The 72,089-nt window shown below is 31.0% G+C and overlaps 5 protein-coding genes and 1 long non-coding RNA gene across 6 annotated transcripts; 2 read left to right on the forward strand and 4 right to left on the reverse strand.

Annotated features, from left to right (window-relative positions):
• The first annotated feature begins 488 nt into the window (after positions 1-488).
• On the forward strand, positions 489-1,642 carry LOC112722090 (transcription factor MYB44-like). The gene is made up of 2 exons (XM_025773069.1): positions 489-557; positions 1,265-1,642. The coding sequence occupies exons 1-2, from the start codon at positions 489-491 to the stop codon at positions 1,640-1,642; spliced, it is 447 nt and encodes a 148-aa protein (XP_025628854.1).
• A 6,667-nt stretch (positions 1,643-8,309) lies between these two features.
• LOC140175986 (uncharacterized) lies at positions 8,310-10,567 on the reverse strand. The gene is made up of 3 exons (XR_011867119.1): positions 9,343-10,567; positions 9,060-9,147; positions 8,310-8,756 (listed from the first exon to the last, which is right to left on the reverse strand). It is a non-coding gene; the product is annotated as an uncharacterized lncRNA (long non-coding RNA).
• A 10,052-nt stretch (positions 10,568-20,619) lies between these two features.
• On the forward strand, positions 20,620-26,090 carry LOC112723202 (gibberellin 2-beta-dioxygenase 2). The gene is made up of 3 exons (XM_025774464.3): positions 20,620-21,100; positions 24,402-24,774; positions 25,683-26,090. The coding sequence occupies exons 1-3, from the start codon at positions 20,730-20,732 to the stop codon at positions 25,932-25,934; spliced, it is 996 nt and encodes a 331-aa protein (XP_025630249.1). The 5' UTR covers positions 20,620-20,729; the 3' UTR covers positions 25,935-26,090.
• Positions 26,091-26,359: 269 nt separating this feature from the next.
• Positions 26,360-31,263, reverse strand: LOC112723200 (alkaline/neutral invertase A, mitochondrial). Its single transcript, XM_025774463.3, has 6 exons — positions 29,473-31,263; positions 28,706-28,871; positions 28,407-28,618; positions 27,173-27,666; positions 26,984-27,032; positions 26,360-26,871 (listed from the first exon to the last, which is right to left on the reverse strand). The coding sequence occupies exons 1-6, from the start codon at positions 30,271-30,273 to the stop codon at positions 26,545-26,547; spliced, it is 2,049 nt and encodes a 682-aa protein (XP_025630248.1). The 5' UTR covers positions 30,274-31,263; the 3' UTR covers positions 26,360-26,544.
• Positions 31,264-45,082: 13,819 nt separating this feature from the next.
• On the reverse strand, positions 45,083-47,919 carry LOC112722091 (uncharacterized). Its single transcript, XM_025773070.1, has 5 exons — positions 47,789-47,919; positions 47,484-47,689; positions 45,994-46,989; positions 45,565-45,909; positions 45,083-45,483 (listed from the first exon to the last, which is right to left on the reverse strand). The coding sequence occupies exons 1-5, from the start codon at positions 47,917-47,919 to the stop codon at positions 45,083-45,085; spliced, it is 2,079 nt and encodes a 692-aa protein (XP_025628855.1).
• Positions 47,920-54,896: 6,977 nt separating this feature from the next.
• LOC112723203 (transcription factor MYB108) lies at positions 54,897-57,192 on the reverse strand. The gene is made up of 3 exons (XM_025774465.3): positions 56,819-57,192; positions 56,078-56,207; positions 54,897-55,931 (listed from the first exon to the last, which is right to left on the reverse strand). The coding sequence occupies exons 1-3, from the start codon at positions 56,994-56,996 to the stop codon at positions 55,256-55,258; spliced, it is 984 nt and encodes a 327-aa protein (XP_025630250.1). The 5' UTR covers positions 56,997-57,192; the 3' UTR covers positions 54,897-55,255.
• Positions 57,193-72,089: the final 14,897 nt, after the last annotated feature.

Consider the following 72,089-nt stretch of genomic DNA (forward strand, 5'->3'; position numbering starts at 1 on the left):
GAGCTGAGGAAGGTGCTATAGGGAATTGCTGGCTGACTTGATGGTTACTTGACTGCAAGGGACTGATATTGTTGCTTGTTGCAGGCTCCTGTTGGCTATTTGAGAGATTGAAGATGGTTTGAGGATGATTGTTAATAGGGATAAGGTTTGGGAGTTTTGGAATTTTTGGAATTGAGTTTTGAACTTCTGGGGCTCCTAGTTGATTACTATTGTAAGATTGTTTGTAAGGAAACTGGTCTTCAAAAAAACACTACATTTGGTGAGATGATAACCTTTCCTTGTTGGGTGAGACACTTGTACCCTTTATGGGCAGTTCCATAGCCAATGTACAAGGAGAGGACCTGAACTCTAGTTTGTGCTTGTTGTAAGGCCTTTGGTGTGGGAAACACAAACAGCCAAACACTTTAAGGTTTTTATACAAGAGTGGCTTTCCAAATAACTTCTCAGCTGGCGATAAACCATTTAGAATAGGTGTTGGTAGTATATTAATGAGCTTGACAGCAGTGGTGAAAGCTTCCCCTCAGAACTTTGTAGGCAATGATGTTGCTGCCAGCAGAGTGAGTCCCATTTCTACCACATGCCTATGCTTCCTTTCAGCTGAGCCATTTTGTTAATGAGAATGAGGACAAGAGAACCTATGCACCACTCCTTTATCCTGCAAACTTTTTGATAAGCTAATATACTCAGCAGCATTGTCACTTTGCAGTGATTTTAGTTTAGTGTTAAGTTGCAATTCAACCATTTGTTGGAAGTTATCAAAAACTGTTTTTAACTGAGCTATAGACTTGATTAGGTATAGCCAGGTAAATTTTGAAAACGCATCAATAAAATTTACAAAGTACCAGTTTCCATTTCTATTTGGAAGGGGAGCAGGCCCCTAAATGTCTGAATATACAAGTTGCAAGGGGTGTGTGTACATTGTTTGTGAAGAGGGGAAGGGCAACTGATGTGATTTTCCTATACAACAAGATGAGCAACTAATCTTTTCGGGTGATGCAGTGATTTTGCAGGTTTTTAATACTTTTGAGGAGTAAACTACCATTTCTACCCATAAAAGTTGAAAACGCTGACATATTTACCCATAGAAAACAAAAATTACCATTTGTACCCATAAAAAATGATTTTTACAAGCAAAATTATCCAAACCCTAAAAAATTAAATAAAATTCCTAAACTACCCTTCTCTCCACCACTACCACTATCATCTCCTCCCCTCCCCCCTCTCATCTCCCTCTCTCTCTCTCTCTCTCTCAATGTTTCGCTAGGGCAAGTCCTGCAGGCTTCGATGGTGTAACCAGCTCTCCCCACCCGTGGAGCATCGGGCCTTCACCCCCGAAGAGGACGACACCATAATCAGAGCTCATGCTCAGTGTGGCAACAAGTGGGCCACCATAGCCCGACTCCTTTCCGGCAGAACCGACAATGCCATTAAGAACCACTGGAACTCCACCCTCAAACGCAAGTGCGCCTCCATAGGCCCCATCGACGATCCTCACTTCGCGCAGCCACTCAAATGCTTCGTCAGCACCAGCACCGCTATACCCGTGTCAACGGTGGTGGTGAGGTACTCGTTGCCGATGCTGATGGTGATGACGAAGGTGGCAGGCCGTGGCCCAACTCATCCATGCCCTTCACCACTTTGAGTTCCCTGTTTTTTATTTTCTTCTCGCTCCTTTCCATAACTCAATCTTCAACCTCCTTAGGCAAAGACCCGAACTTTAGCTTCAGCTCCTGCTGCATAACAAAAGCATCAACTATAGTGTTGCTGTTATTGCTTATATTAGTAGTTGTAGTAGCGGCAGTTTCAACTGAAAACCCTAATCTCCTGAGATCGTTGATTCCAATATTGGAGTTGGGAATTGGGGTTAGGGTTTGGGGTACACTAGGAGGAGGGGCAAACGGATTATGAGTCAACCCGAAGAGATTTTGCAGGTAAGAGAGAGTGTGGGGGAAAGGAATCTGAAGATGGTTCTGTTGTTGTTGATGATGGTGAAGCCCTTTTCTGGGTTGAGAATTCGAAGAAGCAGAAGAGAGAGAAAAAAGCAAAACACAGAAGAAAAGCGAGAGAAAGAGAAAGAGGAAGAAGTTGGCAGAGTTGACGGATTATGGCGGCGGCGACGAGCTCAGTAAATGGAAGGAGAGAGAGCGAGGATGGGTTAGTGGTGGTGGTGGCAGTGGTGGGGAAAATATGAGAACATTGAGAGAGAGAGAGAGAGAGAGAGAGAGAGAGAGAGAGAGAGAGAGGAGAGGGGGAGGGGAGGAGATGACAGTGGTAGTGGTGGAGAGACGGGTAGTTTAGGAATTTTATTTAATTTTTTAGAATTTGGATAATTTTGCTTGTAAAAATCATTTTTTATGGGTACAAATGATAATTTCTGTTTTCTATGGGTAGATATGTCAGTGTTTTCAACTTTTATGGGTAGAAATGGTAGTTTACTCTACTTTTGAGAGTACATTATGATTTGGATGGCCTAATCTAGCATGTCAAAGTAAAGACTCATCCTTATTTCTTACTGCAGAGACATAAGCAGTTGGTATTTGTGTGTTATGAAGATTAGCAAACTTATAGAGGCCTCTTTCTACTGTGCCTTGAAGCACAACATTCTTTGTGTCTTTGGTATTTATGCAGCACCTATCATCATGGAATTCAAAGAAAATCTTGTTGTCAGCATAATTGATGGACACTCATCAAATTCTTAGTAATTTCAGGAACACACAGTAATTTCCTCATATGCAACAACCTAGAGCTCAGATTTGTTTTAAAACATGAACTTCCAACAAATGAGATTTGCAAACTTGTTCCATTGCCGATTACAACTTGCTCTTTGCCACAGTATTCTTCTTTCTCCATCAGATTTTGTTCTTCATGAGTCATGTGATGTGTAGCACCCGAATCTGGATACCAATTTGGATCCTGGACTGTTGCTGGTGTTGATAGCGTGTTGCAGAAGTTAGCTTCAGGCTGAGCTAGCTGATCTGAGTTGCTGTGATTGTATCCTTCTCTTCCATAACTTTCTTCTTCAAACTGGTCCTCACTATATCTATACCAACAGGTTCTTGCAATGTGTCCATACTTGTTGCACAACTGACATTGTGGCCTGTCATTTTCATATCCCCATTACTATACATTCTGCCTCCTCTGCTAAGCTGACCTCTTCCACTTGTGAACTGTGCATCATTTGCTAAATCTTGTGCTGGCCTTCCTTCACCAGAAAAACTTCTGCCTCCTCTTCCTCTGAATCCACCTCTGAAGCCTCCTCTTCTTGCTTGTGGATTCTGGTTATAGTTCCTGAATTGTGCCATATTTTCTTGCATAAACGCTTCAGGCTTCCTGAATTTTGCAAGCATGCTTTCATGAGCTAGTAGCAACGCTTCCAACTCAGTGATGGTTATACTTTCTGACCTGGTAAGTACTGAATTGTAAACTGAGAAATACTCTTCTGTTAAGCCATTTAAGATAGCGCTCACATGATCACTTTCTTTCATCATCTCTCTTACAGAGGCCAGGGCATCAATTATGCCTTTAATCATTAGTATATACTCAGTTACAGATCCTCCAATTTAGAGAGTGTTGAGTTTGTTCTTCAACTGCATCACCTTAGCTTTGATTTGTGAGGAGAAGTGATCTTCCAACCTTTTCCATATCTGCTGTGTATACGTGCAACCTACCATCCTGGTGGTGAAAGGCTTGCTCATAGAGGCTAGCAACCATGACTTTAGAAGTGCATCTTGTCGTTTCCACTTTTGATATTCTGGATTTGCAGTTGTACTCGTTCCATCTTCTGAAGACACAAACTGTAGAGGAACTCCTTGTCCTGTAATGTGGTTCAGCATATCGTTTCTTTCTATTGTCGAGATTGCTTGATCCTTCCATTGCAAGAAGTTATCCTCATCCAGTTTCATTGAAATTGGAGTTGTTGTGAATCCTTGAGCCATGACTGTTCTTGGATCGTGGTGTGTGAAGCTATGAAGCTGAATGCTCTGATACCATGAAAGGTACCAAGCCTCAGAGAGAATTCAGAGAGAGGAAAGAAAGACGAATGGGGCTGAAAGTATGTGTGTATTGAACTGAAGCAAAAAACTGACTTTTGTACACATGAATATTAGCATTTATAGACACAGCCTTCTAGCAACTAACTTGATCTATGACAGCTAGCAGCTGATTGTAACTAACTGAATAACTGAATAACTGAATACTGGCCTAGAAGCTTCTGCTGAGTCCGCAAGACCCACTAACTCTAACAGAAAAACTGAATCACATCTTACTAGACTAATAAACTAACTGAACGGGACAGAAGCAGAGTAAACAGCAGAGCACGCAGCAGAGCAAGCTATTTGTTCAACCTCTAACACATATTATTATTCTACCTTATCCATATAGTAATTTATTCCGATAGCCTATTGAAAATACTGTGAAAAATAAAAAATTTAAAACTACATATTATCTTTTATCTAATAAAAAAATTAAATAAAAAATAAAAGATGTGCAATTCACACCTTCTTTACAAATATCTTCAGAACTCTATTCTATACCAAAAATAATTTCTAATAATTGTTGAAGAAATGTTAACAAATAAGAGAGCAAGAAGCTCATGACCCAAGGACCCAAGGACCCAAGTAGGTTGAGATTATTTTTTATTTATTTATTTTTTAATTGGTATTAGATAGGTTGAAATTATGCAGGTGCAAAATAACATAGCTGTGCTTTTTGTCTATGCCATATGGACCTTTTAATTTCTCAGATCGGTCAAAAAGTTTTTCCCAACCGAGGTTTTTTTTTTTTCCTGTTTTTGTATTGAGGTACATAAATGCTTTGTACTATTAAAAACTAAAATTTTCTGAAATATTTCTTTGGGCCATTACCACTAAGAAGAGATATAATAATATCAAAGGCCCGGAAAATGACTATATTACAATCCATTTACGTTGACCCAAATAGAAACCCTTGAAAGAAATATATTAGTAGTAAATTTAATTAGAGTAAATTACATTAATGCAACTTAGATTGGTCTAGTGGTAAGCTCACTCGTCCGCTTAAGTAAGTGTCGGGAGTTCGAATTTCGCCTTGTGCATACTCCAACTCGGGTTGGAGAATACCGTTTGGGTAAACAAAAAAAAATTACATTAATATTTATTTCTTGAGGTTTAAATACCAAAAAACAAAATATTTCTTGAGGTTTGATGATATTAAAATAAAAAACTTTAATGTATAATGGAGGTTAGCATCACATTTATAAAATTTAATTTATACATATTGTCATGTAACTTAACTTTTAGAAAAAGGTTATTTTATATATATATATATATATATATATATATATATAAAATATATATACCAAATGTCAACTATTTATAATTTTGCTATGTATTTATTCTGCTATCTATGTTTTTAGTGCTTGTAATTGGTTTCTGCTATGGACAATGGAGCACCCAACTTACATCTTCTCAACTCACAAAATGATTTTATCCAATTATTTAAATTGGTATTTTGATGAAATAGTTTATTTTTATTTCAAAAAATATAAGCATCGATTTCTTTTTCTCTTGTTTGTTTCATCATACATTGAAAAAAAAGGGAAAAAAAATTTAAAATCTTTTTTTGTTTAGTATATTATAATGTAGTAACTATAGTAGGAATGGTAAAGTAATTAAGCATTTTTATTATCATGGTATGAAGTGAGGAAATAAGCACCATCACATGATGGAATATATATTTGCAGTAAGAGACCCCAACACAAACACATTCATTCATGTATATATATGTCAGAAGCATGAATCTCTCCAAAGAAATAAGAAATTGCTTATTCACGTGTTGTCCCAATCTTTCCATTTTAATAAGAATCTCAAAATAATATATACTTGACCCTACAGCATACAAATGTTGTGCAGAAGTTTATTTATTTATTTATTTAATTTTATTATTATTATTATTATTATTATTATTATTATTAATATTAATGTAAAATCGTTTTACACATGCATCCAATCGCATAACGAAATATTAGCAAAAATAACTACTTTTTACATAGATCATACGAATGGTCATCCAAAAAACGGTTGTAATTGTACGACTGTGTAAAATATTTTATATTGTCAGTACATCAAAATTAAACTACTATTATTATTATTATTCAACATGATTTTCCTTCTCGGCTGTCTTGGACCAATCTTTGCATGTATCTCGATTATGTAAAATAGTAGGAATTAAAAAGAAAAGAAAAAAGAGAAGAGAGAACCCATTTATTGATTTTGTTAATCAAGGGTCAACTTTGATTAATTATACATCAATCATTTTACATTAATCTTCTTGTATTTAGGTGTTAGAATTTTAAAGAAGAGCTAATTAGATGTAGTGAGCTTGCATCTGTATTTTTTTTATCATTAGCAAGTACATGTGTTTAAACCGTACACTTCCATAATAGACGCTGAAAATTTTTTGGTCACTGAACAATTCACTCCTATTATCCTTTGGGGTCCTAATCTAATACAATTACACATATAACACATTACAAATCCTTTCAATTAGTTCTTTATTCTTTTCATTTAATTGATGTTGGACCAAACTAATAAATTTAAAATTGTTATTTCTTTAAAAAAATAAATAAGTAATTAAAAGAAGCCAAGGTCATTGAACAAGTAGCAATGGCTGAATTAAAAAGGGTAGACAAATAGCATTTGGATTCTTAGGTAACCGATAGCCAAATGGATAAACAGAGAATATACTGCTTAACTTTTTATTTACTAATTAAAAAGGATTCGATCAACATTATTGACAATCAATACAGGGGACATGGTTATTTAAGAAGCGAGTGAATCATTGGGAATATGTGAAATTTTAATATTTCAATAAGATTTTGTTTTGTAATAATTATCTATACATATATAAAATATTTTATTTTTTTTATTATATATTACTATTTATTTCATTTAATTCTTGTTTTTATTTAGAAATGAGAAAAAATAAGGTGCACACTGTGAAATTAATTTACAACTCAATTATTTAATTATCTATGTGATCACCAAACAACCGAATGTATACTTATTCTCCAATTTGCAAAATTTAATAAAGACATTGGTAAGCATATTAGTTTAACTTTTTATTTAACATATTTGTTTATGTTATATTTGTAATCATATTATATCTATTTTTACGAATATATCTTTTTAAAAAAATATTCTTAGTATTAGCATATGGTGTATTAAATATGTTAGAAAAGAACGAGGGAGCAATAGGAAAAAGGTTTGTAAGTATTCAAGTTGTGTCGAATGATACAATATAAAAGAATATTTAATTTATAGGTGCTAAGAGAATCGAAATAATAAAAACGTAATATCCTATAATAAATATTTAGATATGTTAAATAATGCTAATTGATCATAATTATACTCTAACATCCCCCTCAAACTCCAATGACAACTTGAGTTTGAAACTTATTTGAAATAACTAAATAAAAAAAAAAACATAAACTGATAGAACTGGTGCAGACGGAACTGTCTGAAGAAAGTACGGACGGAACTGTCAGAAGGAAGCGCAGACAGAACTGCCGGAAGGGAACGCAGATGAACTACTGGAAAAGAACGCATACGAAACTGACGGGAGAGAACGTAGACGGAACTGCCGCAAGAGTGACCAATTGCCGAAAAATTGCTGAAAAGATACACTACAAGAAAAACACCCATTCAGGTACACTTGAAAAGTGTAGCCAAAAGTGAAAAAAAATGATGCCTTAGGCTACGGCTACGCTTTTTGGGCTACGGCTACGCTTTTTGGGGTGATTCCTATTCGGCCGTTGCCTATTCTCAAAGGCTACGCTTTTCTGCACCAAGGGCTACGCTTTTGGCGTTTGGGAATAGGCTACGCTTTTCAAGTGATGCTGTCAAGGACCAAAGGCTACGCTTTTCAGCTTTCATTCTTCCAGAATAGGCTACGCTTTTCAACGCTACTGCATCACTTGTAAAGCATAGCCACATTGTATACCATAGCTACTTTTTATAAGCGTAGCCTTAGGTTCCTCTTTTTTTTTTTTTTTTGTTATACTATAGCTACTGTATATAAGTGTAGCCTTAGGTCCCTCATTATTTTTTTTATTTTCTATATATATATATATATATATATATATATATATATATATATATTAAAACCTAATATTTAATAATATAACTATATAATCCTATATTTTTAATTAAATTAGTGAAATATTATAAAATAAAAATATTTCTCCATCCAAAAAACCTACTTTTTTTTTTTACCGGGAAAAATATTTTTTCATAATTGAAAAACTTTTATAAAGTAATCAGAAAAATAGGAAATAGTTGCCACAGAAAATAATGCATATCTTGTATACAACATCACTGTTATCTACAATCTGTATGTACCATCTTTAGCCTACAGCTTCTAAAGTTTACAGGTTGTTGTAAGATAGAAAACCTGAAAACATTTAAACAAAAAGAAAATTTACATTCCAATGTAAAAAAAATGAAAAAAAAAAGAAGTCATTTTGGTATAAATCAAATTCCTCCATTACAAATGACCATTTCCCTTGTGCACAACAGTGGTTCTTTCATAACCAAATGTCATCAACAAAAATGGGGGCCTTGCTTGCTTCTCTGCATTCCATGGCATATATGAAAATATCTGTGTGTTATGGTTACTGAGGAAAACATTCAGCTTCACAATAAGTTGCACCATCAAATATCTAGCTGATCAAGATCAATCGTGTTTGCAAAATTTCTTATCAGATCCTTTCGAACATCCACCTATTAAAAGCAGAAATTGTTTAAAAAGAAAAAGCAAGAAAGATTACGATAATAAAAATTTATTGGTGATTCAATTATAGAAACTGATTCTCTTAAACTTTTACATGACTTTGTTCCCTGTGATTTGTCATCTCTCTACTGATTTCAAAGGTGGAATCCAAACAATACATGAGATATCCATATGAAATAGTAAATAAAATCTAAGAATAGTCAATCAGGTAGCATATGAATTACCAATTTACTTTTAAGTGCGAAAATTGTAATTTCATATCTAAAGGTGCGAAAATTGAATTACCAACTTACCTCCTGCTGTAAAACCTCATCAAGCTCTTGTTTATCATCAGGAGTAGTGATGTCTTCGGCGTACAGCTGAGATAAACAAATCCGGATCCTAAAAAAACATTAAAATTCAATTTTAACCATTCTAAGTAATTAAAAATATTGTTCCCTTAACGTCCAGATGCAACATTCAAAATGGTTACATTGGTTTAACAGAGAACTTGGCTATGACTTCAGAACAAGCACCACAAAGATTTGAAACTATTTATGCTGCCCTAACTTAGAATTTTAGGAACATGAAGCTCACCACAAAGATCTCGAATGCCTTTGAACTTTGTACGTAGATCCCTGTCCGTCCCTTCAGACACAATGAATATGAGAGATTCATACCAGCAGCATATCCCTATTACGGAGCAGCATTTTCAATGGAAAGTATCTTCCTCTCATTCTCATACATTGCTATAAATTTTCCAATTTTGACTAGTTGGCACCTAATGTAATGGTAACTATTTGATTGAGACGCAGATGGCAGAAGACCAAAAAGACCAAAAAGAAATAGAAAGCAAACAAAACTTAACTAAAGATGAAGCATTTGTGCAGAAGATGAAGCTAAAGACCTTGTAGTTCTTCTAAGAATTTGTGCAGCTTCCTCTGAATTCATATTTCCTCTGATAAAATCAACATGGAATCATCAATTGGGAATCAAAAGTGATCAGAAGCACTAATAAAAATTAAATAAGTAAGAGTGATCAGAAGCACTAATAATATGCCTTATAATAAAAAATAATATGCATAATAAACTAAATTCACTAATGAAACCAGCAAGAGTGATCAAAAGCACTAATGAAGCAGAGCAGTTTTTTAAGAATTAGCAAGGAAAGAAAACTAGAGATGATAATAACATAAAGCTAAGGCCTGTAACATCTTTGCTCAGCATAACTAACTAGCAGTGAGATATGAAAACAAATGAAGCATAGACACTAGATAGAAGTTTCAGAAGAACAAAATTTTCCATTCCCAAACAAACAAAATCTTCTCCCACAAATACTTGAAAAACCCTCTCCTTCCATTCTCCATCCAGGAAAACGTAAATAAATGACCATTTTCTTCCTGTTCCACAACTTAAAAGACAGTACTACCAACAATAAAAGAATCAACAACAATAAGATCATCCCTGCTCTAAACACACATATAAAAAAATTCTGGTCCAATCAAACTAGACATATTTGAACTGTATCAACTCTTCTAGTAATCAAGTCATACCTTAGTAGTGAAAATGCTCCTCAAAGATAGTTTTATATTTTATAACATTCACAATGCTGCAAACCCAGCACCTTATTTCATAGAGAAAAGTCTAAACCAAAAGTATTCCAACTACATCAAGTCTTCTAGACTTCTACTAATCTGCTAAAAGTTCTAAAACTCAGTTCACTAGGAACAAAGATTCTCAAAGCTTTTTTTCTGTAGCAATATTAATTACCTATATGAGATTCATCATGTTAGCAGAAAGGACACTAATAACATCAAAATCGTGTGACTGCAAACACTTAAAGAGCCTCTGCAGAAAGAAAAATGAGTCAGTTTAAAAATAAAAAAATATTCATGATCATGCATGCACATTGCACAATAACTAAAGATCACCTAATTAGTAATGACAATAAGAATAAAAATAGTCATCTACACCCACATTTAGATCCTTCTGCAACTCACACCTGATTAGTAAGGCTACAAAGATATCACAGGAAGAAGTTCCAGGCTTCTTTAGTTTTCAGATGAATTCCTAGTTTATATAATTAAGGAGAATTTAAATTGGTTATCAAATTTCCATGTAAAACACCCAAAGCAAAGAAAACATAACCAAAAAAAGCATCAGAGAGGAATATAGCTTGAAGCAAGAAATTGAAAGCAACCACTATGTTCAAGGAATGCGTATGAACCAAGACGTAAATCAAAATATTTCAGTGTGAAACCTGTTCTTTTCACTAATTTTTCCTTAAGATGTTAAACTAATTGAAAACCTAAAATTCGAACCTAAAACCCCCAAAAATTCACAGAACCAATTGAAAATTGATACATACTTTCTCTATCTTAATTAGACGTTGCAGTTCATCATTACTATCAAAACCATACCCACCTTTGAACTGAAAAGTGAGAGCGAGTTAGAGAATGAGCGAGAAAGGGAGGATACAGAACAGAGAATGTTTACCTGGTGACAGAGGATACGACGATGGTGATGAGCGGCAAGACAACGACTTGGCGACAGAGCACGACGGCGGCGAGACATCCCTTCGACCTCCTCGGCGGCAGCACAGCAGTCCGACGATGGCAGAACGGCGATGGCAACAAGCCCTAGCAGTGGCGGTGGAGCTTCAGTGGCGACGAAGCACCCCCTTCTTCTCTCCTCCATCGCGTTTTCTCTTTTCCTCGAGCGCTCTCTCTCTCTCTCTGGCGCTCGACAGCGACGGCGGCGGAGCCCTAGCTGGCGTCGTCCTTTCCTACCTTCCCTCTCTTCTCTTCTTCTTCCCGTTCTCCCCCTTTCGGATTTCTTCCCTCTTTCTGTGTGTGTGTGGAGTGAGGATGATGGTATATGTCGCGTGAGTGAGAGTGACTGGGTGAGGTTAAATTTTTTCTAAGTGGGGGTGACTAGGTGACTGGGTGACTGGGTGTGTTGTGCGCGAAAGGGTTGGCTAAGGTGAAGGTTATGCGTGAAGGTGATGAGAATGGAGAAAGGATGAGCTTCTGGAGGAAATAGGGTTTGTTGTGCGCGAAGTGGGCTGTGCGTGTGTTCTTCTGGAGGGAACTGAAAGGGAAATAAAAAATTTGCTAAGTGTTAGAATTTGCCCTACATACATTAGGCATCACTTTTAAAACGCACCCAAAACATAATAAATATGTTACTCTTTAAAAGCGTTCTCTTTGATACGAAAAGTGAACCCATAGATATCAACCTACGGCTACGCTTTATAAGTGATTTCTATAATACCTATGGCTACACTTTTTAAATGATGCCATAATTGTGTATCTTTTTCTCTTATAAAAAGGCAACACGGAGAAAAGCGTAGCCTATTCATAGAATAGGCTACGCTTTTCAAATGTAGCTTAAAAAAAGTGTGGCTGAATGGGTATTTTTCTTGTAGTGATAGTGAACTGCCAGAAAATTATTGAAAAGTGACAAAGTGATAAGAGATGACAAACTATCGGAAGGTGACGAAAAACATATGATTTCTCTATGAGAATAAGTAAGTAGTAGATGAACTAATTGGTGAGATCAGAAAAGTATCATAGCATTGGCCAAAAAGAAAGAAAAAAAATGGCACGGAAGAAAAATTTGAAAAGTACGGTAATTTTATTAGAAGAAAATCATTTTATCCTCCTCATGGAAGATGCCATGGTTTTGATACCATGTTAGAAAAGAAAGAGGGAGCAATAGGAGAAAGGTTTGTGAGTATTTAAGTTGTGTCGAATGATACAATATAGAAGGGTATTTACAGGTGTTAAGAGAATCGAAATAATAAAGACGTAATATCCTATAATAAATATTTAGATATGTTAAATAATGCTAATTGATTCTAATTATACTCTAACAAAATAAATATTAGTAGTTTTAAATTATTTATTATTTATTAGAAAATTTTGTACATTAGAATTCTCTAATAATTTGTTGTTCATTTTAAGCTGATTTTGATATATTTTTACTTCACGGTAAAACAACATATAAAAATTTGTTGATAAAAAATATTATTAGGTTATTTATGGTCACATTAAGTATATATGTCTGATTTATTGAAAAAAGTAAATTACTAAAATTGATTAATAACTACTTTAGAATTGATCCACTTAACACTAGATTAAAAAAAACAAACAATGTATAATATATTACTTTTTTATTAATCAAATTATAGGGCTGCACATGGATCGGATAATATCCGCATATCCGCGGTAATTATCCGCATCCGATCCGAATTTTGCGGATATTATCGGATCGGATCCAATCCGCACTATGGTAGGATCGGATTGCGGATTTGGCAGTAATATCCGCGGATCCGATCCGCAAATCCGCATATCCGCACATCTCATATAAATAGCATAGTTTAAGAAAGTAAACCCTAATGTAATATGAATTTTAGTGTGTTATTTTATGAATTTTATGATATCTTGTTTTTAATTCTTTATGTTGTACTTCAACTTAGAATAATTAAACTTAAATTTTGTGTTATTATTTTGTTTTTGTTATTCAAAAAATTTTTTATTGATAATATTTTAGGAATAAATAGGCTTAAACAGGTAAAAAATGAATTTTTTAAATTTTTTTTTGTAAAAACAGATAAACAGAGTCTCAAAATAGTTTTTTTTTTTTTTAATTATGCGGATATACCCGATATCCGATCCGATCCGCAAGTATGCGGATCGGATCCATTCTAAAAAAATGTGGATATCGTATCTGATCCGATGAGTACAATGCGGATCGGATAAAATTTTATGCTATATCCGATCCGATCCGATCCGTGTGCAGCCCTATCAAATTATTATAATTCAAATTAATTTTAACAAAACAACTTAAAATTATAATTCCAACTAATGAATTGTTTGTTAAAAAATTAATTTTTAATTTTTATTCTCATATTATTATTTTCTTTAAGTAGTTCATGATAAATATGTTTTGAAAATGCATAATGATTTTAACTTTTAGTTAATATTAGTTAATTTTTTTAGAATAAGATATATATTTATTTTTAAAATTTATTAAAATTTTAAAAAATACACCTAAATTTTATTTTATTTTAATATTATCTAAAAAAATTTTAATTTACATTAATTGTACTTCTAAAATTAAATTTCAAACAATTTAGATCAATTTAACTATAATACTGGACAATTAGAAGCCAATGACAAAATTGTGTTTGGTTTAATTTGTTTGTGTTGAATGTTGTCTTTGTGAAGTTATTGTTTATTACTTGGTCCTAAATTTTTTTAAAAATTAATTGTGAGAGATACATTTGATGAAAATAAAGAATTTTTGAGATAATATGAATATTTCTAAAATTTTAACAAATTTTAAGAATAAAAAAATATATTTTTTAATTTTTAAAAATTTTTAAAAATATATTTAAAATTTATAATTTATAATTTATAATTTAACATATAAAATTTAAGACAACTAAAATAATTTTAAAATAATTAAACTAATATTTATAAAAAAATTAACTCTCTATTATTACACACAATTTTTTTCGATTCATTATCCCAGTTGCGTGTTTCAGCTTCCATTATATTCCTTCTTATAGGATATAGATTAGCGAACTTTAGAGGGTTATAAGTTTGTCATATCTTTGATAATGTAAGGAGAACTTCTTTCTAATTAACGTTATTTTTTCGGAAACAATTCTATTTCTCTTTTTTCTTATTCATTTCATAGGAAAAGTTAACTAACTCGTTACTTTATTTTAACAATCATGTTATGCTGTTATATGAATCTCGACGTAACGGTACATTATGATGAAAGCCACGGGACCAAATCCTCAAACCAATATCTCCATGCATGCAAGAATAAATTCCAGCATTTTCTTCTTGTTTATTTACTCGTATATTACATTTTTTTATATTATATAAATTCCATACATAATAACGTGAATAATTGTGATGTGTGTATCAGCATGAGAAAAGTGCTACCTATAATGTTATTATGCAAACTAATTTCTTTTACTTAATTTTAATAAAATAATTATTAATAGGAATAATATATAGCGTATGCATGTTATTATGGTATCTATGATTATGTTGACTACGGTAACTATTCAATTGTAACACTACGAAAAATAAAAGTAGTGTTTTTTTTCATTTTATTAACAACACTTTAATTTTAAAAAAATATATATTATCAAAATAAAAAAAAAATCATTTTAATTTTTTAGTAATATTTTTAAGAGTTGATGAAATTATTTCGCCACCATGACCACACAAATTATAGACTCTGCCTACATATATAATACATGTGGAATACTTACCATAGAGAAATTTGTAGGTGCTCCTGTATTTTTATTTTGATAAATTAATTATGTTTTCATCCGTATTATAGATCTATTTGTTGGGTTACTATGGGAAACTCTCGACTATCGAGGAGGAATCAAGCGAGATAGAGAATATAAGATGAGAAGACATCACGTTCAACTCAAAATCTTAAGGTGTCAAGTTAATGGGTCTCTCATCCTCACACTTGTAACATTAACAATCTCCCCTTCAAGTGTGAGCCTCCACATCAAACATCAACTCTCCTCTAGTTCCTCCACCACATATGAGTATTCGTCCATCACACCGCCACAAAACATCGTGGAATACGTCGCCCAGACCACCTTTGTCGGGAAGACTTTCAATACTTCACCTTAAATAATACCCCTTAAAACCACCAGACCGATTAACCATTGGCTCTGATACATCGTTGGACCACCGTGGGGAGCTCTCGACCATCGGAGAGGAATCAAGCGAGAGAACATAAGATGAGAAAACACCACATCCAATTCAAAACCTTAATATGTTCTCTCACTTGATTCCTCTCCAAAATCTCTCCGGTAATCAAGAGCTCTCCACAGTTGGCCCAATACTATTATTATGTTAAATTTAAATATCAAAATATTCATTTGTTCTTAGAACACAAGAAGTTGTTCGTACCGTATGGGTTTGAAGACCAATAATAATAATAATAATAATAATAATAATAATAATTCCATCCCATGCATGTATATATTAATAATTGAAGGGGGCAAAGAGTACTATATCCGGACCCCCATAACCAATATGTATAGTGAATAAAGAGAGGACCCCCTTCTTCCACCCATGAACTTGTCAAATGTGAACAAACACCGCTTTAACTCCTCTTAAAACAAATAACAATATACCTTTTATTTCTTCACCATAACAAACTCTAGAACCTGAACCTGAACCTCATGCAGGCTAGTGCCTTCAATTCAAACTTGAATCTTGAAACTATATACAATTATGTGCCATTAATTATTATTAACCCAACATGAAATTAAATTTATAAACTTAGATTAATAGTATGGTTTGATTCTAAAGTTTACACCCGTGCATATTATATTGTAGTATAGTATACATTATCCTAACAAATTGAATTTTTTAAAAGAATATTTTCTTAAACTTGATTATGCTAATATTTTAGAGAGCAATTTATTTATTTTTTTAAGTTACTTATTTAGGAATTTAAAAAGAACAAATGTTAATGCTTTCCAACTGGAGAGAGGAAAGAGTGTAACGTTTTTTAAGAAATAATGGATTATTTGAGGTAACAAATAAATTAGCATATTTTGAATTTTTATTTTTTTATAATTTTATAAAATTAATCTTATTAATAAATTATTTGTTTAAATCTCAATTATTATTATAAAATATAACAAATAAGAATAAAATGTATTTAATTAAGAAAAGTGAAATACTTTTTTACTTAATTTAAACATGTTTAAAGATTAACTTTTAAAAGACTTAAAAAGATGAATTAGTTAGGAAAATAAATTATTTTTTCCAATGAGAAATACGGAGGAAACTAGGTGGAACTTTCTTTCTAATGGGGTGAAAAAGTATAGCATGTGCTGAATTTGTCTTGTCTTTTGGTACACGAATAGCATTTTAGGAATTGACATTGGAGTTTGGGATAATCTATTGCATGGGAAAAAGCAAACCTACCACTTAAACAGTCAACGAACAAATTAAAACAAAACTCGCCAAAGTAACAGAAATTATTTTTAATATAGAGATAAAAATGATGTTTAAATTGAATATTAATATTTAAAGTGTATTATAATATTGTAGATAATAAAAAAAGTGTTTAACATATATTTTATATATTGGTTAGAATGTTGACACGTGTTTAATATGTACTATGTGTAATACTAAAATAATAATACGTGTTCAACATATATAATGTATTATTAGAATAATGATACATGTTTAATATACATCTTGCATGTTAATTTTTATCTGTTCTGTCATTACACTAAATAATATTATTTTTAACAAAATTATCAATATTTTTCATATTAAAAAAATTAACCCCAAAAAAGTAAAGTGATGTTTAGTCTTGGTTGAATGTTAGGAGCTCCTAACTAATAAAAAAAATATATATGTAGAATAAAATTAACTATTAAAATTAATTATTATATATTTATATATAAATATATATAATTTAATTTATTTTTAATATATATTTTATATTTTAATATAAATTTTATATTAATAATTAATATTAATAATTAATATTAATAATTAATAATAAATTTTATTCTGTTAATTTTTATAATTTTATTAAATTTTTAATTTAAATTTTTATATTTTTTTAATTAAATTTTTATATCAGTCATATTAGATGTTGTAACTAAGTCTTTATTATAATAAAAATGTTAAAATTAATAAAATATTTTATTAAATTATATAAAATATTCAACCAAATATTAAATATATTTACTTTATTTATTTTTTGATCTTAATATTTTTATGATAGTTGGAACTTAATAATATATGTCTAACGTAGTTGATAATATAATTATTTAGATAGTGCAGATCTAAAGCATCTATTGCTCCTTTTTCTTTTAAATGCTAAAAGTTGGTCAACTATTGTTCTACTCGATAAACCTAATCGTATCCATATCAGCTCCCCGTTCAACCTATCTTTTTGAAACATTGATGGAGTTCAAGATATTATAGTATTATTACTTTGACTTAACAGTATCAAACATACACTAGAAGAGAACGTAAATTCTAAAAGTTTTATTTGTTTATATATATAATTATATATGACATTATCCATATAAAAATAGTGCATCAAGGAGGGTGAAAAAGTAAAAGACCACGGCTTAACTTTGCTTCCATCCCTTGCAAATGTAATGGCTTGCTCCTATGATAGATCATAGAAATATGATTAATGAAATAAAGAAGACTAATAATATCATAATCAAATTAAATATACATATTTCAATTTACCTGAGTGATTAGATGGGAGTTATGAATAGTGAAGGAGCGTTGTTGATTATTCTTTGAGAGGGGAGAGGGCGTATAATATATATAGTGTGGCCACAAACAGCAAAGCTTGGTCCTCAGATGTCCATTTTGTGGGAACTAGAAACCGCCTATTTATTGTGCTGTAGTGAGTACATGCAACATTTTTTCTTTTCAAAATTAATATCAATACAAGAGAATCCCTCTTTCTACTCCTAGAATTAATTCACTTTTTCTTTGTTTCTTTTAATTAATTAACTTTGATATTTGTACTTTCATTTTAATTTCTTGTCTAATTAAATATTCACACCGTTGTTATTATATTTATCAAAAACATAAATTATGAAAAAATATTATTTTAATTTTTAACATTTGGACTAAATTCTAATTTAGTCATTAATGTTTTAAGATTTTATTTTAGTCCAAAAAAAATTTCAAACAGATTTAATATTATTTAACTTTTAAATTTGACACAAACAATTAGCATATTGAATAGTTAATAACGTTCAATTTCAATATATAAGTAAATCAGTCAACAAAAAAAATATATATAAGTAAAGTCGATTTATCAATATAATGATTACTAACATAAAAGTTTTTCTTTAATTTTAAAGCATCGATAAATAATTGCTAGGATTTGAAGTTTTGTACAAGAAAAAAAACGAGAAGAAGAAATATTACAAAAGATTTTAGTTATATTTTTCTAACGCACGAGAATAATAAAGTATCACTTAATTAATAATATTATTAATATCTACATCGCTCAACTATTCATGTTCAATTTAAAGGTGGAATAATATTTTATCCATTTAAAATTTTTTAAAATTAAAATAAAACATTTAAAACGTTAAAAATCAAATTAAAATTTAATTCAAATCTTAAAAACCATAATAATAATTTATATATTATATATCTTACAATTATTGAATTTGATTGTTTGGTACATATATGTATAATTAAATCAAATAATATTCTGCATACCTTTTCTTACTAAATATTACCTTTTGATGTTATAACGATCCAATTTTGATTATTGATATAAAGTAATAGCCAGACCAAAAATGCTCTTGATAGCATGTCAGTTCACATACAAAAAATATATAATCTAGACTTAGCACACTTTAATATGATTTTTTTTAAATGTTTCCTTTATATACTATAAATAAAAATCTTAACATATATACAAGAGATATTTTTTGTCCTTAATCCTTAAATCTCTTACTATTACTAATTTGAATGTTAAAATATCTTATAGATATACATTTCACCACCATGGATACTCTAACTTAAAAGTAAAAAGATTTATTCATTGCAATTTCATCTTTCGATCCTATAAATTTATGTTATACAAGTCTACAACTATAACTATGGGAGATAATAATTAATTTATTAAAATAGGTGTAAAATAATTAAATTGCTACTTCGGTAATAATTATTATTTCAATTTAGCCAATATTTATTTTTAGAATATACGTTAAGATTGTCAATTAATTTTTTTAAAAATGAAAATTTCAATTTCTTATAATTTATTATATATTTGTTAAAATAAAAAATTACTAATTTTCACTAATAATAATCTTTTACATATAAATCCTTATTATTTTGGCAAAAGAAAATGTGAAACCTTGCTTGATGTGTGAAAGCAAATTAAAGTATGCAAGAAAAAGGAAGGAAGTGTTAATGCGGAATCAAAGACAGAAATTGGCGGTAATAAATGCCGGACATAAAGGAAGATTTGTGTCAAAAGAGACACAGAAAAATGCCAATTAAATTGAAGAAGCAACTTTGAGTCAACAACGGAGCCAAGAAAGTCAACTTTCTATTGAGAATTTGCTACTTGTACTTCACGAGAATAAAAACCACTTTTCCTGATACACCCTCTATGCTTTTTATGGAAAGTGAATTCGGTGTTATTAAATATTATTATCTTTACCTTTAACTTTATTTATAAAAATGCAAAATTTGATTTTTCAAAAAAATGATTTAATATAAATTTCTTTATATAGCCAATAATTTTAAAACTAATACAATAATTAACATAATAAATAATTAACTAAATATGTTCATTTTTTATAAATAAAAAATAAAAAAATTAATCATCTAAAATTTATTTTTAGATTTTTTTTTAAAAATATTTTTATACAATTAAAAAAATCAGTCAATAAAATAATAAACAAGTAAAAATTGATTAGATTTTAAATTAAAAAAACTCTTGGACCAATAATTTTTAGTATTTTTTATTATTATTTGATCATTATAAATAATAAATTGTCTTCAATAAATAAAATTTAATAATTTATATGTATAAATTTTGAAAAATATGGGTATAAATTATATTAATTTATTTATACAAAATTTTAATAAATATATGTGTAAATTATATATTTTTTATGTACAAAATATTTATAAATATAAATATAAATTATTACTAATCAAATACTGATAATATTTATTTATTATATAGTATTATTTTTTAAATTATTATAAAAAAAATTACAAAAAATATTAACAGAAAAAAATTGGATTCTTTCCTATTCAATTCTTGCTGTATAAATACCCCATTATTGTAACTTACAATTCCCTATCTCTTTTCATTACTCTCTCTCTCTCTCTCTCTCCCAAAAACCTCATTTTCTGAGTTTTCAAACACCTTTATTTCCTTAAGACTCTGATCTCAAGAGAGAACAAAAAATGGTGCTGGCTTCCCCAAACCCAATAACGAGCGATAGGATCCTATCCACCACCATTGAGCTTCCGGTGGTGGACCTTAAGGGAGATAGGTCGGTGGTGTCAAAGCTCATCGTTAAAGCATGTGAAGACTTTGGTTTCTTCAAGGTCATCAACCATGGTGTCAATCAAGAAACCATAGCCACAATAGAAGAAGCCGCCTTTGGTTTCTTTGGCAAACCAATGAGCCAGAAGAAAATGGCTGCACCTGTCTATGGTTGCAAGAACATTGGCTTCAATGGTGACATGGGTGAGGTCGAGTACCTTCTTCTCAATGCTACCTCTAACTCCTCCTCCATTCTTCATCACATTTCCAATGTCCCTTCTAACTTCAGGTACATACGTTACTATCACTAGTATTCATCATTTTATATGTACATAAAAAATCAGCCGACAAATTAATTATCTGTTTAAAATACATATTAAAATATAAAATATGTAATTAATATAAAATATGTAGTGACTAATTTGATAGCTGATTTTGATATACACATAATATTTTTATATTACTGTTATCCACTTTCATTACTTTTAGATTTTATTTATCATTAACTAAACGAAGGACTTGTCCAACGTCTAAAAATAGCATAAAACATAAAAATCAGAACTAAATCTCAAAACTAATTATCAGGATTGTATTTTGCTTGTTAAATAAATTATTTTATTATTATGCATAATTAATGACATATATATAATGATCAAGAACTGCGGTATAAGGGTTTTGACGAGGTAATGGATAGATACATAGGAATACTACGATATTTCTTTCTTTTATATGTTATGGACCATGCTAGCTACTAGCTAGTAAGTTATTGCCAGCATATATACCCGGGTGACAATATGTTAGTTCAATGAATAATAATAATAATAATAAGTAATATATTAATATTTTGATTATATTAATTATTTTGAGCTATATCTACCTTCTCATTATGAGTTGTATCTGACCAACAAAGAGGGGAGAGATAGTGACACTTCAGGTTGGATTTTTATTTTTATTGTTTTTGGTAAGTGATACAACCACGGCAGCAACTGCTCTCTCAAACAATGACATATATAATTCCATGGGTCCATCTCGTCAGTTTAATGCCCCTAAGTAAAATCTTCATTAGTCCCTTATTCATATTGTCTTGCTAGAATTTCTCAGAGTTAGTTGGACTCAAAAACTAAATAAAAGAGGAAAAAATATTAGGGAGTATAATCTTTTTTTTCTTCTTTTAAAATAAGTACTGTTCTTATATCATATCATATGCTGAATTTTCTAATTAACAAAAATTAAATTTAAAATTAATATCAAGAAATTCATAAATAATTATATTTTATTTGTTTATTTGTATTTATTACCATACAACTTGGTATGTATGTTTTCTTTTGGTAGAAAATAGTAAAAGAATGGTGTTAGGACGATCTTGTACGACAGGTAGTGGGAGACTCAAATCTTATCTTCTTCACCTCAATTTTTTTTTATTTTTTATTTTGATGTATGACTTGTCAAACTTAGCTTCAACCACTATAAACAATGTTATAGTAAGTCAAAATTCAAGGTTAAAATTGTCCTATAGTGAACGTTTATTGTTTATTAATGTGCAAGTTGTTTAATAATGTAAAAGGACTACTGAGGTTTTTTATTTTACCATTTATTTTATTTTAGCATAAGTATAGAAATGGAAGGAGCACTAGTGTTGGGAATGCATGTGACATTCTAAAGCATTTGACGAATGTAGCACATGGGACTTGCATTGAATGGTTTAAAATGTAGTCCTAGGAGGTGGGATAATAGGATGTCAGAATTCAGATACACATGCACTTTACCTCTTCTCTTCAATGTTCAAAGTTCTAGTCATGTCAATGCTCTCATAAGTCAGACCTATAGTGGAGTTGATTCATTCATTTATTATTAGATAGTGTTTGATTTAAAGACAAAATATAGAATTATAGTTTTTAATAATTAGAAGTCTTCTATTTTTTAGACATGACTCTTGTATTTGTAATTGTTAAAAGATAGTTTAATTAGAGTACTGATAATTTTTAATTATTTTTATCTTATATTTTAATATTAATTTGGATTTTTTTGTTTTAAAAAATGAAAAAGGGAAAATGAGAGAAGAAAGTACCATCTGAAAAAAAGCTGTGGTGTCAGATTGACATATCAGAATGTCCAATCAAATCAAACCAAAAGCTCAAAACTAAATTAATGTGTTTATGGTTTAGTAGGCAGGAGAGGCTACATTTTCCCAGAACAAAAAGATGTCCTAGTAACGGTGGTAATTATTTAATGAAATTAAATGAAATTTTGTTACCAAAAATTGCAAAGCAAGAAGTGGAATAGTATTAGAGCATACAGATATACACAGGCAAAGGCAGTGACTAGTCAGTGAAGTGAGTCAGAACCCCAGATTGAGTAGTGGCACTGCCAGAGCCAGAGCCAGCTCTAGTTCTGGGATCACTGAACTTTGTGTATTATTCTGTTATAAATGTCAACACCTGTAAAAGAATTCAGACACTTTATCTTTATCACATCAAATTCAAAATTTTAATATCAATGAATTATGCCCAATTCATGTCCTAAAATGGTTTTAATTGATGAATACGTACTCCATGGTGGGAACAAGAAATTTGTTGAGGCAAAAATCTTTTTTTTTTTTATAGGAATAAAAAAAAAAACACGAGTTAACAGTAGTAGAATTAACAAATTTCAATAATATTGTTTTTCGTCCTAACAAATTATTGCTGTTTATATTTTTGTATTGCACTATTTTAGTTTACCTTTCTGTGAAACACTATTTTTATATCTTTTTAAAAAACAAGGAGATTTCTTAACATATAAATTGTTAGGTAAAATTATATAAATAATTATATATTAATGATTTCTTTGTACACAAATGATTTTGTTTTTTTAGATTTAAAATTTAGGGGATGGATTACTACTTTTTGGTTTACACAATATCTGCAGATATTAATGTTACTAATTAAAAACTTTTTATAATAAAATTTAAATTTTTAATATATTTATTAAATCTAATATTTTTTATTTAAAAAAATAGACTAATAAAATCCTAAATAATTTTGTTACAAAAATTTTGATATCAAATAACGAAATCATTGACTCTACAAATATAAGAAATATGAATAATTAAAAAGAAAAATTATTTATATATTAAAATCAACTATTAAAATTAGTCATTATTTATTTTGTATTTTAATATATAAAAGATTATCGTAGTCATATGAAGTTAATAGTTAAAAATTATTAAATGATTTAATACGTATAATTAAATTGTTATATAATAATTTTTAATTATTGACTTTAAATAAAGATAACTACTAATAAATTTTCATTATATTTTATGTAAGTGATTGATTTTGATGACTTAGTTTATCAGAGATAGTAGTGAGAAAAGCTATTTGTGTTTATGTGTTAGGTGAATGCTATGGTGTCTATCACTTTGTATCTAACTTATTAAAATAAATAAATAAATAATATTTAATAAATTTTATGTGATTTATTTTTTATTTTAAAAAAAAAGTTAGGCAATTTAAACACCATAACAAAGACACACCGTAAAACTCAGCTTATTTGTTTTGGAGACTCAAAAGAGAATAGTGTATGAGAGACAGTGTGATTGTACATGACAGGTGTATAGTGAGTGCATACACAGAAGAAGTGAGGGAGGTAGCATGTGAGATATTGGAGCTAATTGCAGAGGGACTGGGGGTCCCGGACACTTCGCTCTTCAGCAAACTCATCAAAGACTCTGAAAGTGACTCACTTCTCAGACTCAATCACTACCCTCCTCTTCCTATTCCCCCCATTCATCACTGCACCACCGATTGGGACAACTCCTCCAATAAGGTTGTTGGCTTTGGAGAGCATTCTGACCCTCAGATCTTGACCATTCTCAGATCCAACGATGTTCCTGGCCTCCAGATCTCCCTCCAAGATGGTCTCTGGGTCCCAGTCATCCCTGACCCCTCTGCTTTCTTTGTTAATGTGGGTGATGTACTTGAGGTATGTTATGTTATGTTTATTGTGTGTTTATCTTCAATTATTTTCTCCAACCCCACTTCTTCACATTTTTAGTGAGCATGGGTGATGCCTTTTTGGGGGCCTCTTCTTTGCCTATACTATACTAGTGTTTAGTGTGTAGCTAAGCTAGGACATCAAACATGTACAAAATCTTCTAACACTGCCCCCCCCCCCCCCCCTCAACTTATTGCTACTTGCCTACCACATCAACTTGTCATACTTTATTCTCTCATTGCATCATTTTTTTTATTAATAAAAAAATATTATATATACAAAATTCATTTTTAATGTATATTTTATATTATTTATTAATTTTTAATATATGTATGTTTATAAAAAAAATTATTGATCTTATCATAATAAAAAATTATATTTGTAGATTAAAAATTAATTATTATATTATACGAATAAATAATTTAGTATCTAATTTTTTATTTAAATTTACATATGGTAATTCTTACATGCATGTTTATATTGACTCACTTACATGTTTTCATTTTTAAATAAAAATGTGAATTCTATTGGTGTTTTAATAATTTTAATTGTTAATCTCAATTAGTCATAAAAAAAAATTGTTGATCTCAATTATAAAAATATATAAAATATATATTAATTAAAATTAACCGTTAAAATTCGTAAAACACTGTAATTCCAAATACATTTGAAAACTTTACTATAATTTTATCCCACGAAGTGAATGTGAAAATAGGACCATCTGTGGCAGATGCCATAATAGAAGAAACATAGGAGATATAAAATGAGAAAGGGAGATATAAGGGGTGGGGGAGACACAAGGGTTGAAGAAGTGGTGGCATGAGTTTGAACAGAAAAAGGTAAGAAGTGTAAGTTGATGAATGAATAATTCGGGGTCTTTTGTGTTGTGAAACAAGGTTATGACAAATGGAAGATTTGCAAGTGTGAGACACAGGGCAATGACCAACTCACAGAAATCAAGAATGTCAATGGCATATTTTGGGGCTCCACCACTAACTGCACGTATCGTTGCTCCACCAGTTTTGGTTACACCACAGACCCCCTCTCTCTTCCGACCTTTCACTTGGGCCGACTACAAGAAAGCCACTTACTCTCTCAGGCTTGGAGACACTCGCATTGACCTCTTCAGAAATCGCAAAGACTTTTGACTTTTGACTTTTGACTTTTAGTTAATGTTAATTATTACTGCTTCTTTTGCTCTTCTTAATATCTCTGCACTTTCGTTCTTCCTATTACAAATTGTAAAGCCTCTCTTTTTCTTTAACCAGGCAATCAAAGTTTTCTTTCGGGGCATGTTTTCTTTACCGTCATCTCTTTCTCGCACTCTGCCTTATAGCAATGAACCAAAGTATGTGAAAAACAAATTACATAAGATTTTCTCTTTTAATTATTATTTATATACATATAAGGTTAATAGTAAAAAAATATTAAATAGTAATTCAATGGAACATGTCAAATTTATTATTTAATAATTTTCAACAATTAATTTTACGTAAAAACATATTTACATGCAAATCTCTACCTATTTGATGAGGTATTGAATAACTCCGTATAATTTACAAGTGGATAGAAATTTTCAAAAGAATTTAAATTGAAATATAGGCTAACAGGAAAAGAAGTACATAGCTACATGGAGTTCAAGTCTCAATAGTGCTACATGGAGTTAGTCAGTTTAACCCTAATGATACAACATAATTAGGTAATACAGTTAGCCGTTATTACAGAAGAACATAGAAATTAAACAAGGAGTTTATTTTCCTAAACAAGAATCTGAGATCTTGAGGCAAAGCGGGAACACTTCCTTCTACCAGATTTGTCCAGCATACAGACACAGTTCTGAAGGAGTTCAAAATCCTCCTCCCAGAACAAGAAGGATGCCTTCTCTGGATTCTCTAGGAGCATCTTTGAGGTCAGGAAACCGGCGATGGTCCACGTTTGCATCAGCCGAGATTGTTTGCCAATGAACTTTCCATTTCGAGTATCATAATACTCCGGCCATCTGTCCGCAGAAATCCTCTTCTCGGCTAAATCAACAGCCTTCTGGGCCAAATCAGGCCTTCCCATCTTGATACATGCCAATGTGAACTGAATTTTAAAGAAACAAATTAGCTCAATAAAACAAACAAGCACAGAAATTCAATTTGTTTCTAAGATTTCAAGAAGGCATCAATGTAAATAGAGCGTGCATCAAACACACCTGCCAGAGAAGTGTTGGCCAAGATCCACCATTGTGATACGACCACGGGCTGCAAGAATTTTAACAGAAACTGTTAGTCTATGCTTCAAACAGGAGCAAGGGGTTCATGCAGTGAACAGATACTATTAGAAAATTTAAGAAACAAGAACCTGGTTGAAAAAAGAAAAATAGGAAATTCAAGAGGCTTACGTGTTCTTGGGGTCACTACCGGTGATGATGCGCCATTCCTCGCCTTCCAGTGCTGGATAACATATCTTAAGAGGCATCTGGCCAACAAGATCATCCCATTTAGCCTCTATTAAATTCAGAATGCCTTGGTTCTGTTTCGATGTTCCTAGAGAAGAAACAATAGTCCACAGGTTTCCGAGAGTGAAAAACCTAAAGTCCATATGAGCAGGCTGCAAGTTGCCAATGAAGTATCCTCCTTCGTCGGATATCCAGTCAACTAACCATGCAGGAATTTGCTCTGGATAGATGTTAAACTTGTTGACAGCATCGGTAGAATACTCCTCTGTCTTGTAGCGATAAATTTCGTTAATCTTCTTCATATCTACCCAGTAATATTCTCGCATGTGGAAGGAGAGTGCACTCAGGCGACTATTAACGGCCGCCACTAGATTCTTGGTAGAATCATTGACTATCAATATCTCACGAGCGCAGCGCAAAGCTGAATAAAATAATGCCTGCAAATTTGTAATGCAAAATCAGACAATGAAAAATACATAAGCCAAGGGGTTTATATTCAGATAGATAAGACCCGCTATTGGTTAACTTTCTAAGTTTCTTACAGACAGCAGCATTCAATGTCATTATCAATGGTCCATGTTAATGCAGTTAGAAAACTACTAAAATTCAATTTTGAATATATGATATAAATATTAGGCTGTGTTGTTGTTGTTGATCCAAAAGTTAAGGATAATCAACAATTCCTAAATGAGCTTATGGTTTATAGAACAATCCAACAGAAGACAAAGTGATTGCAAATGAATAGACAAAACGTTAAAGATAGAGGCAAACCATGCCAGAATCAACCACAACCAATTCAAAACTAAATAAAACCAATTATAATAACTCTTTGGTGATGCATAACTAAGCTTCAAAATAATAAATTGTTTAATCTTTTACAATAGAAAGTGATGTCAGTCATTTTTCCAAAAACATGTTAACAAAAATATTACACATTGGAATTCCCAATCAGATTTTATTCTATGTCAAAGAATGGAGTTCCGTGAGTGACAGTGGCATTACTTGCTCAAGGAATCTAAGTATCTAACTGAAAGAATAAATGCGGTTCTAAATACTGAGCAGAAATGTAAAATGACCACTATGATAGAATTCCCTTTAGAAAGAGGACATTAAAGAGCATAATGATTGATAATCCCTCCATCCTTAATATATTTTGTTCAATGAGTTATCAGCTTACCTGGATCTCTAGAGGGTGACCATGAATTCCCATTCTTCTATCAATCATGCAGGAACCATCAGTAACTAACAGCGAAGGAAACATGTCAAATCCATCAGTTAGACATAACTTAAGGATCAGTCTTATCCCTGTCTGTACATCCACTCTTTCTTGCAATGCATAATCACCCGTTAGCTTCCCATAAGCTCTCAACAATATAATCCACCATAATCCTGTTAACAAAGTATTCAATCTAATGGATTGACATACCGAAAAGTGAGGTAAAGAAAAACTATGACAAGTAAAAATGAAGAAATTACCTGAATCAACAGGTGCAACACGGCCAATAGCTGATTCGCCAAAATCAGGATCCAGAATTTCCTCAAATGCTTCATTGCTTCCATCAAGAGGCACAGTTCTAACTTTGAAGCTTGCAGGCATCAACCCTTGCCCTGGGCTGTAGCAGTCGACAGTCTTCTCCCAACTCTGAAAAATGCAAAAATGATTTGAATTTAACATACCAAACGAACAATACCAGCTTCATCAACTTAAGGTTACACACCTTGCTCCCATTTATCTATTAGCTGTATAGTTTGGCATGATATAAGCAAAAGTTTCTAGAGATGCCTTAACAGCCCATTAGACATATCTTATCTAGAGAGGCCTTATAATGAAATAATGGTATTTGTTCATTGATTGAAAGAAATTTAGAAATTTCAACAACGAATTCCATAGTAGGATATGGTATAATCCACACAAAATGCATAATTAATTTCCTCCATATTCCACGCACAAGACATAATCTATCCCTAAATCTCCATTGATTTGTCCAAATATTATATAAACTCATATTCAAACATCTGCTGGTTATTGCGTGCCAAAAAGGCTAAGCTGCATCAACCCAAGAGACAATACACTATGCAAACGCTGATAGAAGCAAATCTCTCTAACAGTTCTAACTTTGAAATAGGAGTTAAATCCAGAATCTTGGTCAAAATTGTACACATTCTACAGGAGAATTGGCCTGCAGAAAAGCAGGAAAAAAGAAAAAGGATGCAACGGCAAACTAAATAAGCTTTTAACATACCTGCAATTGCAATGTGTGAAGTAGAAAATTCTTGACAATTTCTCCTTCGCCATTGAGCAGAAAGGCAAGTGCCGATGGAACGAAATCACGGAGAAAGACTTGATCATAATTCAGTGGTTGTTTTTCAGCAGGATCATTAGCTGCAACAGTCCCAACCGGATTCCCACAGTAAGTGACAACAGCACCATGAAGCAACTTCCAAGCTTCCTTTTCAATCTCAGACAACTCCTTCTTAACCTTATTGTCACTCAAATCCTTGAAACTATGTATATTTATATTTGATCCATCACTTGTTTCTTCAGTGACTTCTTCCAATTTACTCTGATCAGTCCCAATTTTTTGTATCACCAAGGGCTTCGCATTCAAGCCACTTTGAATGTAAATCTTCTCAAAGCTTGTGTCATTAGAATGAGAATCAACCGAAGTAGACTGGTTTCTAAAATCCGAAGCTACATTCGGTATCATTGAAACAACCCTAGGCCTAATACTACCAATATTGACACAGAATCTAGTGCTAAAACTCCTAGAAAGACCCCAATTCGGACCGGAGACGCTAAAATCTCTCCGATTCGGATTGATCACACTTATGTACCCTACAATCTGAGTATCACTATTACAGGTATGGTATCTATGACGATGACATGATTTGGGATGACATGATTTAGTCATGATTCCCATGATTGATGATGAATCCTTGAACTTGGTTGGAGAAAACCCGAAAAGCGATGAGCTTTTGTAGCTACCTAGGATTCTACGACAAGGTCTCATGGTAGAGATTCCAATACAGCTACCAGTAGTCATTGGTGTATGATCAAATAGCCACACCCCAGAAATTGAAACAATATAGGACAACTAGAAATTAAGACTTTATATATATTTACGACTATAAGCTATATCTAAAGTATGGTATGAATTTATATAGATAAATAGAGAAAAAGTAATAATAAATCTATAAATGGGAGATTCTAATTCTGATCTAAGTTGATGAGAAAGAAGCTAAGAATGGAAAAATATACAAGAATTGATGTTTACTTACAGTTCGAGGAGGAGAATGATGATAAGATCTATTGATTTGAATTTGAATGGAATGATTAATAGAGCGGAATGGTTAATGAGATTCAGAGAAAAGAGAAATGAAGCTCAAGATTCCATTTTATAAGCTCTGTGATGAGAAGGGAAAGTTCAAAGAAGAGAGAGACGAGGGCAGCAGCCGGAAAACTCTTGGAAAATTGTGTAATTACGTGATCGTCCCGCCACGTGCAAATTGTTTCTTATTTGGGGTGTTAACCTGATTTTACGCTTATACCCTCTAGTGCCTAAATAAGTAAATATAATAAAATACCAAAATTCAGACATTAAATATATAAATATATAATGATTGATATTTTATATATATTTTTTATTATGATACTTTTATTTTCAATCTTAATTATATTTTAGATAAAAATTTTAAATGTATGTTAAAAATAATTATTAAAATTAATTATTATATATTTATGTTAAATATATATTTTAATTTATTTTTTAATATATTTTTTATATTTAATATATATTTTATATTTAATACGATCTTATAAATATGTTAAATGATGTTTTCTAAACTTAAGTATAAAAATAAAATAATAAAAAGAAATTGTCTTTTAAGTTTTAAGTAAAAATTTATATTTGTGAATTTATATTCGTAAGTAAATTAAAAAATTTGTGTACAACTTTATATGAACGTTAGCAACCTAGTATCGCTAAAATCTAAAAATGATTTTTGTTGAGGCATCCTTTCCTTGTGGGGAATTCATTATGAGCTAGTGAACCTTGCAATGAACTTAGACAAGTTGATCCTAATAAAGTTGTACGTATCTTACTCTGCAATGGAACACGTTGTGCTGTGCCTTGTGCAGTGTGTGTTGGGGCACCTATACTACACGAAATATGCTTTTCGTGACTCTTTTGATCTAGTTAAATCTCGACGGTACACGTATGCTTTCTAATATCTTTGGTCTCTGGCATATATTTTTTTTAAAGATAATTTGAAATATAAACAAAATCCAGATTTTGTATTTTTATTATAACAGTTTAATTAACCACAACCATAGCAACCCAATTAAGTTACGTTATCTTTGACCGACTCTTGATTCCTTCTTTTTTTTATTTGACTAAGGAAACAACTCAAAGAAGGTAAACATATTGGTGGGTGACTGAGGGTAAAACCGTCTAATACAGATATTTGAATGGATCAGACACTCGGTTGTGGACCCCACCCTTGAAGCCATTACATTTTTTTTCTATTTATTTAACCAAAAAAGCTAAAAAGTGCACACAAGTGCCACAAAAACACACAGAATATCACGAAACAAAACAACCATTTTCTACGGTGTACGCCGCGTAAAGTATATACGTGGTCTCTTCTTATTGGACCTATGTTCCCTTCGGTTCCTAAGGTGAAAATTGTCTTATCACTGCGTCAAATATCGTGATATTTCAAGTTTCAACTCCGTTTCTCACGTGCAAAACCTGCTTTTATTTATTTAGCTTTTATTTTTGTTGGTCAGAATTTATTTCAATCTTTAGAAAAAGAAAATTCTATTGATTGGAATTTCATTTAAGAATTTATTATCGACTAATAGATGGCTGTATAAAACGAAATTTAAATTTTTTACACTTATTTAGATAGACTAATGAATTAATCATTAGACAAACTAATTTGGTTTCAATCTTTAAAATTTAGATTTAGATATTTTGCGACAGGTGTGCAAGGCCGTGTTTGTCGCAGTCAGAAATGGGTTCGCGTGTTTTTGTTTCTCTTCTCAGCTACGAAACGATGACATTTATTAACGAGAAGGACTCACGTAACCTCGAGTATATTGGCCGTTTTGGGCTTCTTGTTAAGCATTTTTAGTCCGAGCTGATCACTGTTAGGTGTCCAATGAGGCTCAAAACAAATACTTAATAACAAAATCAAAGGGGCTGAGGCCCAATAGAGTAAGAAAGAAAGGAGACCACAGATCCACAGTGATAGCTTAATAATATTTGCCTAAAATATACTTTTTTGTAATTAATGTTTGCGATTTTTTTTTAAATTATTTCTAACATTTTATTTTATTCAATTTTGTCTCTAATATTTTTTATTTATTTAATTTTTTAAATATTTTTAATTTGTATCAAAATTATTCTAAATATTTTTAATTTTATCCCTAACATTTTAGATGGAGTTCACGTCTAAAGATAATTTTCACACAAATAAAAAAGGTTAAAATAATTTATAGTGATCTAATATATTGCTACGGAATAAGTTATTAAAATACAAACTTAGCTAATAATATCATGTTTGATGTTTATATGTCATTTTGTTCATCTCCTTACCTTAAACTTTAAGGATTCTTTTCTTCAAGTAAGTTTTAGGAGTTCGAATTTCGCCTTCTGCAAGCAGCAACCTATTGGCCAGTAACAAACCCTTTAATGGAGCTCAAATTCATGACGGATTGGTTTTTGACCTGTTGGTCTGGCGGATACCATGAGGAACCAAAGAATTCTTTTCTGTCAGCCAAAGTATAACTACTTATGACACTTGTATTAGTAGGGCCATTAAAATGGGCCAAGCCCATCGAGCTGGCTCGTTTACCCGTTTAAATGGACGGACTTTTGCCTCTTATCCAAGCCTATTTAAATTTCGGGCTGAACCCGATTAACCCGAAAAAAATTACGGGTTAAACGGGCTAGCCCGCGGGCTAAACGGAGCCCACATAAAATTTGGCTTTTTAAAAAAAAAAAAAAACAAAATTTCAGATTTTGGCCAAACATCACCAGAAAAAACCCGACCCGACCCGTACAAAAAATAAGATTTAAAAAATAAAAAAATTATTAAGCCAATAAATCATGGATTATAAGTCCATTAACCAAATAACAATAGTTCAATACTATGCAAAATAAAAAAATCCAGCCCAAAAGATAACCCAACTCATGTACAATATAAGAGTACAAAAATAAAAAAAACTCTCTCTAACACTCATTAAAAATTCAAACATACAAACTACAAAGGAAAAAGAAATAGCCATAATCCATATGCCCATCAGCCCATTACCCATATGGCCTAAATCTTAAATCCCCAATTCTTCATTTCTTCTACACAGCACAGCAAACGTTCAAAGGAAAAAGGGAAAGCACTCTGAAGTAGCATGAATCCCTAATTTTTTGTCGGTGTTATTGATGAGCATCCCCACCATTAGAGCCTTGCGAGGCTCTCATCACCGTTAGTCCTTTAGTTTTCGTTACTTCATCCATTCTTCAGTCTTCACTCAGATTCTACTCTTCTTCAGTTTTCGTAGCCTTCGCTCATCACACTCATCAATTTTCAGCCAACTATTGTAAGATTAAATTCTTGTCTTAATAATAAAATATGCATGTTATTTCTTTTCTCATAAATCTTAGGTTCTCAATATTTAGATGAATAGTATGATACTAACATCAATTGTTTATCTATTCTGTTTTGTTCTGGGTTACTTTGGGTTATAGTTAAGATTAATCTGATTTTGTGTTTTTATTTTTTGTTAGTGATTTAATTTGGAGTTATGAATGACTATGCAAGAGATATTGTTGATCCAAATACTGAGGTAAAACAAATTTTCTTGGACTCAGACTCTGATGATGACTTTAATGATCTTGTTGACGACAAAGTCTCGCCGGAAGTAACTCAAGCGACACCTCTTGTAAGTATTCCACCTACTGCTATTGATGGGTCAAATTCTAAAAAGAAAAAACAGTTAACTACACTCTGGAATAGCTTTATAAAAATAGTTGGGGAAGATGAAAAAACAAGATGCAAATGTAAAGGGTGTGAAAAAGAATACAAAGGTGGGGATAGTACTCATGGTACCTCTACATTGAGACGACATATCCCTGTGTGTCGTGAACTCCCCAAGTTTCATGATTTGGAAAAAATGATGTTGTGTCGTCTCAATGTAGAGGTACCATGAGTACTATTCCCACCTTTGTATTATTTTTCACACCTTTTACATTTGCACCTTGTTTTTCCATCTTTTCCAACTATTTTTATAAAGCTATCCCAGACATTAGATGTAGTTAATCGTTTTCTCTTTTTAGAATTTGACCCATCAATAGCAGTAGGTGGAATACTTACAAGAGGTGTCGCTTGAGTTACTTCCGGCGAGACTTTGTCATCAACAAGATCATCAAAGTCATCATTAGAGGCTGAGTCCAAGAAAATTTGTTCTACCTCAACATTTGGATCAACAATATCTCTTGCATAGTCATCCATATCTCAAAATTAAATCACTAACAAAAAATAAAAACACAGAATCAGATTAATCCTTACTATAACCCAAAGTAACCCAGAACAAAACAGAATAGATAAATAATTGATGTTAGTATCATACTATTCATCTAAATATTGAGAACCTAAGATTTATGAGAAAAGAAATAACATTCATATTTTATTATTAAGACAAGAAATTAATCTTACAATAGTTGGCTGAAAATTGATGAGTGTGATGAGCGAAGGCTATGAAAACTGAAGAAGAGTAGAATCTGAGTGAAGACTGAAGAATGGATGAAGTAACGAAAACTAAAGGGCTAACGGTGATGAGAGCCTCGCAAGGCTCTAATGGTGGGGATGCTCATCAATAACACCGACAAAGAATTAGGGATTCATGCTACTTCAGAGTGTTTTTCCTTTTTCCTTTGAACGTTTACTGTGCTGTGTTGAAGAAATGAAGAATTAGGAATTTAGCATTTAGGGCATATGGGTTATGGCTATTTCTTTTTCCTTTGTAGTTTGTACGTTTGAATTTTTAATGAATGTTAGAGAGAATTTTTTTAATTTTTGTACTCTTATATTGTACATGAGTTGGGTATTATCTTTTGGGCTGAATTTTTTTTATCTTGCATATTATTTTTGTAGTTTAGGGTTATCTTTTGGGCTGAATTTTTTTATCTTGCATAGTATTAGACTATTGGTATTTGATTAATGAGCTTATAATCCATGATTATTGGCTTAATAATTTTTTTTTTAAATCTTTTTTTTTACAGGTCGGATCGGTTTTTTCTAATTATGTTTGGCCAAAATCTGAATTTTTTTAAAAAAAAAAATCAAATTTTATGCGGGTCCCGTTTAGTCCGTGGGCTAGCCTGTTTAACCCGCAATTTTTTTCGAGTTAATCGGGTTCAGTCCAAAATTTAAATGGGCCTGGATTAGAGACAAAAGTCACCCATTTAAACGGGTAAATGGGCCAGCCTAATAAACTTGACCCATTTTTACGGCCCTACTTGTGTGTCCACTGCTGGTATATTTTTCAATAATAGATTTTATTTTGGCATGAAATTAAATTAAAAAAAAAGGATAGAGACAACTTGAGCATCTGTTGGATTTCTTGACCACAAGGTTGTTTTTAAATAAAAGCATCCCTAAACAGTTTCTGGTTACAAAATATTGGCAGAAACAAAGAGGCCTAAACAATTCTACAAGAAAGCCAATAGCCCATTCCTTCCAATGAATATCTCCGGAACTTCCCAAAACAGTGAGACCAGGTAGGGCCATTCTAGTTATTTTGTACAATAACAAAAAAAAATCACATTGTTTTCGAAAAATCGTTTTCATTGGGAAAAAAAAAATCAACTATGGTAACTTGTATATTTAGCTATTATGAAATATTTAGAAATTAAAACTAGTATAAAAAAAATAAAAGAAATGTTCTAGTTTAAAAGCAGAAAAGGAGAATCTTGCTATTAAGTTTTGGCTTCTAAAATCTTTGCCATCGCAGTCAGTGAGACAGTGAATAATAACCATTAGATTTTAGACCACATCCTCGTGATTGGATTTGGATCCTCTAAAGTTTGAATTTTACTTTAGAGAGTAAAGTGTGATCTCTCACCATTGATTTTATAGGTGGGACTAATAATAAATATGAAAGAGAAACTATTCAAGGTAGAAGATCATAATTTATTCTCTAAAGTGAAATTCAAACTTTAGAGGATCCAAATCCCTCGTGATTGAATCTTGCTATTAATAAATTGTTAAATATCCAATGATGTACAAACACATAATATTAAACTTAAAAAAAATACAGGATAACATGTAGACCAAGGTATACCGCAGCAAGCAAGCTGATTTAATAAATCATTTATGCTCTCTGAACTGCATTCTAGTTTCTATGGCGTAAGCAGTGATATAATTTCACAACAAAAAAATCGTTCTTAAAAACAATACTTGTCTAAATAAATTATTTTTATAATAAATATAAAAAAATAAAAGAAATAAATATTATGTTATATATATTATTATTAGCTTTTTGACCCGTGTTTTCTTTTGTTCAAAGTTCTAACAATATGTGTGATCTACGTCAAAGCACCCCAGCCATTTAATCTCATCCGTAATGATTAGCTTAATAAATAACTAGTCTTTAATCGCTGGGAATTAATTATTAAAACTGAAAAACGTTGACACTATGACCTTGCTTGACCGATTGTCTCAATTTCTCAACATATAGAACATTTTTAGACCGAGTAGATTGAACTTTGAAGTAAGGAATTGGTTTATCCCAATATTATTATTATTATTATTATTATTATTATTATTATTAATAAATATTTTTAGTTTTTATCAGCTATATATAGTTGGACACTTAATCAGTTTACTTTTTATTTTTCGTCATCAATATCTTTTAACCTTCAAATATATGGACGAAAGCAAAAATAATATAAATTTTTGTATTAATATTTTAAAAATAAAAACTAAAAATAAAATTAGAGGCAAAAATCAAATAGGTCTGATACTTTCATGGCATTTTTTCTGCTCGTGATATTCATATGAGATTAGTGTACACTAAAATCAACCACCATTATAAAATATATATTAAAAATAAATAAAAATAATATTTGTATACTAAAATCAGTCACTAAAATCAGTTACTAATATATTTGTATATAAATACACGTGTGATTTAATTTATTTTTAACATATAGTTATATTCTAACATGTATTTTATACTGGTGGCTTATTTTAGTGTACACGTAGCATAATCTGAAAATAAATTAAATCACACATGTATTTATATACAAATATATTAATAGTTAATTTTAGTAGCTGATTTTAATATATAAATAGTATTTTTAAATTAATTAATATTTGAAAAACTCAACTTATATTCACACCATAAGGGAGACCAAGTAATTGGAGAAGGGAAAGTTTAGGGCCAGCAACTTTTTTAAAAGTTGGCCAGCATTTAACCATCAAAAGAAAATTGAATGATTCTACACTATTGGATTTAATCTCACACCATTAAAAATATTATTGATAGTCAATTGATGGTTAAAAAATAAAAAAATTGCTGGCCCTAGCACTCCTCATCGGAGAAATCAATGATCGGGAAAAATATAATGTTGAAGTGTTTACCAAATAATTAATGTCCACACATTCAAGAATCAAGGGTCTAATTCAGCTAAAAGTCATGCACAAACACAATCAAACAAAAAACGTTATGATGTGTGTGTATACATAGCAATTAGCTTTCGAATCAAAAGATCATTTAAGCCAAAATTTATACATATTAGGTAATAAATTAAAGCAACGTCAAACAATCAATCCATAACCAAGCAAAAATTAGTTATAATTAAATAATAATGACCCTGTGGTTGTCGTATAATCACGTAATCACAGCATTAACGCAATCGAATAATGAGGATTACGAAATGATTCAAATCACGTAATGGTAGTTAATAATCTTTGGTCTTATCCTAAGCTTATGGGGTTAAACAACGTGTCCCATGCCAATCTTAGCTAACACCCATATGTAACCCTAAAATATTATTTATATATTAAAATTAGTTATTAAAATTTTTTATTATATATATATATATATATATATATATATATATATATATATATATAATTTAATTTATTTTTAATACATATTTTATATTTAAATATATATTTTATACTAATAATTAATTTTGATATTATACCTAATATGATTTTCTTGCCATTATTATTTGCTTGTCTGAACTTTTTATATTTTACAGTTATAACAATTACATTGGATTATAGTCTCTTTTGTGATTGATTCCTAAAGTAAGCACCAATTCTGACTAAGATAGACATAGACCAACCCAACGAGGTGCGTTGACCAAGTCTAAACTCTGGCGTAGAAGGAAATAAACCTCTTAAAGTAGTCCACTATAAACATTATGCCTTGAAAATTAATTGGAAAAAAGAGGTCTTGAAAAGTAAGTTTGATAGCGTTATAAGATTGCAAATTAAGTAACAACTTCGGTTGATCTAGATTAGATCAATAGTATGTTTAAGTATTAAGGACATGATAATACTGCTTTAAATATTTGTGATAGGAAGGGATCAAATATTATTTAAAAATTATTAATTTATATTTTTAAAATATTTAATTTATTTTGATGTATTTTAATTTTGTTTATTTAGTTATTAAATTAGATTTTATGTTATAAATTTATAATTTTTTTATTTTAATCTAATAACATGTTATAATAAATACCTCATAAATTAGTGTATAGTTTGTCATTTTAAGTCATTAGAGGTATGAAACCTCTTTTAGTTTCGTGATGAAACCATTATATAAACAAGGGAGGTTGAGTGAGTCTCTCTTATTGCATCGTAGAATTTGATAGAAATTTGAGGAGTTCTTTCAATTCAATTCCCAAACTATGACGTAGACAAGTTAGGTTGAGGAGTCACTTTCTTGTTGCGTCAAGAAATAGGGTAAAAAGTAGAGTGATTGTAACATCCTACTACACAGAGCTTTACGCTTAAGTCGTAGAACAGAGGTAGTGTGGTGTTACAGACCTCTAATCAGTAAATACATACGTATATTAGTGAACAAATGTAATATGCTAGGAGCCTTGAAAAACAGGTAAAGCAAAATCGCAAAATAAAAAGCGCAACACTCGGAGACTTAGGTAGGAGAAGGGGTAGGAGACTTAGGTACCCTAAACTTACTTACTTTAATCCTGTCATTAACACCTAACCAATCCGTCCTTCCTCCGCTCCTCCATCATCCATGATTCAGCAGAGACAAGCAACCAAACAAATTCACACACAAGTAGGAAACAGATAGTGCAAGTAGCAAATATAACAGGAAGCATGATATATATTCAGTTAGGCAATCCCAGGTAATGCATAGTAGACAAAACAAACAAATGCACATGATGTATGCCTGTCCTATGGCTGATGAGGCTCATCTGTCAGTTATCCAGCCAACCCGACAAGTCCGAAAACCTTAGATGGTCCCTCGTCGCGCATCCCCATGAGTCTATGCATAGATTTCTCATTCATTCATCATTTAATCATTCATTCATATATTGCTCAATGGGGGATATCCATTCCCGGGAATTTATACATGCCTGGTCACCCTTACGACGTAGGATCAACAGAGTATTGAGTTTCAACCTGGAATACGTGGTGGTAAGCCACGGTTCTGTTATCCAGGGAAACTCGTGTCTCAGATATCATCATTTCATAAGCCGTTTAGTATTCATAATCATTGTATAATCATTCATCAAAGCCATGGCATCATAACTTCATTTAACATCCACATCTCTTTCTTATACTTCATCAGGTTTACCTCTTTCTTCTTCCCCAAGCTACCTCAAATTCCTAACTTCCGCTAATTACTAAGCTTACTAGTAAAATCTAAGGTTAACAGGGCAAAAATAGAGGTTTAGGGGTTTGAAACCATGTTTAGATCATAAAAACACAGGTGCTGGAAAACAGGGTGTGTGCGTACGCACACATGTGTGCGCATGTGTGCGTGCACACGGCTTAACAAGAAAACAGGACATGTGCGTGCACACAAATACGTGCATGCGCACACCAACTAGGAATTACTTGGTGTGTGTGCGCCTCACCCCCTGCGAGCGCCACCAACAGAAAGCATATTATGGTGTGTGCGTGCACACAAGTGCGTGTGTACGAACACTTTCTAAAAACACCAGGTGTACGTGTGCACAAAGGCGTGCGTACGCACAGGTAAAATTTTTGCTTCTGTTGGGTGCGTGCGCACAACAGTGTGCATGCGCACACACCAGAAAACCTAATTCTGCTGCAACTTTCAGTTTTTTGCACCGGATTTCCGGCGTCCATAACTTTCTCTACAAAATTCAGTTTTTTGCAAACCTTATTTCATTCTCAAGCTTATAAAACATTCTTTAATTTAAAACAAACCTCATTTTCATCCAAAATTTGACGAGCAAGTTATGGACTACCAAAATTCATCAAAAATCAAGTTTTACCAAATTATACCAAACCCCATTTTTACCAAAATCACATTTTTCTTTCAAAACTCATCTCCACTCAACTCAACATACCATAACCATCAATATAACTTGCCCTTAACCATAGCACAACGATTCTTGCAACCTTAGCTCAATAACATCACATTTCACCTAACTTTACAAGCTCTAGTCACAAACTAACATATTACTCTATATACACATATTGTCATTAGCATGAAATTCTTCAACCATCATGACAACGTTATTCATTATGTCAATACTAACAAATCCAAATAAACACCACTCAATCTCAACCATACCATTACATTTCTATAACCATAAATCCTTCATCCATCATCATTATACTTATATATATATATTCAACCCACATTGTCAATTGCTCAACACAAACCCAACATCAATTTATCCATCAACATCACAAAACTAATCATTTAACACATTTAACCATTTCAACTTATCCTATAGTTTTCTAGCGTAAGTTTTCACAGAGCCTTACATATTAAATGCGCGAAACCTAAATCATACATTGGCCGATCACCACGTTTGGTCCAAGGCAGCCACTCAACCTATACATACAGCCCCCACAACTCAAAGAAAACACCAATACCTTAGCACCAATCCTCTACCAAACCTCCAAATGTCTACAATGCCAAGTTCCAATTACAACACACTACCTAATACAAATATACAACACATACATATACCCAATTCAATATCTAATGCACCAATTCAGATTTTTAGATAGGGTTTCGGTCTCCTTACCTTACCCACGCACAGAGTAATTCAAACCCAATAAGCTCCGCAAGCTAAATCGAACCTAGAACACCAAATTGACAAAATCTCACTACAAGGGCTCAATTTCAATAATCAAAAGGGGCAGAGAATCTGAGATGGAATTGTAGCTTACCCATAAAATTGATCCGACAGAAACGTAGAGCTCGACGCGCTAGACGCGTGGCCGCGAACGATGCGGCGAATGGAGCTCGAACGGAGAAGTTACGGTGGATTGAAGTGATGATGAGGGTTTGAGAGCTCTCCTCTCCCCCAAGGTTGTTCAGTGTTTTTGTTGCTGAATGGGGAAGGAGAAGCTTCTGCCCATTTTAAGTTATGGGTCCGGTTGGACCCACAGGCTCAGTTTGGGTTCGGTTCAACCGGTTCGGCCCATCCAATCCAATTTTGGGACAAAATTTTTGAAATTGGTGTCAAAATTCTCGTTTTGAAGTGCTCTATCCTATTTTATTATTGGATTTAAATTTTTAATTTTTCTAATTAAAATTTAATTTATTGACTAATTATTTACTGATTTTAGCGGGGTTTACAGTGATTCTCTTTGTATTCAATTTCAATCTATCTTTTTTATTTTTTATTTCAATTTCAATGTATTTTTGTATTCCATTTGAATTCTTGTCTTTTGTTTATCCTCTTTTTTTTATCAGAATGCCTTATGTATGTAGTAACTCATTGGCCAACGACAAACTCTTGATTAGATCTGCAGCAAATTAATTCTTGTTCTGTTGAGTTGAAAAATACCATAGAAAATTAAAAAAGTTTTCAAATTAAATTAGCTTTAAATTACAAGATATATTATGAGAAATTATAATTATTGTACAATTACCTATGATCATTTGATTTACATGTAAAAATTTTAGGTTAATAGTCAAATTGGTTTTCAAAAGATTGATCGATCATTATTTTTGTTTCTCGTTATTTTTGTTTCTGAATATTTTTTTAATCAGAATTAACTTTTTTCATCAAGTTTGTAAAATACATAAGAAAGTAAGAGCAAGACCTCCAAAACTTCAGATTGTTAAAGGAAAAACAAAAATTTTAGACTCACTACAACTGACTACAGTTAGAACAATTCTATTTTTAGCTGAAACAATCAAGAGAATCAGCTCTGCAATAGCAAAAAAATTAGCTAGTTTTATGATTTTTGTGCCAATTTTAAGATTTAAACGTTTAAAAAAATAGACAAAAATATTTAAGATATATTATTTAGGAGTTAAATTCTGTTTTTTGTATATGGCTAAAAATTAAGACCATTTGATATTATAGACAAATTGCCAAGTTATGTTTTCTACAACTTCGTTTATCTTTTGTTATAGTCTATTATTAGGTATTTTATCCTTGGTGGTTAATGATACTATGTTAGCATGCTTATATAGTCATGCAAATGCTTCAGTTTCAATATATATGATGAGACTTCATTTATATGAGTAATTAGGTCACTTTTTTATTTTCTATATTGGGAACCGTTGGTGTATAACCACGTTATGGTCGTCCATGGTGCTTCACGCAGATGTGACGGCTACGATGAAGAAATCGGACGGATCGATTTACACAAGAAAATCGGATGGACCGGATTCTGGGCTGGGAGGGTACACAAATCGGACGGTCCGATTTGTGCCCCCAGCCAGGTGTCACGCATGCAAGTATCCCCCAAGGTGAAACTAGCAACACTTTGGTGATATCGGTGCGCCCCCTCCCCATTCTCTTTCACTTTCAGCAACCAAACTCTCCCCTTGTAACCCCACAAGCTTCTTCCATGGCTTTTCATACATAAAACGTGAAGGAAAAAAAAATTGGACTACTTGCTAACAATGCCGAGGAGAAGAAGAAAAGTAAAAGATGTTAATCGTCCGGACCTCCACATTGCTAATTATCTTGATCATCCTAACTATGTAAGTTTTTATTTTATTTTAAGAAATTTTATTTTAATTAAAATAATAGTTATTATTATGTTAGAGATTAGTAATTTTTTATGAAGATGATGTTAGAAATTAGTGTAATAATAATGTTTAAATATTTGAATCTGATTAAAATAATTTTAGAAATTAATAGTATACAGAAATTAGAAAATTATTGTAATAATATTATTTAAAAGGAAGCATTATAAATTATAATAGTATAATAAAGTGATTATTGTTATTAGTAAGATAATTAAAATAATGATAATAATAATAATAATACTGTTATTAAAAATATGGAGGTATGTACATATGATAAATAAATTAAAGAGTTAATATTAGTTATTATGACCGAATTTATAGGAATAATAATAATAATTAAAAATAATAACCGATACTGATGGTTTAACTATTTTTATTATAATATACACTAATAGATAGATAGATATCAACTTCTGATAATGAAAATCATTTAAGTAGTAATATTGTTAGTAATAAGTAATTTTTTTGTAGTAATAATATTTATTTATGATAATTAAGCATTCGTAGGAAAATAGTAAAATAAATAAATATTATGATTTAAAAATTATTAAGTTAACTATTTTTTGTTATAAGTATGACATAAATATTATGATCGTCATGTTCCGATGAATCTCATTCTAGAGAGCTACCAGCCAGCTGATGAGGATAATGATGACTTTCTGGTTGAACATCCAGATGGGGATGAGGTTGCAGACGAGGATGATGATGAGGATGACGATGAGGACGACGACGAGGATGAGGCGGATGGTGAGGATGATGATGATGGGGGTGATGGTCCGGATCATGGTTCAACGCCTACTAAAGGTAAAACAAGTTGTAGTAAATTGATTATTTGACTTGATTGTTGATTATTGAATTAGTTGTTTGATGAAGTAGTTGGTTGTTGATTATTCGGTTTGATTAGTTGATATGATTAGTTGGTCATCGATTATTTGACTTGATTATTGATTATTCGAGTTAGTTTTTGAGTTAGTTGTTTGTTGAGTTAGTTGGTTATTGAGTATTTGAGTTGATTAGTTGATTTGATTATTTGGTTATCAAATATTTTCATAGGTACAACTACTGGTGAACAGCGAAAAGGATACAACCTTAGAGCTGACCCCCCTCGGCGGAGCGCTAGTCGGTATACCCCATCCGCTTTTAAGAAGGTTGCAAAGAAATGCAAGAAATTAGTCAAAGATGTAAAATGGGCGATGAGAAAATGATGTTGGACTTACTTATGTATCTTGTCGTGGACTTATTTATATAGCATGTGTTAGACTTATTTATGTATCATGTCTTGAACTTATTTATGTAGCAAATCGGACTTAATTATGTACAATGTGTTGGACTTGTTCATAGAACTGGTTCAATTTTGTTGAATGTTTGAGATTTGGAAATAGTTGAGGACAGGTTTGAGAAATATTCGGATGGGACCCGAATAGGGTGGCAAAGTCCGAGTTTTAGAGGAGATGCTGCCGAAATTTTATAAAATTGAAAGTTTCTATAGAAGTAAATATCTAAAAAGTTTTGGTTTTAACCACGTCATACAATAACGTCACATACGAAAGTCATACAATATATAAAATACTCAAAGTCATACACTAAATCGAGTTACCGATATGGCCGGAGCTCTATTGCGTGGTCCCACCCGGATTACTTGGCCCACCACGTTGACGACATCTACTACGGCTGTGGCCCTCGGCCCCGCATTGCTTACATCGCTTAGGACCACGCAACATCCAAGTATCCATCTCATTCAAGAACCGGGTCATCCTTGGCCGACCTTTGGATACCCGTCTTAGGAATGGATTACCTACGAATCGAGGTCCATGGTAAACAGGCCATGTTGTCGGATTCCCGAGTGGCCTAAACCTAGCCCTATACACTCGTCGAATCTGGTCCATCTTGTAGACATCATGTACATACAGTTGCCAATCAAGACGTTGGTTTGCACAACAAGCAAACACATGTCGACACGGAAGCCGGTCCACTTGGAACTCACCACAGTCACACCGTTGTTGACGGAGGTCCACTGTATACTCCACACCACTAGGACACTCACGCACTTCGAATACCTCATTCTGTCAGTCAAAGCAACTAACTTGGATGTTACCTGCTGCCCGCTGATTTGCATGTAGTTTGGAGGTTACAAGTTCGGAGAACACATGTTCTGCATTAATTCGAGCCTCAGCCTCGGCTCTTTTTCGGGTGAACAATTCATTAAGCCTGTAAAATGTTGCCTTAACAAGTGCAGTGACTGGAAGATTGCGAGCCCCTTTCAATACCGAGTTGATGCATTCCACTAGATTGGTTGTCATATGACCCCATCGGTATCCCCCATCAAATGCCAAAGCATACTGCTCACGCGGAATTCGATCCAACCAGTTGGTATAAGCCTCACCCCGCTCACGTAAACGCTGATAACGCGTCTCGTATTCGCGAACTGTTCGCGAGTAACCTGTCACATAAAAAAGGGACCACCATAAGAAACATTCAACATAATAACTGAGTCCAGGAGTAAATGTAATCGTAAATATCATACCGATGTTGACGATAAGCTTCTGCAGATACGGAGCCGTGAATTTCCTCAAAAAGTTGGACTCTATGTGTCTGATGCAAAACATGTGGAATGCTCTGGGAGGAGACCAAGCTCCGTGACTACGAGCAATAGCAGACCTAATGGAGTCGTGTCGATCGGAGATAAGGCCCACACCGTCACGTGTCACAACATGCTGTCGCAAGTTACTGAGAAAAAAGTGCCAAGCCTCAAATGTCTCTCCCTCAACTATGGCAAATGCAATCGGCACGATGTTATTGTTGCCATCCTGTGAGACTGCAACCAACAAACAACCCTTGTACTTTCCATACAAATGAGTTCCGTCTACCTGCACTATTGGCTTGCAATGTCTGAAGGCTCTAATACAAGGGTAATAACTCCAGAAGACTCGGTTTAGCACACGAATATTAGGAACCAAGTCATCTCCCTGGTACGCAGGCATTGTTTCAAAATGAACAACTGCGGATGGCTCCTTGTGAATCATGACCTCAAACCATATCGGCAAGGCTTCGTACGAAGTTTCCCACCCTCCGAAAATTGACTCCACTGCCTTCTGTTTAGCCAACCATGCTTTGCGATAACAGATGGTGTAGTTAAAATTTGACTGTACTTCCGCAATCACTAATTTCACCCTAATAGATGGGTCAACTTCTACCAACGGTTTTATTGCTTCTGCAACTGTGTTGGAATCCAGCTTCGAATGATCTTGAGAAACGGTGGCCCTAGTACAGGTGTGACTACCGTTGTACCTCCTTATCTCCCAACAGAACTTTCTGTACATTTTGCTCACCCTGATCAGCCAATCACATCCTGCACCATACTGGGTGCATTTAGCATAGAATGTCGTCGATTCTGACTCATGCACCCGATAATCTACACCTCTGTGGATTGTATAATCTTTCATCGCCTTAATTACTGCCTCCCTAGAACTGAATTCCATCCCCACAGTAAATTCACCATCCGGCATAAGGGGAAGCTCTGCTGCAATAACATCACAAATTTTAGAGTTGTAAGAACTAATAATGTAATAAACTAATAAGCACAGAACAATGGAAAACGTACTTCTCAAAATCGAACCGGTTATCGAACCGGTCATTTTGGTCGACCAAGCTGGTCCGGTTGAATCGGCCAGTCCGATCCAACCGGCCGGTCCGGTCGAACCGTCAACACCCGTGCTAATGCCCTGCTAAGGAGGACCGGCCGATCCGGTCTAGATGGCCAGTCCAGTCAAATCGGTCATTTTGGTCGACCAAGCTGGTCCGGTCTAACCGACCAACCCTGTCCAAGTGTCTGCCCCGGTCGAACCGGCCGAGCCAGTTTGATTCAATCACCAATTTGACCATATTAAACGTTAAACAATTACTAATTACATGCTATATTTTGCCTATTTGCCCTTGTCTTAATTATTTGTCCTAAACACAAAACTCATGCACAAGTCATACTATCACAGATCTTAATTTAAATTAATGGCGCACCTGCATTTACATATTGAGGATACTCCGGTGCATGCATGGCATCCAAATCCAACGACCGCATGAAACTCGGCTCCACAAACGGCTGCTGATTTGCTAGTGCATTTGCCACATCCACTACATCTGCCACCGTAGTCTCGTCAGCTTGATCTTCGTTTCCACCCGGATCAACGACCTCGTAGTTACTTTCGAACTCTTCTTCACTATCACTGTTGTAATCTTCCAATTCAATATCTCGGTCCGCTGCAGATTGCTCGAACTCGATGTACAATTCGATAAACGTCATTCGCGACCGACTTTCAAGATACACTGAAAACATTTCTTGCATGCTCGTTTCGTCGGTCACGTATTTCGTTTGAAATTGCACGAACCCACCAAAGACAGATATAGGATATCTGTACAGAATACACGACACTCTCCTAGATATTTCAAAATCCATCTTCTCACATATGACCCCTTTTAATTCTTCAAATGACAGTGTGAATGGAATAATAATATCTAACGGATTATCACACACAAATTTCACTCCTTCTGATGTTTGTAATAAAATATGGCCATCATAATACACTTTTAATCTTACTCTATCATCCATGATAATAGAGAAGAAGAGATCTACAAATAAAGAAGAAAAGATCGGCAAAGAAGAGATTTAGAGAGTTGTAGCAACGAAGAAGAAGAATGAAATGAGCTGCTCATTTTCGGTGGGTGCATCAATATATATATATACCACACTCAAATCGGACCATCCGACCGGATGTATGGGCATTCGAAATTTTAAGAACAAAAAAATCGGACGGTCCGATTACGAGAAAGCCCGCCCAAAAAATTTCCTTTACCCAAAATCGCTGGGTCCGATTTTGGTGAGCAACATTTTTTGAAATAGACCCTCAAATCGGTTGGTCCGATTTCCTTGGGCAAAAAAAACCAACACTCTTCCGCATGCTACAAATCGTACGGTCCGACTTCAAAGCAAGCACCATCACTGCGCACAAATCGGACGGTCCGATTTGTGACCCTCACCCCCTGCATGAAATCGGACCGTCCGATTTCCCTCCTTCAGATAACCGCCGTCACACACTTGTTAAACACCACTAACCTCCATAAACGGGCGTTACACCAAACCGTGCATCATATCCGAAAAAATTAGCCTAATTAGGTGTCAGCTTTCATTTACTTATTTGTAGGTATTTACCATTTCAATATCTACATGTTGTGCAAAAATTGGTTATAGGAATGTCAAAATGCAGGTTGCCATGATTGATAATAGACAATAGAAAATTTTCAAACACATTTACTAAATTTCAACCATACTTTAAATAGGATCCAACAAAATAACAACCTCACAACTCTTAAACCATACAAGCCACCTCTATCAACACATTATAAATTATAAATTTTCTATTTTTTCATAAATGATATACAAAGTACCTTATCACTAACATTAGCACTATTATTCTAGCAAAAATGAAAATAATTTCAATTTAAACTCACTCGATATTTTGTATAAATATAAAACAATTTACTTAATTTTTCTGGTGTCCCAAATTTTTTAATTATAGTTTTCAACCCACAAAAATAAGTTCTGCACATATTCATCTTTTTTTTTCGTATGAAAAAGCTAGAACCGAAACTATCTAGTAATTACAGTGACAACCCACCACTTCGACCTCTACTAGTGCTCACATTATGGCTACTAAATCTCGGTAATGTCATTACATCACTATAATAACACTCAACAAGATGAATAAATGTTTCTGTGGATTTTGGATATTAGAGTTTATACAAATGGAGTTAGAGACTAGTTTAATTTTAGATAATTAACACATATGTAACTTAATGTTTCACGTGGACAATCATTAACAGAATTTTTTAGCCTAAAAATGAAAGAATAAACGAGATCAATATTAAATCTTTAAAAAATTAATTTAATTAAAAAAATTATTCAAAAACAAAAATGATTATCAACTAATCTTTTGAAGTTCAACTCGACCATTATCCCAAAAACTTGCTAGTTTAGGTTTTTAGAGTTTATCTTTGTATGTTTGTTTCTTTTCAATTTGTTCTTTAGCTCATCCAATGATAGACCTAAACATTTTTTACAGTGGACAAAGTATATATAATAGTAGAACCAAATTTAATAACACAATGGAGTAGTAAATAAAATAATAAATATTATTATCATATAACACTAAACAAAATTCTAAATTCTAGTGGGAATACCTATATCCCCACAATTAATAACATGGATGTACATATATGGTAGCATATAAAAATTTTTAGACTAAAAAAAAAATTAAATGTAGTTTATTTTTACCAGACATAAACTGGCATTGGTTATATATAGATAATCAGAGTAAATTAAATTACATTGAATTTTAAATTCACTCTTTAGTGTTTATTCTTTAATGTGAATATATTAGTTTTTATTGTCGACAATAGATACCCTAGAGCCTAGATAACACAAAAAAAAAAAATTCTAATTTATTGGTCATAAATAAATGTATAAACTATATAAAAAATTACATATTGAACCATAAATTTTAAATTAAAAAAAGTGTTTCAAATTTAGTTATTTTAAAGTCAATTTTATAGTATTTATTATTTGGTATCTAATTTTTATTTAATTTATTTTTTGTAATAAATTTTAAAAATTTAAAATTTTTTAAGTTTTATTTTTAAAATTAAATATTAATTATTTAACATTTTTTTTAACGATTAGACGTCATAGCAAAGACCTTATTTTGTAAACTATGTTAGAAGAAGATAAATGTAATACACTGCAAGTATATATATATATATATATACATTGTGAGTAAACGAGTAACCAAACAAACTAATAATACTTGACACGATATAATAATTTGTATTTGTATTTGTATTTTATTTTCAATAATCAGACAATAGTATTCTCCTAGCTACCAATACATATATAATTCAAACCACACATTTTTTTTTCTTTTACACTATGAAGTTAACGTTGAACACGACCTTCTTACGTAGTCAAATGAGTCGTTCCATGTCAATTAATTAGTAGAGCATGATCATAATTTAAAACTTCCATCTTTGCAACAAATGCTAACCCTAGACCTAATGGTATTAATCCTGACCTCAAATCCTTAATTATGTCATTATGTTGATTTAATTAAGTTTGTGTTAACTAAACAATATAAATGCAATGAAAACATGATATTACTAATAGTAGAAGGGCAAGTGAAGCATGCAATTTTTTGAGTTACGGGTTGGAAAGATCCTCTCTACATTTCGAGGCAATGACCTATTGCATGGAAATCGAAAAGAATTGAACACCATTGACATTATTCTTTTTTGGGGGTTCATTACAAAATTTAACTTGTGGCTATGATCCCTTAACTTGCAACCATAGCTTTCATGCTGTGTGCGTATGAAACTTCATGTAATGCAAGAATAATGATTCATATGAAAATCATGTAACGTTAAATAAAAGGATTCTATCAAACATGTGTTGAGGACTTGACGTTGCAAGTGTAAATAGTATAAGAAATTAGTCTCATATCGAAAAATATATAAAGAAGTGAACAATATATAAGATGAGAGACTCATTAATTTAATATTTTAAAATTTTGAATTAGACGTAGTATTTTTTTATTTTATATTTTTTTACCTGCTTCCTTAACTCTCGATAGTGGTCCAACAATATGGTAGTAGTACAAAATAGAAAAATAATAGAAATGAAACAATATCATGTGAAAACATTTTATTTTTTCCATTTTTATTTGACCTCATGATGTATGTTTTCTATGAATATTATTGGTCCTGTAACGAAATCTATTATAGTTCATCAATCACATGATGATGATCGATGCATTTGTTTAATTTGAAACTTCATTTCTAAAATAAATATCTATATTTTCCACGAAGTCTAGTTGACTGTGACTACCAGTCTACCATCATATATGGTTCCATATTATTTTCTTAATTGGTCTTCTAACTAGACTGACTCGCATAATATACATGTGGACGGATCCAGTCAAATTGAAAAAGAACGGAAATAATAAGTATTCATCTAGATATATTTATTATTTATTTATTTATATTAGGTTAAACTTTTAGTCGAAGTGATAATATAAAATGATCTTAAAATTTGTGTAATAATTTAAATGTCTAGAGTTTAATTTTTTGGGATAATTTTTTTTATCATATGGCCAATAAAAGAACAAAAAAGAAATTCAAAAATTCACACAAATTTAAAATAAAATTCGTGTGAGAGAACATATTAAAAATACAACTATTCATATATAGTTTAAAATTTTTAGAATAAGTGATTTCATAACACAATATTATCAGAGTTATTTAAGTCGATAAGAACAGATATATCTAACAAACAAATTGTTATATATATGATTTATCATTTTTTTAAATTTTTTATTTAAACTATATGTTTATATCATAATTACAATATTAAATTTTAACAATCATATAAAAAACAAAAATACAATGTGTATAAAAAGAATTAGCTACTAACTATTACGTAATTATTCAAAAAATATATATTTCCTTCAAAAAATGTATCCAAATCAAAATTTTAAAGTTTAATTTTGTCTCATGAAATTGATATAAGCTAATAAAGTTTAATCACAAATTTATAATGACCAAGTGGGTTAAGAAGTTTGTGATGGGTCTTGTACTCTTCTTGACTCGGAAGTCGCTTCTTAATTCAAATGTAAATACGTAATGTGATCACATGGCATAGCCACACACCCCCATTATTTGTTCTCTTCTACTTTTCATATTTTGATTTTCTTTGCCCTTGAGTTTGAAATTTTGAATTATTGCTCGTGGATAATAAAACTTGGCTTACTTGTCACATGCTATATTTAAGGTTGCTGATGAAAACCAATTGCTCTAAAGGCAAATCCAAGTTTTTTGTGTGATTAATTAACAATTCAAACTATATATTAAAATCATTCGTTAAAATTAGTTATTAATATAAAATATACATTAAATATAAAATATATATTAAAAATAAATTAAATTATATATATTATATATAAATATATAATAATTAATTTTAATATATAAATAATATTTTATAATTAATTATATGTTCAATACGTACCTATACTATATTTTATATATATCATTATTATTTTTATAATAAATTAAATTATATATATATATATACATAAATATATAATAATTAAGAATATTAAATATTGTTTACAAATTTTAAAATTAGACAACATTAAATAAAAATAGAATGTTTTAAAGAGACAAAATTAAAATTTAATTTAAATATTAAAAAATGATAATTTTTTTTTACCAAAGATAAGAGACTCGAATCCGCGACCTCTTAATTAAGTATGGAGAAACTATGCCATTTGAGCTATACCTTTGGCTTAAAAAAATGATACTTAGCTTAATAATATAATACTTTATAATTATGTTGGTTAAATTTTTTTTTTTAGAGAGAAAAAAAATAAAGTATATATCTGTTTTTTAATGGACCAATAATGTTGTGTATGAAAGGAGAAATGTTTATAAGTAGATGGAGAGAGAAGACTTTTCAAGGGTTGCGGCTGATAGTGCTTCAATCCAGGAAATGTTTTATTGTTTTTTTCATCAGTTTAATTTCTTGTTCTTTCTTTCTTTCTTTGATTGTTTTAAGTTATATGATAGATTTGATCTGAAAAAGAAGAACACGTGGGAAGTGGCAATGAAGCACCTCACATTTAGACTTGGGAGGACCACTTCAATGGCTTCCCTTATTTGCACGCGGCCTACAAAGATTCCCCGCCGCCATCATATTTCTTTTTTCTATTTCCTAAACTAACCCTCACTATCTCACCCCATTATATTCCATCTATCACATTCTTTTGCAAAATAAAACACTTAAATAAAAATGAAGACTCTCTTGCGGTTCTCTCTATATAAAGTTAATATTTAAAAATTATTAGATAATTATTTGATCAAATTTATTAAATTATTGAACAATTTTTAAATAAATCTTCATTTTAAAATTACTAAGTATCTAATTTGATTCTGACAAAATTTATATTTCATTTACATATTATTAATATTTTTTTATGATATATAGTTAGATTTTTAAGTAAATAAGTTTTTTAATTTTGGTAAAATATATATGTCAATTTTGGTCTTTGTTATGTGAAATAATAATCATTTAATTTAACAAAAAATGGATTTTTGATCTCGTCATTAAGTTATTATTTACATTTAAAATTATAGTATAAATTTTAGAGGAATGCTAGGGACTAGCAACTTTTATAATTTGTAACCATCAAATAATTATTAATAATAATTTTAATGGTATAAAATTGGTGTAAAATTTTATCTAATGATTTACTACTTTTCTTTGCTGATTATATACTGGCCAGAATTTAATAAAATTACTGGCTCCTAAACTTTTTCTAAATTTTATATAGCCATTTTTTGTCTTGCATTAGATTTTTTTTTTTAGAATTACAAAAATTAAAATTTAATTTTTATTATAAATTTTGATACTATATTATAAAATTGTTTATTTAAAAGTTTAAAGATTAAATAAAAGTGTTTATTTAAAAAATTTTAGATAGAGTGTTGATTTACGATGAAATAATTCTTATCTTATGCGATTCAGAGATATGGCACATGTAATATTCTAGGTCTCCAATTATCCTAATTCATAAAATCAAATTCACCGCCATTGAATTGATGAAGTACATTCATAAAGTTACCCAAGCATCATCGTTCCTCATTAGTGATTATGGATTGGACAGCAAGTAAGTAATTTTGGACCCCTCCTATACTAAGCTTAAAAAAGTTTTCCGTACCAAATCCATCAAAGCATGAGAGGAATTTTGAGTTCTTTCGAATCCTACTTAGGTCGCAAATTAATCTTTTTTTTATCATAATAAATTAATTCTTTATCTCGTTAAAATATTTTTTTCAATTTTAAAAAAATAAAAAAATTCATACATTTAAATATATTTTTGTATAAATAAATAAAAAAAATTTACTAGAGAATATGTGTGTTTTTAACTTTTGAAAGTTTTGTCCCTAACGGAGTGGCCAAGTTGAAGATTGGAGCAAAGGCACCAATAATAGAGAAGCACGTCTAAAATATTAGCATCGTTTTGTCACTTTTTTCTTTAACAATCTAGAAACAACTTTGGAAGAGAGAGGCTTCGTTCAGGTCCCGTGGACAAGGTTGCAAAAGTAGGATTAATTATATAATAAGAGTTATAATAGGGACTACTTCCATAAATAAATTATTAGTAATTAAACTAAAGTAGAAAAAAGAAAAGGCGTCCCGTGTAGAACCAATTATACCCATCTCTAAATTATTTATTTATTTTTTATTATACTATATATACTAGTCACTAATAAATCAACCTAGCTAGGGAATTAGGATGAAATAATTAAACAGAACAAACAAGCTGATAATAATATTTCAAAGAATGAAATCATATTCATTATAAAATAAGTTCAAATTAAATTAAATTACAAGTATTTAATTCCACCCCCACTAAAATAAAGAAACCCAAAAAAGAAAAGTAATTCACAGTTCCATAATCCTTATAATAATCCACAATTTAAATAAAATCTCTACTGTCTATCATAGATTCTATGTGTATATGATGAATTTATTTTATTTCTAACTTCTAAACTTTTCATCTCTCCGACTCTATATTCCACAACAGCTAGCAGCCCTTGTTTTCTTGTCTTTTTCTTGAAATAAATAAAATAAAATAAAATTTCCCCAGGCCCATAATAATCTTGTTCAATTCCTATGATGTTTTTCACATGTTGTCATTCATGAGTTGTTGCTCCAAAAACAACATGTTCTCAACATTCCAAAAATTGTCCGATGTATCCCCACTTTGCATCCAGGGTGTGTTTGACTCCACCATCATCATGCTTTGAAGATCCATTCCTTGTTCATGAGAGAACAATGTTTGAGAAGCTTGGTAGAAATTATTATCTCCTAGATTATTAATGTTGTTACTATTATAATAATCATTAAAATCCGAGATTGGAGTCCCAAACGAGTCTGATGATGCTGCTGTGCTACTATTCTCCGGAGTGTTGTAACTTTGTGTGGTAATTTGTGAACCCACAAAATCATTATTGGCCATAACCGAAGGAGGAGGAGTAGTAGTTAGCATCATTTTCCCATTGTGAACCTCAAAATTGTTATTGAGGTTGTTGTTGTTGTAAGTGTATGCATTATTATTATTATTATTAATACTGGTGTTGGTTGGCGCTACGACTGTAGTTGTGGTGGTGGAGGCGGCCGCGGCTGCTTGAATGCGTTCAACCAGCCGTGGCATCCAAAGGTAGCGCATGGCGTCCTTAAATTGCTTGCTATTCACGTCACATTTGAGTTGTTTGGCATGTTTTTGAACACGAGTTCTCCAATAATTCTTGATCTCGTTGTCAGTTCTTCCAGGCAAATATTGTGCAATTTTAGACCACCTGATCAAACCAAACAACATTATTAATTTGATCAAATATAATTTTTAATAATTACTATATGTTTTATGTAACTTATATTTTTATAATTATTAAAAAAAAATCTTCAATTGTATAATTATTAATAAATAGTAATGAATTATTATTACCTGTTTCCCCAACGAGTGTGGAGTTCAAGGATGAGAAGTTGTTCCTCAAGTGTGATGTTACCACGACGAACATCAGGACGAAGATAGTTGAGCCACCTCAACCTACAACTCTTCCCAGTTCGTTTGAGTCCTATACAAAAAATTAAATTGATTGAGAAAACACAAAGAGTGTAATAATAAGAAGGAGAAAATTAAAGAAGATAAAGAGCATTTTGATTTTTCCGTTTATGTATATGGTCCTTTAATTTGTTATTATATGACAATAACAAATTTAAAGTTATGAGTGGAGGTATCAATCTATTCTTGTCTTTCTCTTTTTTTTCCCATTTGGCACACAACAAACAAGTTGCAAGTTGCAAGTGCGTGCTTCCAACCAAGCTAATAAGTAATAACCAATTATATGCACCATCCAAAGGCTAATATTAATTTCAAGCCACACGCAATAAGAAATAGTACATGTCATTATTATTATACCAAGTGATCATGAATAATCCGAAAACTTTGGCTTTCTATAGAGTTTATATCTATATTTTGATTCATTTTAAATAACGGGCAAAGAAAGAAGATGATATAGATAAATTAGAAACCAAAACTCAGGTGTAGCGAAGAAGTTGATAGTTAAGAGCTGTTAGATGATGATTTAGTTAAATTTGTGAAATCATTCAACGACTCTCAGCTATCAACTTCGCATAAAGTTAATTAAATTAAAAAAAAATGAAAGTAAAAAGAAAGTAGAAGTACCGGCAGAACGAGCAAGGGAATTCCAGCGACCTTCGCCATGAGTGGCAATGTAATTGATGAGTGTGAGGTCTTCATCCACCGTCCATGGCCCTCTTCGGAGATCCATCATCTCTTCCTCCTCGCTGTGGCTTATTAACACGGCGCTGTTGTTGCTGTTGCTGCTTCCTTTTACTTCCATTTTGATGATCGATTCTTATTCAATTCCAGAAGAGATTCAAATAGAAATAGAAAGAGAGAGAGAGATTCTTATGTTGGAAAATGAATTAGTGTTATGTGGGAGGATCGGATAGCAGATAGAGTGCTGGGGGCTCTTTATATATAAATAGTGAAAGAAAGAAAGAGAGAGAAACACAACTAGCGATTAACAACTACTACTAGTAATATAAGATTAATTAATTAATTAGTAGTATTAATTAACCACTTGAATGTTGATACCACGTAAATTTGGCCTTATTTAAACTTGAATTTTGCTAGCTACTTTTTATTTGTATTTCGTTAATTTTTTTTGTTTTTATTAATAAAAAACCAAAAATTTAATTTTTTTTCATAAAAATATTCAGTATACATAAAGAATTAATAATCAAATTAAGTCCATCACACATATATTTACATGTATTTATATTTTATATAAATTAATCATGAATAATTAATAAACATATAATAAATAATAAAAGATAAAAATTCAAATGCAGTTAACTTTAGTTAAATTTAATCAAATCATTCAAATTGATTATTAACTCATAAAATTGACTGCACACGAGTTTTTATCGTAATAAAATAATTTAAAATATATAATTTGTACACATGTATGTATATGTACAAGGAGGAACTAAGATGGTTTGTTAGTTTGACTTTGTTGGCCACTTGGAGAATGGAGATTGTGTGCGCGTGCGTTCTAAGTAAGTTCTTTGGTTGAGTTGAAGTTGCTGACTCTTAGTTTCATTTTCTCCTCACAAGTCCCCATAATATACACAACTTCATCCCCAATACTACTAATTAAATGCATAATGCACCCTTAACTCTCTCCTTTTCCATTTATTCAAACTTCTAACCATTCTTTTAATATAAAATAAGGGTTTCATTATGAAAATTCGGCTGTTAGTTTGCAGTAGTCCAACACATACAATTTTAAAATTTAGTTCCCATTTTGGTAGAATAATAATATAATGTTTTATTAGAATAATTTATCAATAATTCTAATTTAATATTCTTAGATAGTATTTGGTGGAGAGACAGAGAAAGAAAAATTGAGACTGAGAGACAGAGACTAAGAGATAGAGATTGAAATAAAATTCAGTATTCTAGTACAAAGTGGAAGACAGAAATTGAAACAAGAATGAAATTCTAATTTAATTTGTACAAAAAAATATAATTAGAATTAATTAATTGAAATGAAGGTATTTTAGGTATAAAATGTTATTAAATTTCAGTCTCTATCTCTAAAAATTTTAGTTCTCTATGTCCCCACATTTTGGAGGTACTGAAATACTAAAATTTTGGAGACAGAAACAGAAATTTTAGTATCAATCTCTGAATCAACAAATATGATATTGAGTCTCAGTCTCTCAGTCTCTGTCTCAGTACCTCAAAACAAACGCTACCTTATGCATGTTTGTCTTAGACGATTAATCATATATATGAATTATGATTGTGATATTCATACCCAAAAATGTGGAGTTTATACATAGAATCTAAGAAAAATAGGAAACACAAATGAGGAAATTATAAGAATAGTAACATGATGAGTGTAGTTATAAAAAATTTTAAAATATTATATATTCAATAAAAATTTATGTATTTCTATGCTGATAGAGTAAATTTAGTAGCTAATATTTAGTATATATACACATAACATTAACTATGAAAAATATTAATGTTATCTCTTGATATATAATTAGCTAAGAGTGAACTCATATCATATATATAATATATATATTGAAAAAAAAAATTAAACAACTTAATTAAGTGCCAAATATGATTAACTATAGCAGCCTAATAAGCAGTATTCCTTGTACAAGGTAACAATAAATAACAAAATGACAATTTCGAATTTCTGTTTACTTATTATCATGCATGTACTTACAAGTTACAAGTCCTTCTCATCAATAGTATGATTCTAAATTCAAACGTATGTACATTGTTTCAGTAATTTTAGCCATTATATATAATTGAGAATTAGTATTTTTGAAATACTTAAAAAAAAATTTATATCATATATATAGCTAATTAATAATAATAATAATAATAATAATAATAATAATAATAATAATAATAATAATAATAATAATAATAATAATAATAAGAGAAAATTTCACTCCCCTTCCCTACGAGATGCTAAAATGACATTTTCCTCCCCTCTATTTATAAAATTTACATTCTCCTCCCTTATAACTTTTAAAAAATCTCATTTTTAATCTATCTTAAATTTTTTGTGTTAACTAATGTTAACTTTATCTATTTTTCAAAAAAAAAATTTATTTTTTTATAAAAATACCCTTTAACCAAAATTTCGTTTTTTTATCATTAAATTTTACTTACCAAAATATCATTTAATAAATTATTTTTTATTTATTAAATTATATTTTTACCAAAATATTTTTTAAAAAATTTAATAATTAAATTATTTTTTTCTAAGATACCTTTCAATAATTTTTTAATTATTAAATTATAATTTTACCAAAATTTTTTGTTAATAATTTTTTTATATTTTACTATTAATTTTTCGATATCAATGTATATTATTTTAACATTAAATAAAAAAATCTTACCATTGTTAATATGTATAACAGTTAATATATATTAATATTGAAAAATAATCTTACTAAGATTTTTTAATATTAAAATAGTATATATTAATATCAGAAAATTAATAGTAAAATATAAAAAAATTATTAACACAAATTTTGGTAAAATTATAATAATTAAAAAATTATTGAATGGTATCTTAGAAAAAATAATTTAATTATTAAATTTTTTTAAAAATATTTTAATAAAATATAATTTAATTAATAAAAAAATAATTTATTAAAAGATATTTTAGTAAATAAAATTAATGACAAAAAATAAAATTTTTGTTAAAGAGTATTTTTGTAAAAAAATAATTTTTTTTTAAAAATGGATAAAGTTAAAATTAGTTAATACAAAAAAATTAAAATAGATTAAAGAGGAGGTTTTTTAAAAGTTATAAAAAAAGGAACTGTATATTTTATAAATAGAAGGGATAGGAGTGTCATTTTAGCATCTCGCAGGAGATGGAAGTGGAATTTTCTCAAAATAATAATAATAATAATAATAATAATAATAATAATAATAATAATGTAACTGAGGATCATCTTAGGCAGCTGCAGCGCAGCACATTGCGGCATTGGGGGATAGAATTACAAGTTCTGAATTCAACAATTGCATGATGAAGATGATGATGAACAGAGGCCAATTTTCTATATTTAGGACGGCTGCAATGAATTTCCCATTTAACAATCCTTTGAATTTTCGTAATTATGTTTAGACTTGGAGGGAGAAGGGAGGGACCATTTCCTAATAAATCCCACCATTCCAATAGGTTACTATATATTATTATTATTACAGCTTCTTAATTAATAATAAGTAGAAAATTGTTTCTGTACACTACAATTTATTACTAGACTAGTTTTTAATATATATCATTGTGATTTCTGAAGGAGTGGCACTGCCTATATATTACTAGGAGTTAGCTTCTACTAAAAAACTTTATGTAAGATCACTACTTTACTTTTTCTTTTTGTTTTTTTGTTTTTTTTTTTATTTTCAACTTACTTACACTATAAAGTATAACCAATTACTTTTAGTAAAATAATATTAAATATGATTTGCCTGATGTTATTGTTATTATCCTCTGGCCCGATAATTATTAGTATTGTTTCACATAAAATAATGTTTTCTAAAAACTTAAATCGATAGAAAAAATACATAAATAATGATTAGTCTCTTTTAAATTTATATTAATTTTTTATATAAATTTCTTTTGTTTTTTATTTGTCTTAAACTTTTTTTTAGGAGATAATATATAAAAATCAAATTTTAAATTTTTTATTATAAAAATTTTAATACCATGATAAAAATTTATTTTTTCCTAAAATTTAAACCGATAAAGAAAAATACAAATTGTTATATAATATTGTTTTCAAATATGTGTATATATTACTATAAGCCCTTAATTATTATTCCTCTTCAGTTTAATATATTCTGAAATAAAGGAACTACATCTAGGTTCCATTAATTAGATCGAGCAGAGAACAAGTTAGGAAAACCAAGATTTTAATTTACATAAAATTTAAAAAATAGGTAAAATATAAAATTATATTTAAATTTAAATTTTAAAATCGTTTGATCTAGTAAATTTTTTTAAAATAAATTAATTATTTAAAATTGTAATATTAAAAAATATTAAAAATTAAATAAAAATTTTAATTTATATTTTAATTAGGTACACATATGCAGATATGCTATTGGAAAAGCTTCAATCACATTATATAGTCGTTTGTTGGCTAATTTTTTTTTTTAGTAATGCTATATATTTAAATGTTTTTTGTTAATCAAGTTCAATTAAATTAGTCTAATATTAATAAAAGTTAGTAATTATTCCAAGTCTTATTATTTAACTTGGTTGAATTTGATTTATAAAAAAATTTGATGGTGTAATATTATTTTTTTTATATGGATAAAAATGATATAATAGCATTATTATTAGAAGAGTTAGTGTTTCTCTTTAATATCGGGTTAATCTTTTTTTTTTTTTAAATTGTTATTGTACATATCAGATGATTTGATTTGTGGAAGAGGGAAGAAGAGTATGAAATTAGAGAATTCGATTTCAATTTTAAATGTTTTATTGGTTAAAAATATAAATTGGAGGCTCTGAATTTTTTTTTTTTGAAACAAAAATTGGATTCTCTAATTTTAACTTTAAAAATATTTAATTTATATAGATATTGAAAAGTCCGAATTTTATATTATATTTTTTTTATTTTTTTGCAATAAATTGGATCCACCAATTTGAAAAATTCTATATTACTGTGATACACTTTGTCTCCATCATAGTTGTCCATTACACTTATGTCGCCTCTATTTTAAAATTAAAAAGTGTCCTTTGTTATGAGTTGTGGATATTTTTGTGTGGAAACAATATTTATGTGTTTTGGGTGTTAGAAATAATAAAATGTAATTATTATGGCTTCATAATATTTTTTTGGTTTGTAATTTATCTTTGATGTTAATATCCAAAATGATGTGTTATGGATCAAAATACTGTTTTTCAGTTGAGCTTGTATGAACAATCTTAATATATATATTACGAATAAAAGATGAATGTTAGAAAGTTATTAAAATTTATTAATTTTGACTATTAATTAGTTATTTATATTTAAAAATATAAGATAAAGTATACTATTAAATTATTAAACTAAATAAATTAAACTAAAAAATTAAATCAATAATTAAAAATAATAAATTTTAATAATTTCGTAATATTTCTCATCTTAAAATATTATATCACAATCTCAGGCTCTCGTGCGTGCTTTATAAATATATAGAGAGAGAGAGCGCGCGCGCGCCCTTAAGGGGCCACCTTATGATGATTCATTATTCTCATCAATGGAACTTTTAAAATGTTTTTGGATAAAAAGAACATATACTAATAACATCACGATTATTCCACCTCCTTACATTTTTCTCTCTTCTTTCTGGATAATATTTATTTTATTTGAGGAAGTATTATTTCCTTCGGATATAAGATTGCAAAATCAAGGATATATAATGGGGTGGAATCTGCTGAAACTTCTGATTGCCTTGTTGTTTCTTCATTATTGGTGACATTAAATTAAACAAATTTAATTTTATATTAATGAAGATATATTACTGGTATATATGTCTCTATATGATATATGCAATATATAATTATGCACAACAAAGAGATGAAACATTAAATTTTATTGCATGAAAACCACGTGGGATTGTAATAATAAAGCCAAAACTTATATATATAAATATATAGGTATGTGCTAGTTTGCATATGAATCTTTTCATTCTTTGCTAGCTTTTTTTTTCACTTAATATCTTTTCCGATCCTTCATTTTTAAAGTCCCTTCTTTGTCGCTTTGGTCGGGGAGTTGTCTAATTAACAAAGTTATTAGGACGGTGCCAAAATGTGTTACACTTCTTTTATTAGCGTATCAAATATATAAATGTCACTATATATATATAACACAAGTTGTATCCCGTAAATCAGCAAGGTTTAATTTAAGACACCACAAAAAAGTTAAATAATGTGTGACACTATACATATGCTCATGCTATTCACGGGTAGGATTTATTCGTAATTAAAAGTATTATATTTGCTTGGAGACAAATGACAGATATGATAATGTCTTTTTGGCTCAACAACAACAAAATTAAGGATGTATCTAGATTTTAAGGGCATGCATGCAATTACTTTAGTTTAGGGATTTGTGCTTCAAACTTGCGAACTCTTATGGAAGAAAAAAGAACATCATGGTTGTTCACGGTAGAATATTAGCTAGCCCTCACGTCCAACACTAATAATGATCAAGTTAATAAAATTTGGACATATTTTTTATTATTTAAGTATTTATATTTTAGACACATATAAATTATTAAGATATATTACATTTTAGAAATATAATTTTTTTAACTCTCACTGTTATTATTAAACTAGGAGAGTTATTATTAATTATTTTTGAATCAGGTTAAGTGCATAAAAGATAAAGATGGAGAGGTGCTGTCTCAAGAGGAGAAGATTAATGAAAAGTGAAAGAGCTACTTCTACGAGTTATTTAATGAAGGACATAAGACTCTTCCGAGCCTTAGTCGGTTATGTACAAGGGAAGAAGATCAAAATTTTGACTATTATCGAAGAATTAGAGATTTCGAGGTAAAAGAGACTCTAAAGCAGATGAAAAATGGCAGGGCAATAGGACCTGATAGTATCCTGATTGAGGTTTGAAAGGGCCTTGGAGAAAAATGCATCAATTAGTTAACCAAGCTTTTTAATGAGATTTTAAGGTCAAAGAAGATGCCTGATGAGTGGAGAAAGAGTAACTTGGTACCTATCTACAAAAATAAAGGGATATACAAAGTTGCGAAAACTATAGAGGGATCAAACTCATGAGCCATACCATGAAGTTATGGGAAATGGTGATAGAATGGAGGTTGAGAAAAGAGACACAAGTAACAGATAACTAATTTGGATTTATGCTAGGCAGATCCACCACTGAAACGATATACCTATTAAGAAGGATGATGGAGAGGTATCGTAGTAATAAAATAGATCTATATATGGTATTTATTGATTTGGAAAAAGCGTACGATAGGGTGACAAGGGAGGTCTTATGGAAGGTTTTAGAAAAGAAGAGATTAGGATCGGATATATTCGTACAATAAAAAAAAGGGAAGGTAGGGCCACAACTAGTGTGAAAACTCAATGTGGTGTGACAAGGAAATTTTCTATTGGTAGGATTACACCAGGAATTATCCTTAAGCCCATATTTTTTTACATTAGTCTTGGAAGTATTCAGATAGCACATCCAATAGCCTGTGCCATGGTGCATGCTTTTTGCCAATGATATCGTCATTATGGGAAAGTCAAGGAAAGACCTAAATAAGAAGTTGGACTTATGGAGAGAACCTCTAGAAGTGTATGGTCTGCGCATAAGTCGTAGTAAGACGAAATATATGGAATGTAAGTTCGGTCTAAGAAGGGAAAACCCTAATATAGAGATGAAGATTGGAGAAAACATCCTACGAAAAGCTAAAAGTTTTAAGTATCTTGGGTGCATCATACAGGATAATGGAGAAATTGAATAGGATGTAAATCATAGGATCCAAGCAGGTTGGTTAAAATGGCGGAGTGCATCTAATTTTATATGTGACAAAAAAGTGTCTTTAAAATTTAAAGGTAAATTCTATCGCACTGCTATAAGACCGGCTATGATTTATGGTATGGATCCGAAGAGTTAGGCGGCCAAAGGGGAGTACGAACATAAGCTAAATGTAGTAGAGATGAAGATGTTGAGATGGATAAGTGGTCATACGTGATTGGATAAAATAAGGAACGAAGATATAAGGGAAAGAGTTGGAGTAGCACCCATTGTGAAAAAGATGGTAGAATCGCGTCTCAAGTGGTTTGGATATGTGAGAAGAAAACTGACAAAACACACAGTCAGGAGGATGGATGAGATAGAAGATTGATAAGGGGTGAAAGACAGAAGAAAACCTAAAAAGACCATCCGTAAAGTGATCAAACGAGATTTATATGCATGTAAATAGTCTCTCTGTAAACATGATATATAACAGAGCTCAATGACATCATTTAATTCATGTAACCGACCCTATCTAATAGGATAAGACTTTGTTGTTGTATATATATTAAACATTTAGAATGAGCTCAACATTTTATTACTCTAAAATAAAAAAATACTTATTCAAGTAAAAAATTATTCTTACACGAGAGAACATATTAAAAGAAATTTTTTTATAAATAAATAAATTACATATTTAATTATTACCAATATACCTAGTTGGAAAGCATTTGCGTTTTTATATCTTATTGCAAATATTATTTATAGTAGGACAAAGAAAGATTTTTACATATCTCATTTATACTATAAACAAAAAAATATAAATAATATAAGTTATCTTTAATAATTTATCTTTATCTCGCTCGTTTAGAAATACAATACTTACATAGATATTATTTACACTATAAATGAAATTTGGGTATTAATAAATATTAAAATATAATCTCATTAAAATAATAAAAAATTATTTATAATAAAATTTAGATTAATTTAAAAGGTAAAAATTAATATATTTTATTATGATTTAGGTCAAATTGAATCAATTTATCTATATAGCATCTATATTTTGAATTTTAAAAATTTTACAATTTAACCATTTAAAAAGATTAAAATTATAGAAAACTTTAACAGTTTAAAATTTTAAATTATTAATTTTTTTATAAATTTTAAATTTTAAATTGTTAAACTATAAAATTTTGAAATTTAGATGGATATAAATTAATCTAATTCATATCACAACAATTTGAATCAAATTAAATTAAAAAACAAATCCAAATTGATATCATATAAATTGTAAAATAGTATCAATCTTAAGCAGCAAATTAACAATAAATAGAGAAAACAAAAATAGTTGTTGGCAGCAAGTGAAATGGCTGCAGCAGAATGAGAAAAAAAAGAAAAAAAAGAATGATTGAGAAGAAACTGAGAGAGAGGAGTGTTGTGATGATGAATTTTTTTATTCTAATTGAATGATACATCATAAGAACTTCACACTATGCTATATGGTTTATATAGTTGTGCAAAATGTGTGAAAATAAAAAGGAATAACAAACTATATATTAGCTAGCCCTAACAAACTAGTCAGCTAAACAATCTAACAAACAAACAAAAATATACTAACAAATCTTTTATATTTGAAAATATTATTTTCAGCATATATATTAACTAACATCCTCCCACAAGCTAGTATTAATTCGCTTGTGTAGATCAAGTAATCCCAGCTTAGATAGCAAGTAGGAGAAGGGTCCCGGTGCAAGAAGCTTTGTAAACAGATCAGTCAGCTGCTCACTAGAGGCAATATGTTGAAGATTTGAAACTCCTTCTTTATATTTGTTACGAGCTACATGACAGTCAATTTCAACATGCTTTGTCCGTTCTTGAAAAACTGAATTTGAGGCAATATATAGCAGATTTATTGTCACAGAATATATCAACGGGCAGGGAAAGAGAAATCTTGAATTCTTTTAGAAGTTTTAGCAACCATACAAGTTCACAAGTTCCATTTGCTAGAGCTCGATATTCAGCTTCAGAAGAGGATCTAGAGACTGTTGTTTGCTTCTTTCTTTTTCAAGATATAAAAGTTTGGTCAAGAAAGAAGCAATAACCAGTAATAGATTTTCTAGTATCCTTACAATCCCCCAATCAGAATTAGTATATCTAGAGAGAATAAGAGAATTAGAGGCAGAAAAGAAAAGACATGATGCTGGTGACTGTTTCAAGTATAGAATCACTCTATAAACTGCCTTGAGATGAACATCAGTGGGACAATCCATGAATTGAGTAAGACAACCTACAGGGTAGCTCAGGTCGTGTCTAGTATTGGTGAGATAAAGAAGGCGACCAATCAGCCTTCTATAAAGAGCAGCATCAGGTAGAGGAGAGCCAAAATTTCTTGACAAAGATGTAGTATAATTCATGGGTGTAGTGGCAGGTTTGGCTCCAAGTAAGCCACAATCATTAATCAAATCTAAAGCGTATTTTCTTTGATAAAGAGCAATCCCTGTTTTACTTCTTGCTACTTCCATGCCAATGAAGAATTTTAAAATACCAAGATCCTTTATCTTAAATTTGCTGTCCAAGAAGCGTTTGACAGCTTCAATTTTCGAGAGATCATCACAAGCTAACACAAGATCATCGACATAGACCAAAATAGCAGTGAAGCTAACATTAGTAGACTTGGTGAATAAAGAGTGATCATTTTCTGACTGAATATATCCCAAATCAATTAGAGCATTGGATAGTTTGATGTTCCATTGACGGCTCGCCTATTTTAAACTGTAAAGAGATCTTTCTAATTTACAAACTAACTTGGGATTATCACACTTCAGCCCTTTTGGTAACTTCATATAAACATCTTCATGGAGATCCCCATGAAGGAAGACAGTATTAATATCAAATTGATGAAGATGCCAATTCTTTGATGCTGCAATTGTTAAGAGAATTCTCACTGTGCTCATTTTAACAACCGGGCTGAAGGTGTCAATATAATCAACGCCTGGAATTTAAGTGAACCCTTGAGCAACTAACCGAGTCTTGTGTCTTTCAATTGTCCCATTTGGATTGAATTTCGTGCGAAAAGCCCATTTACAACCTACTGCATTATTGCCAGGAGGAAGAGAAGTAATGATCCAGGTCTTGTTTTGCTCAAGAGCAGCAAGTTCTGCATCAATAGCTTTTCTCCAGCAATCATGCATAACAGCCTCAGAGTAGTGCTTCGAGTCAGGGTTATTTATAAGTGCAAAAGTGAAGGCTAGGTGTTTTGGAGAGAAAGATGCATATGACAAATGGTGTGATAAAGGGTACTTACAGTTTGAAGAAGAACAAACAGCATTGATGGGATCCTCATGTGACGCTATACTGAAACAATAAAAGTCCTTAAGGTATGAGGGTAGTTTTCTATCCCTCTCATACCTTCTCAGGGCAGGCTGAGTTGGTTCAGGTTGAATGTGATCAACATGAGGCATAATGACAGTAGCATTATCACTATTTTCATGAATGTATGATGCAGATGCAGATGATGTAGAATTCGTACTAATGTCATTATTCAAAGATGAAAGAGAGCTATTATTATTAGATACATCAGCAGTAATTCTAGGATGTGATGATGTATGAATAATATCCTCATAATATGATGCAGAAGGCAATTGCAATTCAGAAAAAGGATCAAAATCTATTAGATTAAAAGAGTGTTGTGAGTGAGAATTTGAGTTTGCATGAGTCCTAGTTGTTGTTTGAACAGATCTGAAAGGAAAGAGGTGTTCAAAAAATTCTGTGTTTCGTGAGATAAAAATTTTGTTTTTTGTTTAAATCAAACAAAATAGAACCTTTGGTTCCTGACTTGGATCCTAAGAAAATACACTTTCGAGCTCGAGGATCTAGTTTTGTCCTACCAACTGTAAGTGTTGATAAGAGCTATAGATTGTATCCTAAAATCTAATGAAGACAACTTCATAGGTTCAGCTTTCATCACATATAATTCTTCTTGCATCTCAACTTGCCCAATCATCTTCAATGAAGAAAATGCCTGTATCTCACAGTAAGAATCAGTAAATATAAATTTACAATGTAATGATTTAGTAAGTTTGGAAACAGAAATTAAATTATATTTAAAGTGAGGTATGAATAAAACATTGGTAAGGATTAAAGAGGTTGACAATTGCACAGTTCCACAAATATTCGTAGAGGTCTTAGATCCATCAGATAGATTAACCAAAACAGGCTTTATATGATAAAAAATTAAAAAAAAAATCTTGAAGATAACAGGCATGATCAGTAGCACCACTGTCTAGTATCCAAGAGGTTTTAGTAAAACATGCATTCAAAATATGTCTACCTTTTGGTTGAGTTAAGATGGCTGAGGAAGTGATATGATTCACACTACTTGAAACTGTCATGAGTGGTTGCTGGAGAAGAGCAATTAAAGTTTGCTTCTGGTCTGGAGTCAAGACAAGAGTAGTTTCATTACCACCTTCTTCTTGACCAGAATCAGTAATGTCACCACCAGCACCTGAATCTTCAATTTCACCTTTAGTGCTGATGTGATTTGCACTTTTCTGCTTTCAGTTTGCAGAAAAACCATTTTTCTTGTAGCAGTTCTCAACCAAATGTCCAATTCTATTGCAGTAAGTGCATAATTTGGAAGTGTATCCTTTACCAAAAGTCTTTTGAGTAGTGTTTTCCTTGCCACTACTTCGACCTCGTCCTCTGCCTCTTGAAGAATAACTACCTCTTTGTTGATGTTGTACTTCCATAAAATTTATGATTATCTTTGTATCCTAAAAATCTGAACTTAGTTCCCTCTCTTGTTGAGTTAGCATTGCCAAAACGGCATTGATATCAAGCAAAGATTTTAGTAACATAATCTGAGATTTCACAGCAGAGTATTGCTCATTTAGACCTCTGAGAAATTTCACAACATATTCCTCAGAAGCATAATCCCTAATAATTTTTAATCCACAGTTGCATCCATTAACACAAGCTATACAGCTAGGGATTGTACGAAGGTTCTCTAATTCTTCCCAAACAGACTTCAATTTGGTAAAGTAGGAAGTAACATTTAAATCACCTTGCCTGATAGTGTAGAATTCCTCTTTCAATTCTCCAACTCTGAAGACATCTCCATGTGAGTAACGATTCTTCAAGTCTTTCCACAGATCTGAAGCATTGCTAATCCACATCACACTCTTAGCAATTTTTTGAGAGAGCGAGAGGTTGAGCCATGAAAGTAAGATGTTATTGCAGTGATCCCAAACTTTAAACAAATGTTGGTTCTCATCTGGTTTTGGGATCGAACCATCCAAGAACTTCACCTTGTTCTTCGATCTGAGTGCTCTCCACATATCGTGTGACCATTGGTAGTAGTTTTGAGAAGTAAGCTGAAGCGGAATCAAAGCCGTACTTGAGCTTTCACTCGGATGCAGATAATACGGACTGATGGGGTCAGAGATTCGAGAAAAAGAGTTCGATCTGTTAAGCTGAGCTTGAAATTGCGAGAACTGACGCATAAACGCTGTGAATTGTTCGAAATCTGCAGCGGAATCTACTTGAGTGTTGGCATTTGAGCTGTTTTCTTCGCTCATCGCCATTGATGTAACCTAGCTTTGATACCATGTAAAATGGTATCAATCTTAAGCAGCAAATTAACAATAAATGGAGAAAATAAAAAGAGTTACTGGCAGCAAGTGAAATGGCTGCAACAGAATGAAGAAGAAACGGAAGAAAAGAATGATTGAGAAAAAACCGAGAGAAAGGAGTGTTGTGATGATGAATTTTCTGTTTCCAATTGAATGATACATCATAAAAACTTCACACTATGTTATATGGTTTATATAGCTGTGCAAAAGGTGTGAAAACAAAAAGAAATAACAAACTATATATTATATAGCCCTAACAAACTAATCAACTAAACAATCTAACAAACAAACAAAAATATACTAACAAATCTTTTATATTTGAAAATATTATTTTCAGCATATATATTAATATTAACTAACATAAATCAAAATAGTTTGAACGAAATTGGATTAAATTGAATAATAAAAATCAAACAGATACGATTTAAATTGTAACATATAGATAGATGAAGGAGAGGGTAAAAGATCAAGAAATAAGGTAGCACATATTATGGCTATGATCAAGCAAAATATAGTTTTATTTTATGTTAAGAAGATTCAAGCAATAGTAGTTAGTCTGCAGTTTCGTTGATTATGGCTTTATTCATTTTTCAAGACGAGAGCATGATTAAGCCTATATTATTATATCCTATTTAAAAGGACAAGCTAGCTAGTTAGGTAGAGGCTTTGTATTCATCCCATTGGTTACTCTCAAAAGAAAATTGTGATAATTCATATAAAGTTGATGGAACCCTACTTAATAAGTTACTCAATATTATTCTTCAACAACGAGCTAAGCTAATCCAATTCTTCAGGAATATTGGTTATGCTGGAAAGGTGCAACTCAAATTTAATTTGCGGAATAGCATCCACGTCCTCCCATTAATATCATTTAATCTAAATAACTTAGATTGGTCTAGTGGTTAGTTCACTAGTTCGCTTAAGTAAGTATCGGACCGGGGATTCGAATTTTGCATTTTACATACTGTAATTTATTGGCTAGTTATAAATCCTTAAATAGATTTGATCTGCGACGGATTAGTTCTTAAGTTGGCGAGTTGGGAGATACCGTAAAAAAAAAAAAAAATCATTTAATCTGGAAACTATTTTAATAAGTTGTATATTTATTTCATTCGGTACTCTAGCTAGCCAATTATAATTATTTTATACAAAGTAGTGATGCGTTAATTTTCGCTGCATATATTGATAGCCCTAGCTACATATACATGTAAAGATATAGCTTTTAATTTAATGGTGTTTAGGACCACTTATATAATTAAATTATTGATTATGATGAAGAAAACATTGCTACCAACCCATTATCAATCAAAGTATACCAATTATTGTTCTAAACAGTTCGCAAATGCCTGATTTTAGTTGTGACTATATCATCATCTCTACAAACTAATTATATAGGGTTACCTTTTTCCGATCCGTTTATATTCCAATTTTGTGTGCACCATTAAATTATAACAAGTGATAGCCAACGAAGATGCTATTGTGCAATATTTCTTATTAAATATAAAGGGGTCCACAACAAAAGTAGTAATGTATCAAAGAGATTTTTTCTTATAGAAATATAATTGTTTAGGTAGTGTTTTTTACTATCGATTTAATTTTTGAAATAAGTAATTTAATGACGTAATATCAAATTTTTTATAATAAAAAAATTTAGAATTTAATTTTTATTAATCTAAAAAAATAAAAAATGTATTAAAAATATAATTATTACGTGTCCTTTTTATATAGTATAAACTTACACTTTAAAAATAATTTCGTATTATTCTTAAATCACCAAAACTTACAAGA

The sequence above is a fragment of the Arachis hypogaea genome, chromosome 11 (assembly GCF_003086295.3).
Source record: "Arachis hypogaea cultivar Tifrunner chromosome 11, arahy.Tifrunner.gnm2.J5K5, whole genome shotgun sequence".
Taxonomy (NCBI): domain Eukaryota; kingdom Viridiplantae; phylum Streptophyta; class Magnoliopsida; order Fabales; family Fabaceae; genus Arachis; species Arachis hypogaea.

What these genes read in the sequence shown, in the direction of transcription:
- LOC112723200 (XM_025774463.3), bottom strand. Translation starts at nt 30,273, where the DNA reads ATGACTACTGGTAGCTGTATTGGAATCTCTACCATGAGACCTTGTCGT. An exon ending in GTCACCCTCTAGAGATCCAG is followed by an intron (nt 27,667 to 28,406) that starts GTAAGCTGATAA and finishes ACAAATTTGCAG; the next exon opens with GCATTATTTTATTCAGCTTT. An exon ending in GGCCAACACTTCTCTGGCAG is followed by an intron (nt 26,872 to 26,983) that starts GTGTGTTTGATG and finishes TTTAAAATTCAG; the next exon opens with TTCACATTGGCATGTATCAA.
- LOC112722090 (XM_025773069.1), top strand. Translation starts at nt 489, where the DNA reads ATGAGCTTGACAGCAGTGGTGAAAGCTTCCCCTCAGAACTTTGTAGGC. An exon ending in ATGATGTTGCTGCCAGCAGA is followed by an intron (nt 558 to 1,264) that starts GTGAGTCCCATT and finishes ATGTTTCGCTAG; the next exon opens with GGCAAGTCCTGCAGGCTTCG.
- LOC112723202 (XM_025774464.3), top strand. Translation starts at nt 20,730, where the DNA reads ATGGTGCTGGCTTCCCCAAACCCAATAACGAGCGATAGGATCCTATCC. An exon ending in AATGTCCCTTCTAACTTCAG is followed by an intron (nt 21,101 to 24,401) that starts GTACATACGTTA and finishes TGTACATGACAG; the next exon opens with GTGTATAGTGAGTGCATACA. An exon ending in ATGTGGGTGATGTACTTGAG is followed by an intron (nt 24,775 to 25,682) that starts GTATGTTATGTT and finishes TTGTGAAACAAG; the next exon opens with GTTATGACAAATGGAAGATT.
- LOC112723203 (XM_025774465.3), bottom strand. Translation starts at nt 56,996, where the DNA reads ATGGAAGTAAAAGGAAGCAGCAACAGCAACAACAGCGCCGTGTTAATA. An exon ending in TTCCCTTGCTCGTTCTGCCG is followed by an intron (nt 56,208 to 56,818) that starts GTACTTCTACTT and finishes TTTTTTGTATAG; the next exon opens with GACTCAAACGAACTGGGAAG. An exon ending in CACACTCGTTGGGGAAACAG is followed by an intron (nt 55,932 to 56,077) that starts GTAATAATAATT and finishes TGGTTTGATCAG; the next exon opens with GTGGTCTAAAATTGCACAAT.
- LOC112722091 (XM_025773070.1), bottom strand. Translation starts at nt 47,919, where the DNA reads ATGGATTTTGAAATATCTAGGAGAGTGTCGTGTATTCTGTACAGATAT. An exon ending in ATGCAAGAAATGTTTTCAGT is followed by an intron (nt 47,690 to 47,788) that starts GTATCTTGAAAG and finishes AGATTACAACAG; the next exon opens with TGATAGTGAAGAAGAGTTCG. An exon ending in TCCTCAATATGTAAATGCAG is followed by an intron (nt 46,990 to 47,483) that starts GTGCGCCATTAA and finishes ATGTTATTGCAG; the next exon opens with CAGAGCTTCCCCTTATGCCG.